General features: G+C 50.2%; 1 protein-coding gene across 1 annotated transcript; it reads left to right on the top strand.

Annotated features, from left to right (window-relative positions):
* Positions 1 to 31,380: 31,380 nt before the first annotated feature.
* Jdp2 (Jun dimerization protein 2) lies at positions 31,381 to 68,211 on the top strand. Its single transcript, XM_026401926.2, has 4 exons — positions 31,381 to 31,434; positions 40,101 to 40,324; positions 61,260 to 61,364; positions 67,187 to 68,211. The coding sequence occupies exons 2-4, from the start codon at positions 40,124 to 40,126 to the stop codon at positions 67,370 to 67,372; spliced, it is 492 nt and encodes a 163-aa protein (XP_026257711.1). The 5' UTR covers positions 31,381 to 31,434; positions 40,101 to 40,123; the 3' UTR covers positions 67,373 to 68,211.
* The last annotated feature ends 2,532 nt before the right edge of the window (positions 68,212 to 70,743 follow it).

Genomic DNA, 70,743 nt, shown 5'->3' with positions numbered 1-70,743 from the left:
AAATCTCAATTTATGTAGCTATTTCCACCTCAAGGAGATGGGGCGAACCTCCCCAATTATTAAGGGTGGGCTGTGCATAGTGAATACCTTACAAAGAACACAATATGGGAAAGGAAGCCCACGAAGACATGACAGTTCAATGTCATGTGACATCCTGGAACCAAAAAAGAACATTAGGTTAAAAAAAAAAAATAACCAAGGAAATTTGAGTAAAGTATAAATTAATTATATGCACACACGCACATGAATATATTTATGTGCATGTATGCACATAGATAATTCTCACTGCATCACTATATTATTATGCACTACATATGTATGTGTTAAGTTGTTGGGTGATTTTTACACCAGTCTGCTCTCTGGGTGCCTCCCACAGACTCTCTCTCCTTGTTGTAATTGATCTGCCTACTTAGAGATCAAGTTTGTTCAAATTATGCATAAAGCAAGAATAAACAGTCCCAAAGTGAGAGCCTGAAGTGCTCTCCCATAAATGATAGACATTAACGTATGGCATTTATGACACCCATTTGGCTTTTCATAGGACTTTGGGGGGTTTAAGTCTTCCTCTTTGGCTGTAAATGTTTAAAATGATCCTGATTTACATTTACGAAGCACTTCTGGGTCTGGAAAGTGCTTCTCCTACATGGTTTCATTTTAACCTCACAACAGTGCTGCCTAGCAGGCAGGGCAGGGATTCTTATTCTCATTTTATGAAAGAGGGAGGTGACATTCAGGGAAGATGGCTGAGCGGCTCAGCTTGCAGAGACCCTGTGAAGTGGCCGGCTGGCCGAGTGCCACCTGGGAGAGATGTGGCCATTTGCTTTTCAGAGAACCAAAGAGTTTGAAACAAAGTGAGATTCTTCTGGATATCTGCCTGCAGGTCTTGGGGGTTTGCGTTCGTTTGAAGTCTTGGAGACACCGACATGGGTGTCCTCCTTGGGATAGTGAGGAAGGAACTTGACCTCCCTTCTGTCTGTGAGGCACTGGTCACTCCAGAGCTCTCCCTGGAACAGAGAGAACTTGCTAGTTCTCTTTGGCTTAGAGAGAGCCACTTCTTCCTGGTGCATCGCCTGCAACAGCCCTTTGCCCTTCCTGGAAGCCAGGAATACTGGTGTCGACCTTGAAGCCCTTCGTGGACAGAGTGAGGGAGTTGGGGACATCTCCCTTCTGCTTGCACTGGAACCTGAGGCTGTGATCAGGGTGCCCCATGTGGGAGCTGATACCCTACACTTCCAAGGGAACCAGGATTCCCCAACCCCCTGGTGGACCCACTGTCCAGGCCCACCTCCGGGGCCTCCTGCTCTGTCCCCGTGGAGCTGTCCCTAGCTGATCTTCACAGATGGCACGAGTCCGAGACAGCCACGCACAGCAAATGGTTTAGGAATTCCTGGAAGCCTTCACTTTGCAGCATCTTCCCCAGGGATGTGGATGAAGCATTAGAGGAGGACGCTTTTGTGGCATTCAAATAGTTAGTCCTCTAATGAAAAGCCTTCCCTTGGTGACAGAAAACAAGGATGACAAATGGACCCTCAGGCCACTTTCGGCTTCCTTGTGAGTATTGTTTGCCTTGCTATGGGTTTAGATCAGCTTCTGCTATTTAAAAACCAACATGTTTCAAATGAAGACTGAGCTGGCTGCCAACCCCACCCGCCCACTTGACCATCCCCCTGTTGAAGGCTGTCAGCAAGCTGCGTAGTGGACCGGAGGTCAGGGAGCAGAGCAGCCTCCTCCGGCAGCTGACAGTGTGGCCTGCACTCTGGGCTCTGTCTGCTTGGTCTCCAGCTGCCCCAAGAGAGCACTTGGACAGTGTGGCTGAACCTCAGCTCGCAGCCTTCCGTGGTTCAGTGGTAAGCAAATCCTTCCTGCCCCAATCTTCCCCACACTGTGCTGAGAACTTGATGCTGTCTGCAGATTCGAAATCTCTCCAGGTCACTGAGCCTTTATGTGGCTGGGACACCGGATTGCTGTTTGTTTGTTTTTTCCCCTGACATCTCTTGCCTGTCTTATACTGAATTTGACTGCAGAAAGACTCAGCGGCTCATTTTTCACTCTCTCTCAACAAGACAGGTTAGCGTTAATACTTCTGATTCATAATGTTGACTTAGACACCTGAGTGAAGACGCTAATCCCCAGCTGTTCAGATGACTAACTGGATTAGGAGAAGTTGGTAATAATTAGAAGTATCTGTTTTGCTTGGGCTCAGATTCTAATTCTACTACCTGCCTGTTGTGTGACTCTGGGTAAATTTCTTGCTATCTCTGCAGCTTGGTCCCATCTATGTAAGAAGTCATGCACAAGAAGAACTGGCCATGGGACTCTGTTTGCACATAAGGATCACTATATAAGAATTAGTTTATATGGCTGGCCATTATTGCCTACCACTTATAAAATTACTTTAGGACCCTAAAAGGCAACTTTGGTTCGTTCCTAAAAAAAAAAAAAATTCATCTATAGAATTATAGACTTTTTACAGTGGAAGCGATCTCAAGAGTCATGGATTCAACTCTTCAATGTCTGCAAAGAGGAACAGGAAGCCCGGTGAGGGTGGTGAAGTTGGGTCCTCTGGCTCCTTGCTCAGTTTTCTTTCTACTGCCCTGAACTGGGCTTTTACCACTTTCCCAAATTCTAAGCCTGCACATATGGATTAGATGGTTTCTTTTCAGCGAGAATCTCATTTGCTCAGAAAAAATTTTATAGATAGAGAAGAATGAGACTCAGCAGTGGAGGCCAAATCTTGCTGCAGCTGGACCTTTTCCGTATAGGAGTCTCCATGCAGCCCACAGATTGGGTGTTTTGCTGGGCATCTTCTTTCCAAGACAGACTGGGGACAGGGCTCCTGCACAGAAGAATGAGGGTGGCCCCTCCAGGTACCCAAATCTCTGGTCACCACCATCTCAGAGGAGACCAATGGATTCACAAACCTTCTAGAAAGGCCATGAGGGTTTCTGGACCCAGGTTGCTGCTCAGTGTCCCCGAGCATCCTGAATTCTCGTTTATTGGCCACTGGTACACATTTCTGTGCCTGCTTCTTCCTTTGCTTCTGGGATTGCTCTATCTCATGTGGCTGGTTTCCTGGCCAATTCCATTTTATTAATTTATTCAACAAGTACACTGAGCCCCACTCAGATGCCAGGATAAAACAGGAAACCAGCCAGACCTGGGCTCTACTCTCCTGGGTCCTACAGGAACAGAACCCACAAAGGGTGTTTGATCACAAACGGTGAGAAAAGGTTGACAGAAAAAGGTCAAGGGGTGGTAGGATCACAAATGGGAACTGGATGAGCTCTGGGGGTTACGTAGCCCTCCCTGAGGCTGATCAAAGGCATCTGGACTTGGCTGAAGCTAAGGAGAGTCGATATGACTTATCAATGGGAGAGAGCCTGATCAGGCTTGTCCTGTGAAATATCGACCTGGTTGCAGGGTGACCAAGAGACTGGGAAGGGACAGGAGTGGCTGACATGGCTGGTGTGGATCCAGCACTGCCTGCAACTGTAGCTTTTTCTCAGGTCTGCAAAGCCCAGAAAGTAGGCTGGCCTGTGACTTTGGAGAGCATCTAGTCCAGTGATAGAATGCAGCAGGATTCATGCTGCTGTCGGGAAAACTTGCTCCCCCAGTTCACCTGACCTTGTGGGGGTGGGACTCAGTCTTCTCCAGGATGCGGTCCCCTGTGCCTCTCATGCTCCTCCCTGGTCAGTCATTCACACCTGGTTACCTATTTGGATGGCTGGAGGTAAGATCATGGAGATGTCAATAAAAACCAGGGGACTCCCAGAAGAGGGCACTTGAAGGAAAATAGAGGCCATCCTGCAGAGGAGGGAGGCCATGTCCGCCCTTCCTGGGCTCCCTTTCTGGGGAATGAATTCAGTGGTTAAGAGCCCAGACGTGGCTGGGCGCAGGGGCACACACACATCTCAGCAACTCAGGAGGCTAAGGCAGGAGGATCACAAGTTCAAGGCTACGTTTGGCAGTTTAGTGAGACCCTGTACCAAAATAAAATAAAAGGGCTGTGGATGCACGTAGCTAAGTGGCCCAGCATGCTCAAGGTTGTGGGTTCCATCCCCAATACTGCAAAACCCAACTGGTGATGAAAACTAAGCTCAGACTCTGAGGGAGGGCAGGTCTCCAGGGGCAGGTCTTCAGCATAGGACCTTGGCATGTGACGCCTCGGTTTCCTGCATCAGCAAAACAGCAGCCATCACAATTTCATCCATGGTGATGTCGATGGCCTTAGGCAACAGAGGGCATACCAGTGGCTGCTCCCAGCTTGTGATGGACGCCTCTCATGCGACCTGTCCCACTCACAGTGACTCCAACAGGTGAACCTGACAGACACGCGTGAGGAATGTGACCTCAGTTCTCGTTCCTGTGGGTCAGAGGTGGACACTTGTCCAAGGTTTGGCCAATCATATTCTCAGGAACGTGGAGATGGTGAGGCAGCTGGTGGATTTGACTTGGTCCCCTGAATGAAGGAGAGGTAAAGGAGGAAAGGGTGTGTGTGTGTGTGTGTGTGTGTGTGTGTGTGTGTGTGTGTGTTGAGGTGGGAGCAGAAAAGCACAGCGGGTCGGCTTACAGAGGAGGGAGAATGAAGCAGAGGTTCAGACGACATTGGCAGGAAGAGACACTGCCTGAGATCCAGCGACCTTCTGGTTCTTGGGCCTCTGCTCCTTCAGAGGCCCTGTTGGCTGTGGCTTCCCTGATACCCAGGATCCTCCAGGAAGTTTTTTTTTTTTTTTTTTATTACAAGTTCAAGATGACTTCTGTCGACCAAGACATGGGTCACTATCTAAAAACCTTCATGTGGACCTGGGCCCCACACAGGTGGACCTGCTCCTTTCTCTCCTTCAGACTAATAGTTTGTGGATAGATTGACATATTTCTCCTGCAGAAAATTCCTCTCTGAAATCTTTTACCAAGAAGGCTTCGGGTGGCTAAAATCTGATTCTCTGTGTGTGGTCTGGTGTCTTAGCTTGGTAGTGTATCCTGGATCCCAGATGTGTGCCTTCCCAGCTTCCCAGTCATCTCCTATTTTCTCTTCTTTTTCCTTCCGGGATTAGCCATGTCCTGAGCCAAGATTTACACCTGTTTGGGTTGCAGATAAGGTCGTTCAGCAAATGGGCTGAGGTTTCCAATGATCAGAAGTCAGATCTGATGTCTGGACCTGGGTGGGCCAGTGTGGGCATGGTTCCTGAACATCTCTCAGCTTCACATGGTTTAGTGATCACTCAGGAGTGACAAGCCTCAGAGCAGAGCTGTCCAGCTGTAGCACAGTGTAAGGGTTCAGGATGTAGCTCAGTGGTAAAGTGTTTACCCTGTGTGTGTGGGGCCCTGGGTTCAATCCCCAGCGTGCATAAATAAATAAAGTCAGAAAGCAATATGGCGTGAACCATGAATTTAACCTAAAAATTTCTTGTAAAAACATTTTTAAAAGCAAAATACAGACCAGTATGGCTTCCTTCCCTTACCAGGCTAGAATTTTTAGGTTTAGCTGCTACTGTCAAATGAAGCTTAAACAAGAGAGAAATTAATGCATTTCTCTTATGTAAATGTTCAGGCAGTCATTGGGGTTATATTGGGGTTATCTAATAACAGCACTTTTGGTCATGTTCAACCTAGGTCTCTTTGACCTTGACCTTCATTTCAAATTCCTCAACCGTCCAAGATGCCTTCTCTAGTTCCAGCCGGCACATCTACATTCTAGCCAGAAGAAAGAGAGAGGAGGGGGAGGGAGAGAAAGAAGGAGGAGGAGGAAGAGGAGGGGGAGGAGAAGAAGGAGGAGGAGGAGGAGGAGGAGGAGGAGGAAGAGGATGAAGAGGAGAACACATTGCCTCCCCTTGACAGCATTGCCAAGAAGTTTCACACGTGTAACTTTTGCTTACATCCCATTGGCCAGGATTTAGTCACATGGTCCTATCTAGCTGCAAGGGAGGCTGAGAAATGGACTCTGTATTCTAGGTGACCTTGATCAGCAAAAATTTAGGAGTTCTGTGATGAAGAAAACCTCTGGGTAGTGTGGGTCTGAGACCAATCTGTGCTAGAGAAATGCAGATCCAATGGCAAACCAGAAAACCAACTGACAAGGGACAAGGAGATTGTGGTCGTCAGCCGGCCACTACCGTCTCTTCCCAGTAGGAGACTCTAAACGGTTAGAAGATAATTGGGTCAGGCAGTGATAGTCTGATAGTCCCTTTTCACTTCAAGGAAGGGAAATGTTCCTGCCAGCCTGTGAGGGAGCCCGCCCTCCTTCTGTATGACACTGGAGACTCCTGGACAGAATCCTACTCTTCAACATTCCTTTCCATGAACTCATCGTTGGCTCGCACGTTACGACTCTGCTCCTCTCTGTCTGTTACATTTTTAGACTCTGGGGAGAGAGTTTGAAGACACTCTCATTCCTTGTTGTAGACCTTGGAAATGTTGTTGTCTCATCAGCAGAATTCATTCACTCCGCAGGTCCTTATTGAGCACCTACTATGTGCCACAGGTTGCTTGTGCTGAGAGTGAACAAGAATTTGGTTTCTGTCCTTAAGGTGATCATGGCATCTAAAGAATAGAGGAGGTGATCATGGGCAAGGCCTTTAAAAAAATGAGTAGGTGTTCCCTGGGTAAGAAGAATGAAAAAGAATCCCAGGGGCAGGGACAGTACATGCAGAGCTTTAAGAGACATGGAAGAACGTGGTGTGCTGAGAAGCAGGAAGCAGCTCTGTGGGGCTTGTGGAGAGAAGACGGTGGGAGGGACCTGGTGGCTTCTCAACACCCATTCTCTCTCGGTAGCTACCCCATTTAAGTGTCCACTCTCCCCACATTTCCCGTACATGTTGGAGTAAGTCGCCTCGACTCTAGCCCTAAGGGCAGGGCAAATAGGCCCAGTATAGACCAATCAGCAAAAAATCCATTCATGTCAGGCGTGGTAGCGCACGCCTGTAATCCCGGCGGCTCAGGAGTCTGAGACAGGAGGATCGTGAGTTCAAAGCCAGCTTCCGCAACTTAGTGAGGCCCTAAGCAACCCAGCAACACCCTGTCACTAAATAAAAAATATATTTAAAAAAGGAGCTGGGAATGTTTCTCCGTGGTTAAGTGCCCCTGGGTTCAATTTCCAGTACCCTGCTTCCCTCCCCCTCCCCCCCCAAATCCATTGTTGTCTGAGTGACTCATTCTAATCGGAGAGATTTTGGAGAAGTCTTTTCTGGTCGCTTCAGGGGAAAGCAATTCCTCTCTTTCTCTTTCTACATGTCATGAAGTATGGGTGTGAGGTCAGGAGCTGCTGCAGCCATTTTCATACCATAAGAAAAGCTCGGATAAACATGATCACAACACCATGGGGGCCGAGAGGACACCGTCCAGAAATAGGCAGGGGCTTTGATGATACTGTTGAGCCTCCACCGAAGTACACTCTACTTTGAGGCCTTAGGCAGCTTTGGGTCTCAGTGTGAGGGACATTGAGGCTTAACATCATAGAAGGTTTCCAATCAGGGGAGAGAGTTGAGGTGCAGGAGGTGTTGGGGTGCTGAGTATAAAAATCCTGGACCAACCCCTCGAGCAAGCACCCGAGCCTAGACAGGGGAAGAGAGGGACAGCTGAGGCCGATCTACTGGTCCAGGCGGACTGGCTGAGTGGCCAGGAAGATGTGGGCTTGGGAAGCGTCTAGAAGCCTCAGCCTGACTGTGGACATGGAGAAGCTGGTCACTGCTGCCTCCATCCCTGACCCTGGACGGTCTTTTCTTCTGCCAAACTCTTTCCTCCTTCAGCGATTCATGTGGTTTCTTACGAGAATGCCTGGTCCCAGGACGCAGGGACCACGCCTCGTCCTCTTCCCATCCCGGGGACTGTCCCGGCACATGCTTGGCGCTTGGTGGACACTGGCCGGAGTTGATAGCGCACTGGCTCTTGCTGAGCTGGCGTTAGCCGCCCCTCCTCCTGCCCCTGGGATGAGTCATCTGTTTCATAAGCTGCAGCCCCAGTACCCAGCTTCCTCGTGGTTGGCAGGTGTTGGCAGCCCGAGTGCCAGAAGGCCGGGGAGCCAGCCACTGGGAGCGCGGGCGGGAGGCCCAGCCAAGTCATCAGGGCTCGTATACATTTATGAGAGGCGTGTGCACGCGCCCCGGGGAGCCATTACGACCTCCTCTCCAGGAAACAGAAACCAGGCCTCCTGTTCTCACCTGTCCTGTCTTGGGGCCAGAAGTGCGATCACCAGCTTTCTCTATTCTAAAATGAACCAGTGGTGGGGACGCGCCCTTCCAAGCCAGCCCTGGTTTGGTCCCTGGGAGGGTGACCCTGGCCTCTTGCCTCCTCCCAGGACCCCTCCGGATTCCTCCGGCCTGGCCTCCTCTGGCCTGTTGGGAGGCCCCTTCCTTCTCCCCCCAAGCCTGAGGTTTTTCTCGCTGCTCCCAGATGCTGAGGTCTCCCTCTGGTCTGCCTCGTCATGGAAATTCCTGGTCCCCTGCTCGCCTGGGCTTCTCAGAAGGGCTCTGAAACTGGGCCCTCCTCTGCCCTGATGTTATGTTGTTTTTCCTGTCGCCATGGCAGGGATTGAGACGGGAGCCAGGGAGGGCGGGCAGAGGGAGGAAGGGAGCGGGGATCGCAGCAGAAGGGGGACAGATTGGAGGGCACCCGCGGGAGGAAGCCCCACAGAAGCAGGCCGCGTGTGTCAGCAGGCAGGAGCAGGAGGGATGGCTGGATTGTGTTATTTTGCTATTTTGGTTTTGGTGTTTTCCTTTGGCGTTGTCACCAGAGGGGGATGAGACATGCATTCAAGGCCGAGCCCTCCCCCCAAAGCAGAGTCACAGCTAAAGAAATCCCTCCTCCTCCCACAGTCAGGGACCCCAAGGCAAGCCCCAGATCCCAGGTCTTACAGGGGAGACTCTCAAAATCGCCTCCAGTTATACCCAATTCACTTTTTGGACCAGCCTGCCCAGTGGGGGACAGGCCCTGAGCTGAGGCTGCCTCACCCTGAGTCGCCCTATGAGAAGTCAAAAATTCTAAATGCACATTGGCTTTCCAGGTCATGAAGGTGCCTGTGTGATGTAGGAGAGCGAGACCTTTTATTTTACAGTTTGTTAGCTTGTCAACATCTAGATTCTCCCTGTCTTTAGCAAGAGAACCTCCAATTTTTAGCTGGGCACCCAGCTACTTGCATCAGATGGCAGCCAAGTGACCAAGTTTCAACTATTGACAGATAAATAATGTGGCAATTTCCAAGAAGTTGATGTAAAGGGCTGAAAGGTCGACCTCCTTCCCCCTTTCTGTGTTCCTGATGGCTGGAAGGTGAACTCAATGGCAGGTAAACCGGCAGCCGTTATTGGTTCATAAGGCAACATGCCAGGGAGGAGCTGGGGGAGCCTCAGAGCCACCTTGCGCGGTTGGCAGTGTTGGAGTCCATCCAGGGGAACAGTAATAGCTCAGCTCAAGGATGGAGGAGTCCTGAAAGGGTAGGAAAAAGGAACCGGTGGACAGTGTCCAGTGTGGGTGAACGTGTGGAGCAACGGGCACCCCCCATTACTGGTTAAGAGGATAACCACTTGGGAAGCTCATTTGGCAGCACTTGGCAGGGCTGAGAGACCATGGCCCCACAGTTCCACACCTAAGTGTGTGCAGAGAGAAACTCTTGTAGTGGGTGTGAGACATGTCCCTAAAAATCCATGGCAGCACTGTTTGTAACAGTATACCAAATCCCTTAGGTATCCATCCGGTGGTAGAATGAATGGATGAAGGCACTGTGGTATTGTGTGGAATATTACTGTGGAATATTACCCAGCAGAGAAAAATGACAGGCTAGAGCATCACATGACAAAATGGGTGCATCTAAATACACAATGTTTGGCAAAACGAACAAATGAATCACAAGAAAAAGCATAAACAGGATTCCATGTATATGAAGTTCAAGGACAGGCAAAACTAATCATATTTTGGGGGCTATGTTTCACTTCATATGCAGTGAAACAATAAAGAATATCAAGGGAAAGGTTGGTGTATGATTTGGGAGAAGAGGTGGCTGGTAAGGTACAGTTGTGATACTCTTTTTCTTTCCTGGGCAGCAGGCCTGTTGGTGTTTATGTTTTTATATTCCGCCAACAATTTTTTTTGTTTTTTGTTTTGTTTTCTTTTATAGTTTGGTATTGACTCCAGGGGCACTTAACCACTGATCCACATCCCTGGCCCTTTTTTGTTTATTTAGAGACTGAGTCTTGTTGAGTTGCTTAGGGCCTCGCTAAGTTGCTGGCTTTGAACTCATGATCCTCCTGCCTCAGCCTCCCAAATTGCTGGGATTGTTTAATTTTTTAAAAGAAAGAAAAGAGGAAGAGGAAGAGGAAGAAAAAGAAGAAGAAGAAGAAGAAGAAGAAGAAGAAGAAGAAGAAGAAGAAGAAGAAGCAGCAGCTGAGGAGGAGGAGGAGGAGGAGAAAGAGAGGGAGGAGGGAGAGGAAGAGAAAGAAGAAGGAAGAGGAGGAGAAACAGAAAGAAGACTCAGGTTCTGTCTAATGTACTCTCCTTAAGAAGCAAGATAGTATTTTAAAAATATTACAAATATTTCCACCAAAACCTAAAACCAGAAAAACAGTTTTGGCACTTGGAGGACTGAGCCTTGGGGATCTGGAAGCTCATTTCTACAGGACGGGTCGGCATTTCCCCATGGAGTGGGGTCCTGTGGCGATGCCCTGCATCCTATCTCTTTCCCAGTGAATTTCTGAATCTTGAAAGAGAGAGAGAGGAGCCCTAGTCCTGTCCCCCTTCATTCCCGCCCTCAGTCAAGGTGTGACACCGGGGACCTTAGCCAGCCAGCTCCAAGTCTGCATCTTGGCCTCCCTCCCTCTGCCTGGTTCCCCAACAGCGTCACCTGGAAGCCAGTTAGAAACGCAGAGTCTCAGGCCCCGCCCAGACCTGCTGAGGCAAGGTCCACCTGCTAACAAGATGCCCAGGGGCTCCAGCTGCACCCTGCCACGGCAGGAGCATTGCACAGCCTTGACCGTGACCAGGGACCCTGTGCCCAGTTCTTTTCCAGTTTCAGGAAAAACTGCCCTTTGGACAGGCCCCTCCTCAGGCTGCGGTGAACATCGCCCAGGGACAATAGAACCCGTCCATTCATTCGGTGAACGTTGGACAAATCATGCAAAGTGGCCATTTTATAGGGCCAAGACGGTCATCTACTGTCAGTTGGAGCCTAACTCTCGGTATTTATTGAGCTCCTATTATACACCAAGCATGAAGCTTGGTATTTTGCTTCAGCCGTGGGCGAAACCAGCCTTGGCCCCTTGCCCTCATGGGGTTAGGGTTTACCAGGGCAGCGGCATTGTTTTTTAGAATATCTACACAAATAGGCGTAAAATTACAACTGCGGTGACAGCTACCAAGTGGACGTCCCTGCTGCACGGAGCATCTCTGAGCTGCTAACGGTCACAGTCTGGGCTGGTCAGCAAAGTCCCCCCCCCCACAGGAGGTGTCACCAGAACTGAACCTGGAGGGGCGAGGCCTTAACCAGACTCAAAGGGGTGGGGGAGAGGACTCGCGGGGCCTAGCTGCTGGGACTGAAGTCTTGCTCCCTGATGACCGTGTCTTGCAGGCAGCCGGGGTTGGCCACAGAAGCCACCCCTCACCACCGCAGAGCACCATCAATGTCCCTCAGCACACAGTAGGCACTCAATACTTGCTCGCTGAATAAATGCACGAAACCCTTTGTTTAGCCTGATATTCCACTGTGGCTGAGCCGGTGAGAGGCTCCCTCCACCTCCCTTCCAGTCTCTCTCTTCCTTGCCTCTGTCACAAAATGTAAATGGTTGCTTTCTTGGCTTTCCTGGAAGCTGGAAGTGACCACGTGACATCACCATGCCAATGAGACCTCTGTTGGGAGCTCCTAGGAAAATTTCTCCTTTATTATAAAAGCGACTAAAGTTGTTTTTACTATTTTACAGGACTATTAAAAGGTGCTGTTCTTTGTGTTCTTCTTCCTGCCCGGAATTGAACTGTGATGGTTGGAGTTGCAGTGGCCATCTTTACCCATGAGGGAAAGGCCAACAGAATCAAACAGACAGGACTTGACATTGGCTGAGCCACCACACCATATCCAGCAGCTATTTGTCTCTAGACTTGTCCTTATGTGAGGAAGATGAACACCTAATGAGGCCACAGTTAGATGGATTTTCTGTTATTTGCAGCTGACCACATGCCTGATAAAATCTCTTGGTTGCCAGAAGGGGGGGCGGTGGGAGAAAGAACAGTGGGGAGAATCTATTTGACTTGTCAAAGAAGGAAGTCGTTTGCTGAGCCCCCGAACATCCCTGGTTATTGCACGAGCTGCTTCATTATGCAGGAAACACTTGACCTCTGTCCAGGTGGAGTCATCCCCACTGTACGGACAAAGCAGCTGACCTCAGGCCTCGGGGAGTGGCCCGTTCCCCACCAAGTTCCACTGGGGAGGTGGAGAGCGGCTCCCACTGGCCGCAGTCTGGACCTCGCCCAGATGGACTGGGATTCTCCCACCTCCATGTCTGCTGCCCCTAGAAGTGACTCTAGGTTTAGAAGAGCCACTGACTCTAGCTAGAGCACCCCGGACCAGGTGCACACGGAGGTCATCCTTCAGGATATTAAACCCCCGAGGCCCAGAGACGTGGGCACCCTGCTGAGAGAGCAGGTCCTTTGTCGCTGCCTTCTCCTCCCTTGGCCACGTTCCTCTCGGTGCCCCTGTCTTGGGAGTCCCCAGGACAGGCAGTGATGGGGCAGCAGGTTCCCCCGACTTCCCTCGCTTTCCCCTACTCCAAGTTCTTGGTGCTTTCAAGTTCGCTGTTTTCCCTGTTGAGAGAAAGAAAGAAAGAAAAGAATGAATGAATGAATGAATGAATGAATGAAGGCAGGCAGGCAGGAAATCATACACAGTATGGCTGTGGCCCTGGGCCAGGTCTAGGTCTGCTGATAAACACCCAGCCAGCCCCACAGGGTTCGAGCCCATCCTGGTCCATGGGTGGGGATGCACCCATCTCCTCCGCCCATCTACTCCAGGCCTGAGACCTCATGCCCGGCTGTGCCAACAGCCCTGTGGGTTGGATGTTGTGACCCCACTTTATGGACATGAGACCTGAGGCCCACCCAGGTCACATGGGGGAGGGGTTCAACCCCAGGCCCCTCGGGAATTTAAACCTGAACTGTTGTCTTCTTGGTGAGAGCTTTTCTCACCTCTTCCATGAGTCATCTCTCTCTGCTTCCTACGGTCCCCACTCTCAGAGGCCCCAAAAAGTTGCCCCATGAAGAGATTCATCCCTAAAAATAAAGAAGGCTGAACAGGTTTCAATTTCCAAGTCTCCATTAGAATGAAAGTCCCTGGGAAGTGTAATCCCCTACACCTCTGCTCACAAGATCAGGTGGGGGTGGGGGTCGACCAGTCCTGCAGGGGTGGGGCACACCCCAAGGCCGGGTGGGGGGCAGGAGAGGGAGGAGCGGGATGAAAGTGTGAAATTCACCGAGGGCCCCTTTTCCCTGGTGTTTTGAGGAGACCAGGGTTAGCTTCCTGCCAGATTCCCAGGAGCCCCAAGGCGGATAATTTCCAGCGAGCTATTTTGGGAGGGCAATTATCATCCCCCTCAAGCACAGTCTAATAAGGCTTCTGGGAAAGCCAGGAGCTCCAGTGCGGTGTGGAGAGGAGAATGGCCAGGGCCACATGCTCCTCCTGCCCTGGGGACCCCGGCTTCTACAGCTCAGGGAGTCAGGCTCCCCGCGAGACAGGTCTGAGTGCGCGGTGGTGCTTCCAATTCTACCCGGTTGTCATGGCAACCTCTCCTTGAGCCCATCTCCTGTCGATTGGGTGTTTCTGAAGGAAAGTGATCACTTCCTGGCTGACAGTCTGATGGAGGCTGGTGGAAAGACCTTCTAGATGAGGGGACCACGTTGCTGGCTTTGACACCTGGGGCTTCCAGGATTCAACTCACAAATCAATGTTTTTATTCCTGGCTCAGCACACAAGTGTCTTTGCTGACGTGTAGGAAGAAACCGCCTCTGGATGCTCCAGTGTCCTCAGAGTCAGAGCTGAAGGCTGGCAACGAGCCCCTGCGGTCTGCAGGACAACTTCTGGATCCCCTTTGCTGTCTCCCTCCAGCCCTCCATGGACGCAGGGCCTGTGTTGACTGCTCTCTTTTCCTGCATATTTTCCAGCAAATAGTGCCTAGGAATCCTGACGATCACGACAGAGCCAGGTCATCAGCACGCCAGGCATGGCAATAAGCACTTCCAGGCCCCATTTCCCTCCACGACAATCACATCACGTCCAGACGAGGACTCATGTCACACAGGAGGGCACTGATGTTCGAGGAAGTTGGTGGCTGCCCAGGAGTGCTGGGCTGGGCTGGGCTGGGCTAGAACCTGGGGTAGAGCCCCCGTGGCCTGATCCTTGTAGGCAGAGATACCCATACACTGTGCTATGTAGAAACTTCACTGTAAAACACGGTGGCCAGAGAGAGAGGCCCTGCCCTTTATGGCCACCTTTGTGCTGAATGTCCTGGGGAGGAAAATGATAGGCAACGAGGCATCCCTTCCAGGATTTAATGATCTGGAACAAATATCAACCTGCTTTCTAGTAAGTTCACATTTTATTTAAAATAGCAAAACAGTGGTATCTAGTCCTCTCTAGACTGTGATACTCTGTTGCTTTTTTTTTTTTGTCTTTTGTTTTTGCATACCTCCTTTGTAAAAGGACATTTATCTGTGATAGAAAATTCAATTTAAAAACTGTTGGCTTGGCAGAATGCGGTGGCACAGGTCTGTAATCCCACAGGCCCAGGAGGCTGAGGCAGGATGATCCTGGGTTCCAAGCCAGCCTCAGCAACTTAGTGAGGCCCTAAGCAGCTCAGCGAGGCCCTGACTCTAAATAAAAATATACAAACGGGGGGCTGGGAAAGTGGCTCAGTGGCTAAGAGCCCCTGGGTTCAATCCATGGTACTGACAAACAACCAAACAAAAAACGATTTGCTTAAGTCAGTGGACTTCTTAAGATAAGTGGAGATGCCTAAAGATGCCCCACCATCATGGTGATTAGACTGTCACCAGAAATAGAGCAAGGGCTGAGGACATAGCTCAGTGGGTAGGGTGCTCGCCTCGCATGCACAAGGCCCTGGGTTCAATCCCCAGCACCATAAATAAATAAATAGATAGATAAATAAATAAATGGAGCAGGTGAACAGGCACAGTAGACAAGGTTTGTGTCCCCTGGCAAATCCACATGCTGAAATCTTACCCTCATGGCAGTGGTGACAGGAGGTGGGGCCTTTGGTAGGGGATTAGTTCACCTCCTCATGAATATTTGTGCCCTTATAAAAAGATGCAGAGATGTGTTGAGAAGGCATCTAGGACCCACAAAGCAGGCCCTCATCAGAACACGGAATAGACTGGCACCTTGACTTTGGACTTCCCAGTTTTCCAGCACTGGGAGAGAAAATTCTGCTGGTTGTTTTTGTGTGTGTGTTTTTTTTCAGCACACTGTCTATGGTATTCTGTTATAACAGCCTGAACAGACGAAGACACCAGGGGTTTTTTTACCGTGTAAGAATTCATCCAGTTGTATACTTCAGCTTTGTGCACTTTTCATGCCCCTAGTCCCAGCTATTGGGAGGTCAAGGCAAGAGACTGCTTGAGCTCAGGAGTTTGAGACTAGTCTCAGCAATATAGTGAGCACTCCTCTCAAAAGATATATATATATATTATTTGTGTGTTTTTGTCAATAAAAATTCACTTAACTATTAAAAATAAGAGTGAGGGCACTCTCTGGATGGTGTGCAAATCAGAACAAGAGTGCCAGTGCCCTCATCTCTGTTTTTTGGTGGAGCTGATGGGCTCTGACACCCTTAAGAAAGTTCTCAGGGTCCCTAGGGGACTGGCCCTGCAGTCATGCCACCTGTGAAGGGAGTTCTCACAGCAGCCTTCTGGGGTGATGGCACTTCTGTCACTTAGATCTAGATTCTTGGGGCTTGCAATGCAGGGTTTGCACAGGGGTGAGTGTGTAGACTTTAATATGTGTGCACATGCACACACATGTGCAGGACAAAGGCCAGCCCACAACTCAGAAAGCAGGTACATGATTGGTTTTCCTTCCATCTCGTCTTCAGCATACACGAGCTGTGTGCATTGGGTGAGTTCCTTCACCTGTTTGACCCCCAGCTTCCTCCTTTGCCGAGTAAGGAAGATGTAGGGCCTGCATCATAGAATCACCTGAGAAGGATTCAGTGGGAGAATGGGTAGAAAGGACTTAGCCCAGGGCCTGGTGCATGGCACACAAACATCACCATGCCCAGGGGTGGGGCTCTGGCATCCGGTTGTTAACAAGCCCTCAGGTAATGTCGATGTACACCCAAGGTTAGAAATGAACTCTGACCTGGCCTCTGACCCTGCCATTGCACCAGGGAAGAAATGGATCATGAATTCTTTTCTCTCCCTCTCTTCCAGAGCAGAGCAGAGGTTGGAGGTGCCGCTTTTGGAAAGGTGCAGAGGTGCCAGGGGAAGGTCGTTTTTTCCTTCCCTCCCCACGGACATTTATGGGAGGTATAACAGGTCGACAGGTGTGACCCTTGCCTTTGGGAGCTAACTGCTTACAGAGAGGAAATGGCCTCAGGCCCACACTGTGGGGAAGGGCACAGAACTCGTGGGGTTTGGTTTCAGCTTTGCCCCCTCATGTCTCTGGGCCCTGTTTTTTCACATATGTAAAATGAGAGGAATGGGCTGGATGATTTTTGAGGTCCTTCCACCCTGGACACTCTGTGAATCCATAAGATGTACCCTTAAAAAGCTGTACAGCCAACCTGATTAAAGAATGGGCAAAATACCTGATGGGACAACGTTACCTAAGGAGATATGCAGGTGGCAAATCAGCACGTGAAAAGATGCTCAGCATTACATGTCATCAGAGAAACAAATTAAAATGATAATAAGATTGGGCTGGGGATGTGGCTCGCCTGGCATGCGCGGGACGCTGGGTTCGATCCTCAGCACCACATAAAAAATAAAATAAAGATGTTGTGTCCACCGGAAAAAAAAATTTAAAATTCTCTCTCTCTCTCTTTAGAAAAAAATGATAATAAGATAACATTAGATACCCAGTAGAATGGTCCAAATGCAGAACACTGACAACATCGAATGCTGGTGGGGACGTGGAGCAACAGGAATGCTCGGTCACTGCTGGGGAAATGCAAAATGCGGCAGCCACTTTGGAAGACAGTTCAGCAGTTTCTTGTAAAATTAAACCCATTCTTACCATATAACCCAGCAACTACATTCCTATGTATTTACTCAAAGGAGTTGAGAACTTATGACTCCATAAAAACCCACAGGATGTTTATAGCAACTTTATTCATAATTGCTAAAACTCACAGGCATCCAAGATATCCTTCTGCAGGGGAGGAAATAATAAGTTGTGGTACATCCAGGCAGTGAACTTCTACTCAGTGATAAAAAGAAGCAAACTATCAGGCCATGAAAAGACATGGTGGGGGCTGATATGCATATAATGAAGAGGCAGAAGCCAATCTGCAAGGGCTCCACCATGAGTGATTCCAGCTGACGTCCTGGAAGAGGCACAACTATGTAGACAGCAAAAGGATCAGCGATTGCCAGAGGTTGGAGGAAGAAAGGGATGAATTGGCAGCTGACAGAGGAAACGATTCTGTGTAATGCTACAACAAGGGAGAGCTGTCAGCACACACTTGTCCAAACCTACAGAACGTGACATCAAAAGTGAACTCCAGCTGGGCGTGGTGGTGCACACCTGTAATCCCAGCTGCTCGGGAGGTGAAGGCAGAAGGGTCACAAGTTCAAAGCCAGCCTCAGCAACTTAGCAAGGCCCTAAGCAACTTAGTAAGACCCTGTTTCTAAATAAAAAAAATATTTTTAAAAAAGGACTATGGATGTGGCTCAGTGGTTAAGCACCTCTGGGTTCAATTCCCAATTTAAAAAGAAAAAAAAGTGAAACTTGAATAGAAATTATGGATCTGGAGTGATAATGGTGAGTCAATGTAGCTTCATCCACTGTAACAAATGTGCCACTGTGGGGAGACAAGGGCATATGGGACATCTCCCAGTCTTCCATCCAATTTTGCTGTCAACCTGAAATTGCTGAAATTGCCCTAAAAATAGTCTATTGAAAATAAAAACAAACAAAAAGCACCATGATGTATGGTTAAGAGCATGAGCTTTGGAGATTAACTTTCTGAATTTGAGTTCTGGCTCTGTCCCCTCACTAGCTGAGACCACAGACAAGCTAGCTAAGCAGGCTGTGCCTTGGTTTCCTTATCATAATGCCTATTTCATGGGTTTCTCCGAGGATTTAAAGAATTAATAAATCTAAAGCATTTGGCGCAGTGTTTGGCATACAGTAAGAGCGCAGTCCATATTAGCTACTATTTTAAAAGTGAATTTTATAAACAGCTGATTCCAATTGATTGACTGTCACCATCTTTTGGCTATAGCAACCCCTCGAACGTGGGCTAGGCCACCAGATTCCTGACAGTGATTTCTCTTCACTGAGTGGAAGTCAAAGATCTTTTCACAACCAGAGCTTGCAAGCCTGCGCGTGCTCTGAGGCTGAGAGAAAATGCTCTTGATGGATCATTCCCATGGACCCAGCAATAAAACAGTGTAGTGTCGTACCTGGGTCTCCTTTGCCTGAGTGACCTGGCAGAGGACCCAGACCCCATTCTTTTTTTTAACTAGCCAAGCACTCTTTTGTTTCTGATGTCACTCTGGGGAAGAAAGCTCTGTGCTAGATTAGACCAAGACTGGTGTTCCAACTTAGAGTCATTTTCCCAACTCTTGACCATGGCAGTTGCCCTTGAGTGCCATCAGGGGATGCCCTCCAGAATGGGATGGCGAAGTCTGCAAAGGTCTTGCCTAACCATTAAATTAGCTTCTTCAAGCTGCTCAACAGTCCTATTAGACGAATTGGAGGCTCTGGGAGACTGAGTCCCACTCAAGGGTTTTCAGGTGGTAAGAGGCACAAATTGGACCCACCTGGTTGGCTCCAAGACCACGTTCATTCCATTTAATGTGCCCTCCCTTTGTGATTGTGCCTGTCACTGGGGCATGGATCACACTGGTTGCTTCACGAAAGACCACCTTCCCCATTCCTGTCCCTGTGCAGAGCCTCAATCATTCAATTCAGGGACCCAGCCTCCCCTGCCCCTGGGCCAGGGATGGGTCTGGAGGTGGGCATGTGACTCTTCTGATTAAGGAGCTTGAGGGGAGGCTGAAGGAAGAGCTTTTCTTGATCTTGAAAACCAAGTCAGGAAGAAACAGGTTTCTTCATAAGCAAGCTTTGAATTTCCAACGGTTCGTTTTACTGTGACTTTACCGCTCACGGTAGTCTGTTAAAGAGCCCTGGCTGACTTCCTCTGACTCTGTACCCACTGGCCTTGGCTCATCTCTGGATGGCACCAGGGTTGGATCTGTGGCTTGATGGAATTTGACTGTGGTTTGGAGGCAGGGTGTCTCCCCCAGGGACAGGGTGCAGCTGTCAGGCTGGACGTGCCTGAGTGGCCGGCCCAGGGGTAACATTTGTTGGCTGGGGTCTCCTGTTGCTGTCAGAGAAGGCCAAGAGCCAAGTCCAGGCCACGCATGCGCTTTACCTGGATGCTTTAGTACCACGGAGGAGGAGTGGCGTTGGGTGATAAAACTCTCCCTCGGGAGCTTTCCTGGAGACCAGCCTTGCTCAGCACACTGTCTTGGAAAAGCCCTTTCTTCTTTGAGGGACTCAATTCCCACCGAGAAACCTCCAGGACCAGAAACTAAGTTTTTACCCATGGACCTTAACCCCTTAGCTCCCAGTACCCTGGCCAGCTTCCCAAATGGGTTCGGTAGATCTTAATGGATGGTTAATACCAACAACCCAGAACAATCACACGGTATTTCTATCTTCAGAGTCTTTTTTTTTGTTGTTGTTTCTTTGCTTAATTTTCCTGGCAAACTAGTGATGAAGATACAGAGAGGGATTACCACATAGTCATAGGACACTGGGAAAGGCCCTTATTGAGTACCCACCCAGCCCTTATTGATTGCCTCCCCTGTGTGAGGTCCATCTGTATGTGGTCTCAGCCCTCATGGTGACAAATGTGGAGAAATTACTACCTTCACTTTACCAAAGAGGATAATGAGTTGTGGAGAAGAGAATGATCTGTGGGCCTAGTATTTATAGCTGGTACTCTTGCCACCACTTCAAGCTGCCCATGTCACACAACCTTTCTGCGTCTCAGTCTCCTGAGATGAAAAATTAAGTATCTGGGTGGTAGTGCCTATCTATAATCCTAGCCACTTCGGAGGCTGAGCAACAGGAGGATCACAAGCTTGAGGCCAGCCTTGTTAACTTAGAAAGATCCTCTCTCAAAATCAAGAAAGGCTGGAGATGCAGCTCATTGGGAGAGTACCCTTATGTTCGAGCCCTCGTACTGCCAAGAAAAAGGAAGAATAAAAAGAAAAAGAAAATTAATAGGATGAAACATGGAATCTCTAAGGTCAAGTTTTGTTCAAATCCCATGATTTTATGAATATTATCCTCTACTATGAAAGAATGGAGATGGTCTTTGGACCCACATAAAAAGTCAGTGTAGGCAAGCCCTGCTCACCTCTAGGCCCCTGGGCTCCTTTCTCATGATTTGAGCAATGGACAGTTGATGTGGCTCGTGGTATTAGAGGGTTAAGATCTACCTGTCGCGGGCTGGGGATGTGGCTCAAGCGGTAGCGCGCTCGCCTGGCATGCGTGCCGCCTGGGTTCGATCCTCAGCACACATACCAACAAAGATGTTGTGTCCGCCGAGAACTAAAAAATAAATATTAAAAATTCTCTCTCTCTCTCTCTCTCTCTCTCTCTCTCTCTCTCTCTCACTCTCTCTTTAAAAAAAAAAAAAAAAAAAAAAAAAAAAAAGATCTACCTGTCGCACATCCCAAGCTGTCTTTATTGTTGCCAGCAGTTGGTCCCTTTGAAGAACATTCCAACCTCTGCTCCCAGGTTAGCAGCAACCGGAGGCTCCGACCCAGGATGGGAGAGGTCCAAATACAGCATCCAAGAGCTGCCTTTCTGAGTCCTTATTATATGATAAGCACGGTTCAAGTGGGCCATAACTCATCACATCCTATAATACTCCTGTGGGTTGGATATCATCACACACACACACACACCCTGTTAGTGGAGATGAAATTGAATTCAGAGAGGTTAAGTGACTTACCCAAGGTCACAGACCTCATATGTATCAGGGATAGGACGTGAATAGAGGCAGTCGAGTCCCAGAGATCACACCTTTTGTCACTCGGCTCTACTGCTTTGCATGATGCACTAATCTTCAAAGACCAGGTACTTAGTTGAAAACTGCAAAAATGGCCATGGATGACATCCTGGGACACCAAGATGGCTGGAGGCATGCAGGAGAATCATGGCAGGGCAGTAGAGGCAGCAGAGAGGGCCTATAGCACCGAAACTGCCCTGTGGGAAGAAGGAAACAGAAAGAGGCTCCTCCACCCACAACCAAGTCCCCAGGAAGGCTCTTTAAAGGACACCTGCTTCTGTGCGAGTAGGATAGTCCTGGCAGAACCCAGCACATTGGTTTGCATCTTGGAGAATGCAAAGGAAAACCAGAGGGTAAAAGAATGGAGGAAGAAGCCGGGCCTGGTGACGCATGCCTGTAATCCCAGCGGCTCAGGAGACTGAGAAAGGAGGATCACGAGTTCAAAGCCAGTCTCAGCAAAGGTGAGGTGCTAAGCAACTCAGTGAGACCGTGTCTCTAAATAAAATTCAAAAAATAGGGCTGTGGATGTGGCTCAGTGGTTGAGTGCCCCTGAGTTCAATCCCTAGTATCCCCCTCAAAAAAAAAAAAAAATGGAGGAAGATTCATTATTCACAGCAAATCAGTTGAGCACAGGGGCTTATTGGAAAATCATGCTCTCCCTGAACAAGGAAGCATGGGGATTTTCTTGGGGAAACCTATACCTATTCAAATAGGAAAGCACACATACAGGTGGGCACATTTCTGGGCATGCTCAGTTCATGGTCATAGAGTATATGTTCAAAAAGGAAAGATGATGGACAGCAATCGGGGCATGCTCAGTTCAATATTACAATGAGCCAAGTTGACTCTAGGTTGCCTAAAAGAATGAGTCAGAGTGGCTTGGTGACCTTGGCTGGTTCTTAGAAAGTTTCTCCGAAGAATTTGAGCTGACACAAAAAGAAAGGACCGTTTTGAAAGTGAGTTAATGTAGGAGTCTGTTCCTAAAGCTGCCTGCTTTACTTGGCGGCTAACACTGGTGCATCAAACAGATATTTGGATAAGAATTTTTGACAAATAGAGAAAAGTTGGTTTTCTACCTGACTTGCAACACCTTTTAATTCTCCGTTTTACTCTTGTAATTATTAGTTAGCTCATCATTCATTCACCTGAGAACTGGGTCCATCTTGTGCATCCTTTTGTGCAGATAATAGTCCTGTACATTTATATAATCAAATACTTGTGGAAAGAATGAACAACTGAATGAAAGAAACAGTAAAAAAAATAAAAATCTGGGCTTGTGGTCTGAAATATACTTTCAGTCAGAGCTCTTGAGGAAAGATCTTGCAGGAAAGAGCAGAAAAAAAAAACAAGTTGGCATTTGAGGAAGTATTTGAAAGGAAAGGCAGGCTTTAAAAAGGAGGAAGGAGAGGATTAGGGAGGTGTATTTAAGAGAGAGAAATGCTGGTGGGAGGCTAGTGGGAGGGTAGAGGAACTGTGGGCTCAAAACCTGAAAGGGAGCCTGTGAACCCAGCCAGGGCTACCAAAGAGGCCCTTGTCCCCAGGCCTCCCTCCAGAGGGCTTGTGGCCTCCCTCTGCGCCTCATCCCTGAGGCCAGCCCAGCCTCTTACGGTATTATGTTGCAAACCTAAACAATTTATCTTCACCTTCTGATTCCCCAGGTAACTAGTGTGGGGACCATTAATCGTCTCTGGGGTGAGTTTCTGAGCCCAACCTGCGGGACTCCCCGCTGCTGCCTGAGGACTGAGCTGAGACAGTGGGGCTCTCTGGACGACACACTTGAGCTGGTCCAGAGCAATGTGCTTAGAAACGCAGGCGTCAACCCTGGCCTGATTGCCTGCAGCCGGAAGGGCCTTCCTAGAAGTGGCAAACCCACCCCTCCCCCACCCAGGGCCACACAAGGGCCAGTCACTGGCCTCCTTAGTGCCTTCCTACACCTCTCTCCACCACACCACCAGGGCTGTTGAGTGTAAGAGGAAACGCCACCTCGCGCAGAAAACCTAGGGGACTTTTTTTCCCCCTTCAAAAAACATTTGCTGAAATAACTTTTTATTGGTGGTTGTTTTGAAACACGTAGCAGAAAGAGTCCTGAGAATTACTCCCATCATAACTTTTGTTCAGCTAGATCTGTGTCATCGATTTGGGCCTCAATTTCCTTGTCTATAAAATACGGCCCTTTCCTCGCTTTAATAGTCTACTGATTTGTGCCATATGAAGAACAACCAACAATTATTTCTCGGCTCAGCATCTATTCAATGAATATTCTTGAAGTGCCAAGAGCCCAGACTGCTTTTGACATTATCAAGAATAGAAAAGAAATGATATTCTGGTCCCTGTCCATCATTTATTTAAATGTCCATTGAGTGCCAACCATGAGCATTCGTTTATAGGAGTTTTAAAAATTTACACTATTGTTCCTGCCTCAAAGGAAATTTCAAGCATATTGCCATGACAATGCACATATGAAATAAGAAGCAAAATTTAAAATAGCGTATGGTTAGATGTTAGGAGGGAAAAGCTACTCAAGTTCAAGGGAGGAAGAAATCACTGCGGGTATAACAGGTCTGAGAGGACTACATAGCAGCAGGGTTTGGGCAGATTGAAACATAATGTTGATGGTTATAATGATGCTGATGGTGGTGGCGGTGACAAATAAGCCAAATTTATTGAGTTCTTAGCATGTGGGAGGTATTGATAGAGGGCTTCGTGGATATTGTTTAATCCCTTATGTTCTCATTTAGCAGATGAGGAAACTAAGGTCCAAAGTTCTCATGGAGGATTCTGATCAATCCATTGTGACACTTCTGGAAGTGAGGATCCAGGATTAAAAGAAAGAGAAAGGTACAGAAGAGTCTTCAGTCCCTCTGGAAGTGGCCTTGTGGGGGTGCTGGATGGAGGGAAGCATCACTGCAGTATGATGTCTGTCTACATTTTCAAAATTCAACTCCCTAACTGAAAAATAACTTGAGGCCTCTTGACTGTAATTGCTAAAGTTATAACATACCCTCCGGATCTAAGAAAACACCACAAACTCATCTCAGAACTTATTTCTGTGTTGTACTTGACCATACGACAGTCTGTGTCTGTGCCTTCCCTCTTTTGATCTTCTAGGGCATCCTTTGTCTTGTAATTTATTTTTTTCCCAGTTCATTAATTATTAACATCTCTTAAGACTGAGTCCTACGCCAGCTTCTGTTCTTTCATTCATTAGCTGAACATTTATTGTTAATCACCGATGATTTGAAATCTGATAGGACCCAAACATCATTTTTGATCTAAAGGAGTTTAGTGAGTCTTTCTGCAATCCCAGGGTCAACTTCAGGGTCCACCTGCATATGGATAACTGATGCAATGCCAACTCCAGTGTGGGCCTCACACCCTCTCCCTGTGGATTTTGTTGTTTTCTTGCAGTACTGTGGATTGAACCCAGGGGTGCTCTACCACTGAGCTACATCCAAGCCCTTTTTATTTTGAGACAAAGTCTTGCTAAATTGCTGAGGCTGTCCTCGAGCTTGTGATCTTCTTGCCTCAGCCTCCTGAGCTGCTGGGATTACGGGTGTGTGCCACCATCCCCTGCCCTTCTCCCTGTGTTTTTAGGTCATATTTTGAAACATATGTATCTGCTAGATCACACAAATCTTCATTTCCCCACTTTTATGAGTCTCATCCATCTCCCTGGGCCTCCAGTCTCATTCTTTAAGTCAGGGATGACATCTTCTTTTGGCTTTGCCTCCTCAATAAGGATGGTGCAGACTCCCAGCCAACATTCAAATGAGGTTGCCTGCCTAACTGAACCCTGCGCTGTGAGAGCTCTGTATTAATTTCTCAGAGGTCGAGTGGAGTTTGATGGATGAGGCAAGAATAGAAGCAGATAATTCCCTGGTGTCAGTTCAGCATTCCTTTTAAGCTTTTATTTATGTATTCCTCAGCATTCTTTTGGTAGCAAGTGTCAGAAAACCTGACTCAAACTATCTTAGCAAGAAAGAGAAATGAGATGTGTTGAGACCAGTCCATGTGTCCAAAGACTGATTCAGTCTGACTCCATGGCATGTTAGATTCAGGGACTCAAAGGATGATCTCATGGCTCGTTCTCTCTTGACATATCTTGGCTCTCTTTTCCTCTGTGTCTTAGTTTCTTTCTCCATCAGATACTTGTAACAAGACAGGAAAAATGGTCACTGACAATCACAAACTACATCATTACACTGGTGCTTTAAAGGAAAGGAGCAGCCCTCTTCCTTAATATTCACAGATCAAATCTCAGGGAAGACCTTGATTGGTCCTCTCTGTGTGTGTGCTCATCCCTTAACCAATCACTGTGGCTTTGGAAATGGACTACTCTAATTGGTCAACTCAGTCACACACCCACCCCTCAGTTATGAACACCCCTTTAGTACCATAGGGAAGAGAGAAAGGAGGGGTTCTCCAAAGAAGGAATGTTGAGAAAAACAAGAGCATACATCCACCACACTCCTCCTCTCTCTAACCCCCTTGCCCCAGCATTTAAACCAGAGAAGTGACTATCTCTTCACCTTCCAAAGCCTGACTGTGTTAGGAGATTAAGGAGAAGTTGCTGGGCTTTTCCTGGTGATAGTTGCATTTCTGTAGGTGCTGATTTGCTCATAAATCTTTTGACGTGTCTTATAAAATTCTCATTGGTGGTTATTGAAAGAGAAATCTTCCTTTTCCAACTCACAAACTTCCTTCTCAAATCCTTCAGCCTTGAATCTGTTCGTTCGCACATCTATATACACATATGTTCACATATATCTGAATAAAAACTTTAAACCAGACAACTGCCCCACATCATTACCATGGAACTCCCCCTCATCCTCGGAAAGACAGTGGGGGTCCCTTTCTTCTGGGGACAGATGCTTGATCAATGGAAGATCTGAAGGGAGGAAGAAATGATCATAAACAGGTCTGAGTAATATACAGAATATATAATGGCTAGTGTCACCTTCTTGTGTGATTTCATGATACCATCCTGCTTTTCATCCTATGAATTCACTATGGCATGTATTATTATTATTATTATTATTTCTCCTCCTCCTCCTCCTCCTCCTCCTCCTCCTTCTTCTTCTTCCTTCTTCTAACAGATCAAACATCTTTTTTTTTTTTTTTTTTTTTTTTTTTTAATGATCACGACACCATGGGTCCTCAGAGACACTTGGAAGATTGCTCCTGAGATCACTTTGTCTATATCAAGACTTACAAAATCAAATGCCCCCAGGATCCAGGCAGGTTGTGTAAATAAAATAGGATGGGTGGAGACTGTGTCAGGGTGGAAGTCCCATTTCAAGGTAGCAGCTCCTAGTGGGTTCCAGCCCAGCATTGCCATAAGGGAGTGCATGCTGTGATAGATACTGATTATTCACTAATTCCTGGTTCCCTTCTCCTCTGTGATACATGGCAGGACCAAGCTTCCCTTCTTCTTTGAAATTAAGAATGGCCATGTAACTTGCTTTAGCCAATGAAATGAAAGCTAAAGTGATGTCACTCAAGGAGGAAAGATTAAATGCTGGTGATGGCCATGGAAAGCAGTATGGAGATTCCTTAGAAAACTTGGAATGGAACCACCATTTGACCCAGCTATCCCACTCCTCAGTCTATACCCAAAGCCACATCAGTGTTCATAGCAGCTCGATTCACAATAGCTAAACTGTGGAACCAACCTAGATGCCTTTCACAGATGAATGGATAAAGAAACTGTGGCACATATGCACAGTAGAATATTACTCAGCATTAAAAGAGAATAAAATTATGGCATTTGCAGGTAAATAGATGGAGTTGAAGAATATCATGCTAAGCGAAGTAAGCCAATCCCCCCAAAACAAAGGCCAAATGTTCTGGTAAGTGGATGCAGACCCATAATGGGGGGGGGAGGGTGAGTGGTGAAAATGGAAGAACTTTGGGCATAGGGGAGGGAATGATGGGGAGGGGGAATGGGGGTAGGAAAGATAGTGGAATGAGATGAAAAAAAATTACCCTAGGTACATGTATGACTGCACATGTGGTGGTGCTCTTCATTTTGTAAAACTAGAGAAATGAAAAGTTGTTCTCCATTCCTGTACAATGAATTTAAATGCATTTAAATGTATTAGTTATATCATGTATAACTAATTAGAAAAAAATTTTAGAAAATGCTGGTGATTGGCCCTTTCTTATTCTCTCTTTGTGCCTGCCATGGTGGCCATTATTGATATAGAGGTACCATGCTGAGCTCTCACCTGTAGGACAGTTGTCCTGAAGAATCACCTAGATCCACAGTTGTCTTGTGTAAGAAATAACTTTTCTTGGGGCTGGGATTGTGGCTCAGTGGTAGAGCGCTCGCCTAGCATATACTAAAGCCCTGGGTTCGATCCTCAGCACCACATAATAAATAAGTAAATAAATAAACAAATAAATAAATAAATAAATAAAGATTTGTGTCCAATCAAAAACATAAATAAAAAAAGAAAAAGAAATAACTTTTCTTGTGTTAAGTCACTGAGTTTTGGGGAAACATACAGCAGCAAAACCTAACCTTGACTATTACAAATGCCCCTGTCTTTGATTTTTTTCAAGGAAAGTTAGAAATCAAAATTTTTGTGTGAAACCTTTTATATGGTTTAAAAAAAAGAATTTCAGATTGATCCAGTGAAGCCAAAGATAGCCTGCCAGTAACTATAGAAGACCCCTGACTTACAATGGTTCAACTTACCAGTTTTTAGCTTCACAATGGTGAGACAATGTACCCATACAACCATTCTATTTTTTACCTCAGTGCAGTATTCAATAAATTAGCTAAATTATTCAATTAATGATAAAATAAGCTTTGTATTAGATGACTTTGCCCAATGTTAGACTAACAAGAGTGTTCTGAACATGTTTAAGGCAGGTTAGGCTAAGTTATCATGCTTGATATATTGGTTGTATTAAATACATTTTTTTTTTAGAGAGTGAGAGAGGAGAGAGAGTGAGAGAGAGAGAGAATTTTTAATATTTATTTTTTAGTTCTCGGCGGACACAACATCTTTGTTGGTATGTGGTGCTGAGGATCGAACCCGGGCCGCACGCATGCCAGGCGAGCGCGCTACCCCTGAGCCACATCTCCAGCCCTAAATACATTTTTGACTTTTGGAATTTTCAGCTTATGATGGGTTTATCGTGACATAACCCCATCAGAAGTCGAGGAGCAGCTGCAGTTTGCAATTTTGGTCAATACAGTTTGAGTAGAGAAGGAGTGGCAACCCTGTCTGGATTCCTACAGTTCTGATAGTCTGTGTCACATAATTAGCTCTTAGTCACTCTCGGTTTTGCTGTTTGCTCATTTTAAAGTCATTCTTCCTAACAGTATGGAAGGTGGGGACAGTTGAGGAACCATGTCTTAAACTTTATGTACCTCACAGGCACATAACAGATTTTCAGTAAATACTAGTATAAAGACTAGCTGATTGGTAGATGACCCAGAACTATCATTTCCTCCTTTGATATTGGAGGAACAGTTTTGGGGAATTGATTATTTTGACTTACAATTTCACTTTTTCTTCTTTGTAAAGAGCCTGGGATTCACTGATGTACATTGAACTTTAAAATGAAATAGTCCAAACAAGTCAGTGATACAAAACTCATTTATTAATGAGGACGTTCTGTCTTCCCCTTCCTGGCTTGGCTCTTCTCCTCTCTCCTCTTCTTGGCATTAGCTATATTCTTGGTAGACCCCTTTCAGGTAGTACCTTCTGGCAGATTCAGGTCCAGCTTCTGGCAACTTCTCTTCCCAGGAGATCCACCAAATTCCTAGTCTTCTCAGCTTTACCAGGGATGCAAGACAGTTTCTGAATCAGCCACTGGCCAGGGCTGGGTATCTTAATGAGGACTTTTCTAGTTGCAAGTGACAGGAAACCTAATTTTGAATTGCCTTAGGCTGGGCCACTGTCTGAGCCTAAAAGCCAGAGGCAGATCTGTTGCATCAGACAAGTCAGGGAGAAGAAGCAGGCTGATGTCTGCGCAAAGGAGCCAGTTTATGGCCTCTGTCTCCAGCCGCTCCTAGAGGCAGTGGCTAAGCAGAGGGACCTGGTAGGGGGCAATGTGGTAGGAAGGTGGCCCTGAGCTGTTTGTACAGCATCCTATATAAAGTTGAAAAACATCCATATCAAATAACAGGGAGATTAAATGGATATTATAAAGCCAGTGGGGGGTGGTGGTGGTGGTGGTAAAGATCGCCAGTCACACCTTGGTGCCACCCCTGGAGCATATTTAATTTGTGGGGGGAAGAAAAGGCCCACTAGGACTGCCAGTGGCTCTACCGTGGGCCAAAGTAGGCCCTGGAGAGGGCTGGTGGAAACCACACACGTAAATTATTAGTCTCTGCGTGTAGATCAGTTTAGTTTTTTCAAAGTCCCAGCAGAAGACGCATAAAATCATGTTGCCCCTGTTCACTGTTTTCTTCCATATAAATGTCCAGACCCTAGTCTTGCGGGAGAAACATCACAGGGCAGTTTCTTAGCACCCAGCTTTGATCTCCGTGCTGGAATAAAGGTGTAGTTGGCCTCTCTGAGGCCTCTTCTCCCACACGCCTATCACATTACTGCTCAGTTGCCATGTGTGTTCTTTTAGGGCTTTACTTTCCTCCATCAGTGTTGTGAGAGCACTTGCTGATGGTCATGGTGAAATGGGCAGGCAATGGCATCAGAACTTGGTCTTTCCATAAGACCAGTTCTCTTGTGCAGAAAGATTTCAGTGCCTTGGAAACCAGGGGAATGTAGCTTCCACGCACCACATTGAGAAGACATGCGTGCTGCGCTTGGCTCATGTGCTCCCATCTGGTCTCAAGTCCTCTTCCTTTCACTCTGAGCATCTGCACTCCAACAAGGCATGAACTGTTTCTTTCACTTCCTTTCTTCTTTGGGTGATGACCTGTCATCACTCTGAGAAAGAGGCTGAAGGTCACTGAGCATAAGTGTTGCCATCCCTATCTAGCTTAGGCAGAAAGGAAGGCTGGGTACCCTAGAGGCAGGTGCCATGTTTCTGCCTGAGGGCTCTGTGTCCCTACTTTCGCAGAGTGGAGGGCACCGTGGATGAAACATTTCCTCTGGGGTCTCCTTTACCATCTACCTGTTTAGAGGGATGGGAGGTAGGAGTGGAGCTGGCCATGGAAGTCCTGCTGGGGAAGAAGGCCACTGGGAGTCTACGGAGAGCTGGTCTGTTCACTGCTGTCTGTCCCTGGAGAGGAGAAGCCTGCTAGACTAGGGCAAAAAGCCCGGGGCCAAACTGGGCCAGCCACGGAGACAGCAGTGGTCTCGGGGGCAGCCCTCCAGGAGGACAAGCTCATGCACCGGGTCATCTCAAGACTGAGGGACGCTGAAGAGGCCCTTGCAGGATACAATCCTCTGCCTATCCTTCACAGAAAGGCAAAACCGGCTTGCGAGATCACCTCCTCACCACTCAGTCCTTTAGTGTCCAAGGACGCAACTGTGTGCTGTGGGTCTGGGGGAGAGCGCCGAGGACGGCGGAAGATGGTCCCCCACAGGCTCTACTCCAAGGGGCTCTTGGCTTGTCCCACTGCCGCCTTCTGCTTTCTGCCTCCCGGGGCCGTGCTCGTGTCCCGGGGGTGGCAGCCGGGCGGCGGAGCGCGGGGGATGCTCTTACATAACCGAGCTCCGCGTCCTGCTTTCTCGCGCGCTCCTGAGCCGCGGGGTGGGAGCGCCCGGGGCCGCTGTGGAGCCCGGGCCAGCGAGCCGGGGCCCCGGCCGCCCCTGCGGGCAGAGGAGCGCGAGCGGCGGCGGGAGGAGGGCGCCGGAGGCGGCGGGGGAGGTGAAGGTCAGTGGGTGTGAAGCGCCGGATCCACACCCCCTCCTCCCCTGTCCCCTCCTTCCCTTCCTCTCCGTCCCCCTCTGACGTCTGGAGCTGGCAGCTCCGCCGGTTCCGCATTCCCGACCCCTCCCCGCCGCCCAGGGGCCGCTATATAGCCGGGGCTGATGCAACCCGTCCCGCCGCCCGCCACAGCCTGCGGGAGGGACGCTCGGCGGCCGCGACGGGGGGCGCTGGCGGCAGCGGACGCTGCAGCGGCGGCGGGGCTGGCGCCGCGGCGGCTCCCGGGCCGGGACGGGCCTGGGCACCGGGCGGAGCTCCGCGGCCGGGCGGCAGCGGCGCGGAGTGGGCACGGCGCCTGCAGCCGGGCCCCGGCCCCGGGGGCGCCGCCTCCGCCCGCGGCTTCTGCACGGTGGGTGCGAGGGCGCGCGGGGACGGGCGGGGCGGGGCGGGGCGCGCGGCCGCGGCCACCTGGGTCGGCGGTCCCCGCGCGGGCGCAGCGCGCGAGCCCAGGAACTCGCGTCCCGCCGGGCGACTCCCGAGCCTTGGCCTCCCCGCGCTGCAGCCGGTGGCTTCCCGTGCGTTCCCGCCCCGGGACGCGAGGCTCCCACCGCTCCCGGGGCAGCGGGGCGCTCCCTCCTTCCCCCTCGCGCGCTCTCCTCCCCGGCCGCCTGCAGGGAGGCGCTGTCCTAGGGCGGCGGGGAAGGCGGGGTGAGTGGGGTGAAGACTGTCCTCCGAGACGAGACGGGTCGTGGCCGTGGAGGGTGAAAGGCCAGGAGGTGCGGGGCTGGGGGTGGGGATGACAGGGACCTGCTGGCAAGTCGTGTCCTCCTGGAGGACTCCCAGGAGGGATTTGAGAAGGATCCGATTTCCATCCAATGGAGAGGGCTTCAGTCAGGACCATTGCTCCCGGATTTTGGGTTAGGAGGGTCCTCGGGGTGACCTGGGTCCCCTTAGGGCTTCCCGTCTTCCATGCCCGTTTACATAAGGCGGGAAGCTGGCTTCTCTAGGTAACCAGCCCAGTTTAGAAGACTCTCCTCTGCTCCTCCCCTGGACCCCTGCACGTTGGGGTGGCAGAGCTAGACTTTGCTTGGGTACCTGGAGGAGCTGGGAAGCCCAGGGGGCTTGCTCTTTTGCAGGAACGGATGGGCCATCTGTGGAGTGAGAGATGGAAAGGCTGGTGGGAAGAAATCAACTGATCCCTTCTGTCAGCTCCATTTGCAAGATTGCATGACCCTTTGCCCAGAGTGCTGCCCTCCTCAGTGTCATCCAGGGCACTAGGAATCAGTGGCCTGTCCAGGGTACTCAGGGCAGATATGCTCAGGTCTGTGTCTCAGAAGGAGCTTGCACTGTGTAGGTGTGTATACTCTACTTTAAATCCTGGTCAATTGTCCCCAGGGTCTTAGTGTCAGGAGCAGGAGACACTGAAGGTCTGAACCATATTTGGGTACCTGCTGTCTTTAAAGCCTGCTAGGAACTGTGTTCCTCTGTCTCTCTCCCAGCCTCCCTTCCCTGAGGGGTTTTAAAGACACCTCCCTTTGCTTTCACCCCCTTTCCAGCAAATCTGGCTTGCAGCTTGAATGGAAAGCTTATCTCCCCTTGCAGGTTTCTAGGGGAGAGTTTAACCAGGTATCAGGTGTGAGCAGGGCTCTGATTCTACAGAAATCCAAGTTTCAGGGACGGGAAGCAAGATCGATTCTCATGCCTCTGGGTGGCTGAGGTTTTGCCTGGCTTAAAGCAGAGAGGATGGATTTCTCAAAGACTCTTCTGTTCCCCCCTCCACTTTGGCTTTGGTTCAGAGGTACAGGCAGCTCCAGAATCTTCCTGAAGAGCTGGGTGCTGTGTGATTTGAAGGGTTGGTCTTAGGAAGGCCTGGGTGTGGAGGCCTCTGTTATTTCTCCTAGTTGGATCAGCCACCTCCAAGGAGATGTGTCCATCGTGGTGAGAGTGTCCCCTAGGAAAGGCTTGGATGAGAGTCTTTCCCACTGGTCCACTGCCAGCCTCTGCAGCTCCAGGACACACTCCTCTGTCTGCCTGGATCTCTTATTGTCTCCCCCACCTGCTTGCAGGAGAGGTGGGCCTCCTTTCCAGTCTTCAGAGTCCTCCGCAGGGCCAGGCTCTCTGGGGCTCTTGTGTTGTGCAGCTAGCTACCCATGTTGCAATGGGCTCTAGTCTTTCTGTGTCTCTCGTGTGTTTCCAGCTCCACTCTGGAAGGGAAGGGGCCAGCACAGACTCCAGGCTGGTCTGCTCCATGTTCATTGAGCCCCAGCTCCACTTGAGCAATCAGAGCTGAGGGCTGAGGGCAAGCTGCATTCTTTTCCGCTGCAGGGTGCAGTTTGCTTTTTTTCCATGTGAATGAATTATGTTTGAAACTGAAATGGGAGGAAGAGAAAAATAGAGTGAGTGTGTGTGGGTCTGTGGGTGCACATACCTATACGGGCAGGGGGAGAGCAGCAGGCACATTATTTTTCCATTTTCCTTTAATTAAGGCTCTGTGGAGGTGTGTTTGAAAACAGAGGGTCTCCTATGCCTTTGAGGAGGGTGAGAACACTGTTTTGGCTGCGTCCCGGGCCATATGCAGCGTATGGTGGCCAATGAAGCTGGGCCTGGCTCCCTCCATTGCTTGTCTTGGCAGTCATTTCTGTGGCTTGTGTTACCAGCTCTGGAACTGAGGGCTGCCAAGCTCTGTGGATGGGTGTGTGTGTGTGCATGTGTGTGCACACTTGTGTGTGTGTGCATGTGTGTGTGTGTGTGGTTTGGCCTCTCAAAACTCAGCAGAGACAAATGCCTTAGTGACCCAGGCTTGGAATTTGCAGTCTGTTTCTTTGCACTTATTACTGGCTGTGGGAGGCCCGGCCAAGCCCACCGTATTGGTTTTTTTTTTTTTTTTAAGTCTGTTTTCCTTCTGCAGCGCATGGGATTTGGTCATAGAGCTCCATTTCCAAAGCTTCAGCTGGCCAGTGACATTTTTACAAAAAGGACCCATGCAGCTACCACACAGTGTGTGCATATCTGTGCCCTGCCTCCGCCTTGCCACCAAGGAAGAGAGCTGAGGTGAGGCAAGAAGAGAGGAGTGACAGCTTGCACTGTCCCAGCTTCTCAAGTGCTGGATACAGATTGCTGGTGGAGATGATTTCATGTCGTTTATTGAGCACCTACATTAGGCAGAGCTGTTTCACAGGCAGGGCCTTATTGGAAGCATTTCTCTGTTTTCCAGGGAAGAGCAGAAATCCCCGGGGGGGGGGGGGAGGTTCTAAATTCTTCTCCCACTGGGACAGCTGCGAAGGGATCCTGCCTGCAGTGTGCATGGCTTCTCCTGAGCCCAGCTGCCCTTTTTTTTCTTCTTAGGAAGGCCCAGGAGTGACCCCTTCAAGCAGCACAGAGAGGCAGTGGGTTGAGGGATGCCAAAGATGCTGGTCTCTGCTTCTGGGACAGGGCCAGAGCCCCAGCCTGTTGCTCCTACCTTAGGGCCAGGGATCTGTGCAGCTGCGTTGTGGCCTGCAGGGTGGAGACACTGAGGCAGAGTACAGGAGCTGGGCCTCATTTCTGTGCCTTCGTAGCCAGCCTTGACCAGGTGCTGTCTGTTTCTATTCTGTCGTTAACCACGGGGATGCAGGATGGCCCTGCCACCTTGGAGTTTGGGGCTGGAAAGTGGGAGAGCATAGAATATTCTGGAGAGAATCATCTTCATGGCGGTAGGAAAGGGAGACCATTGTTAATGAGAACAACCCAGAAGGTACCTTAAGGGGTCATCTAGCTCTAGTGCCCCTGCAGGAAGGAAGGCCCTGTGGCCACAATGATTTCAGCTTATCATGTGCAGGTGCTGTTCCAGTTATTGACTAATTTAATCCTCTCAGTAGCCTTACCGGGCAAACGACTTTACAGTTGTGGAAAGTAAGGAACAGAGAGGTTAGGTAACTTGCCCTAGATCACGCAGCCAGTGTGGGGTAGATGGAGAATTCACACTTGGACCATCTGACTCTCAAGCTCCCCTTCTCACCTGCCCTGACTCTCTTGCCTCAGTGCTTGGGACAGACTTCCAGAGAGGGCCTTTTGCTGCTTGGCCTTGTTCTCAATCTTGGAGCATTCTCCATCCCTTTGCTCCTCATCTCCTGGACCTCCTTGGATTTTGGAGGTTGGTTGACCTACATCATTCAGAGTCCAGGAGGCAGATCGTCACACACGATTCCCTTGGGGGAATCTTTCCAGGATCCACCTCCCAAGACCGCCTAGTCCTCCTCTTGCTGGTTCTCAGAGGCAGGATCCTTGTTTTTGATGCACAGTCCCACTCTTGCTCTTGGCCCCCCCCCACTCCATGGCCCACCCCCACTCACCTCCACTTGCTCTCAGCATCAAGCCATGAGCCTGTGGCCAGCCGCCCCTGCTGCCATCCTGCCTGCTTGCCTGGAGGGGGCCGACCTTCCTAAAGAGACCAGGGGCTCTTACAGCCTCTGTCAAACTTTCGTTTCCCCCGACAGAAGGTTGACCACACAGATCCCAGGTTTCTCTTAACCTCTCCTTCTCTCTCTCTTTAACCTATTGATGTTATTCCGGATGAAGATGCTGGTTGGGCACTTTTAATAAAGAGAGCCCTATGTAAGTGGGACCCTCAAAGCCAACCTGTTATCACAGACCCTCCCACTGAAAAAAAGATATTTTATCCCTTTACATACAGTAAACAAGAGAAGAGCCTAAGAGGGGGAAACTTGTGTAAGTTACCTCTACCCTTTATTCTTTTTGCAGAGTGATTTTTCATGTTAGTCTCCCAGCAGATATTTTTGGACTTGAACTGCTTCATGACTCTTTTTTTTCTGCTCCTGCAATGCAGCATCCAACTGTGTCCCCACAAATCCCCAAGGAAGTTGGGTAGAGAGATACAGATACCAGATCTTCAAGTTATTTTTTTTTCTCCCTTGGGGTCCATCTGGCCCCTGTTTTATTCAAGCTGGATTTTAGGGAGCTGCATCCAATCAGCCAGAGTCTTAGGCTCAGCAACAGCCTAGGGTCCACTGTGACCTCCTGAACGCTTTCTTATTCATGGCTGGTTTGTCAGGACTCATGTTGGATTTGGGCATTCCCCAGCTTTCCTTCACTGGCTAGCTGCCAACTCATTCCTGGTCAGTGTCCCAAACTGCCAAAGTCTCTTTGGATTCGAGGCCTATATGTTGAGGCACGAGCCTCGTTTCTCAATTTGGGTGTTTTGCCAAGGTACAGAGCTCGCCTTCTATTCCTGCATCCCAGTCACTCAAGGAGTCAGGGCGGGTGTTTATCTGCCTTTCGAGCCTCCTGAGCTCCTGAGGGGAAAACTCTGGGTTCCTCTCCTCAAGTGTTTAGTGCGTAGTTCTCCTTTTCCCACTAAATTGTTTCCGTATGGAACCACCAGTCTGGGAGATGATTTCACCTCTTGTCATCTTTCCTGTGTCTCCCTTGAAGTGGGTAAGTTCCCCCTCACTGCTATTGGTTTCCTGCCCCCCACACCCCGCCTGTATCTGGATCCCTAAATCACATCAAATTGTTTGACTTTTCAAATCACCAAAGCCACCTTTCAGCTTCAGATCACAGCCAGCTCTGGGCAGTGAATGAGGATCCCATCAGCCCCTCCACCTCGTCCCCCTCTGCCAGAGACAGCTGGGTGACTTCTCGCTGTGGCGCAGGTCGGGGCTGTGGTGTCTCCTAGGAATGGCATGCGGTGAGGGCCTGTGGTTAGAGCTGAGGGCTGAGGGGCTTCCCTGCAGGGTTGGGAAAGACTGAGAGGTTTTGGCTTCAAAGGAAAGTGTGGTACCTGGTCCTCGGGGCCAGCCTGGTACGGGGGATGGGTTCACAAGAGCAGGAATGGCAAGAATTTATGGGGTCACTACTCCCAGGGGGTGCTACCCCTCTGGGGGGGGGTTCCCCCCGGTAGCAGAAAATTCATTATGTCTTGGGAGCCTTTGTGAGTGTCTCATTTATACCATCTGTACGAAAATAAACAGCAGCTCCAAACAGAGCCTGTCGCTCCTGGAACAGAGAGGGGTCTGGCTTCCATCTCGCAGGGGGGCCGAGGCGGGGAAACAGGGACGACTCTGCAGTGTTTCTCTCGGGGTCTACTGTGGGAGTGAATAACCTGGAGGTGAAATCGTGGCCTGATGATGAGCTTGGAAGCTTCCAGAACCATCCCCACCCCACTCTCTGGAGTGTGCTCTGCTATGAATCTGGTATCGTTCGTTTGCCGTTTCATTCATTCATTGATCCATTTGTTCCTTCAAATACTTCTTCCTCCCCCTTGCTGGGCCAGAAAGGAGGCCAGGCTCTGGGGTCACCCAAGCAACAACCAGTCCTGATGGCTGCCTGCCCCCCCCCCCCAAGTAATCCCTCTGCCTGGCAGGTGGTGGCATGGCTGGGCCCCAGCAAGGTCTTGTCACCTAGGGGCGGGTCCTGGCCCTGGCCCTTTTCCTAGCCAAGCTTCAAGGGTGGAGGGGTGGCTCTCTCACTGCCCTAAGCCCACCCCAGGGACAAGGGGGGATCAGAAAGCATTGAACATCCCTGAGTGGGAAGCCCCAGGGGCTGTTTCCCTCTGGGCTCCCACTCGGGCTGCTGTGGGGTTATTAAGGGAACTTCCCAAACCTGGATCTGGTAGCAGGTAGAGTAGAGGGTCCTCTGGGCAAGAGAATGACACCCCCCCCCCCATTCAGGGCTTCTGTGTGAAAGTCCATCCGTTGGAACGTGCTTCCTTCAGCTGAAGGCATCCCACAGCTCGAACCCCACGAGGGGAAAAAAAGGGCAGGGTCCCAAAGTCCAGGGACCTCAAGTCCAGCCTTGGTTCTGCCCTTCTCTGGCTGTGTGACCTTGGGCAAGTCATTCAACTTGAGCTTCAGCTTCCTCATGTGCAAAATGAGGATGTGGTTTAGATGAGCACAGGGCCTCCACCAGCTCTTGAGACTGCCACTCAGTGTGAATGAGTCTCAGGTCCTTTTCTGAGGTGACCCAGGGGACACTAGGTGCTGAGGAGGGACAGAAAGAATGTGGGGTGGAAAGGAAGGGCCAAGGGGCAGGTGTGTGACATAGAGATGGTGGAGCACAAGAAAGTGTCAGGGCACCAAATACCAGTGTGAGTGCAAGGCCAGAAACCGTGTGCAGAGGGTTGAGTGGCAGGCTGTGTGTGTGCAAGGATGCGGTGGCAGTCCCACTGTCCTGTCTTGTCTTTTCTCTTTGTAGTTCTGGGGATTGAGCCCAGGGACACTCTACCATTGAGCTCTATCCTCAGCTCTTTTTATTTTATTTTGAAACAGGATTTTTCTAAGGCTGGCCTTAACTTTGTGATTCTCCTGCCTCAGTCTCTCCAGCGGCTGGGATTGCAGGCATGCGCCACCACACCCGGGGCTCACGTGGACCTTTCTTTAAACAAAGTGATGTCCCTTGAAGTCTTTGTGGTTTGAAGTTGCAAATCACTCACATGCTTTTCCCTTCAGAGCGTAGAACCTATTAAAAAAAAAAGCCCCGGTGCCTTGGCTCATGCCTGTAATCCCAGTGGCTCAGGATTGGTGGGCAGCAAGGTGCTGAGCAACTCAGTGAGACCCTGTCTCTAAATAAAATATAAAATGGTGGAGTGCCCTTGAGTTCAATTCCTGGTACAAAGAGAGAGAGAGAGAGAGAGAGAGACAGACAGACAGACAGACAGACAGGACTTGGATGGGGACCAGATTTCTCCCTTGAGAATGACATGAGATGGGCAGTGTGGTTTGCACATAGCCAGGACAGTCTCCCTGATAATGCCCCTCTCTCAGGTTCTCCATCTGAGAACCTGAATGGGGGCAGATGGTGGTGGGTCACCCTTCAGGGCCACTTGTGTGTGAGTGAGACAGAACCCAACACAGCGTGACCCGGGGGGCACCATGGCTCCCCTGTCTTGCCAAATGCATCCTTCTCCATGAAAGACCAGAGGTGAGGATGGACAGACAGGCAGGAGATTTCTCCTGGGGATTTCAGTGACAGTGGAGGTTTTGATTTTATGGCCCCGTGCAGACAGGTGGGAAAAGAGTTCCTTTTCGGGACTGGATGCCCCTTACAAGGCTGCTCTGAAGTGTGGGCATCTGACCTCCACGTTGGCAGTGCCTGGCAGCTTGCGGCAGCTTTCAGGATCCGATGGATGGGTGGAGGCAGGGGTGGGAATGTGCTCAGGGGCTGGACCCTGGCTTTATTGGCAGATGAGCTGACTTCAATGCTACCTGTGCCTCCAAATGCCTCTCCCTTACCCCTGCGCTTCCCCAGTATAAAGAAGGAAGAATCAGGACCCTGGTTTGACCTGTCTCATCTATGTCCTTCCTTCATGCCTGCCGCTGTCTTCCCTCCTAAACCTCTTGAGTCCAGTGGGGGGTCTGGACGGTGTGTTGGTTTCAGGAATGGAGAGACCTTGAAGGGGCTTTCGGGTACTGGGTTCCCCTGGGAGAGCACATGCTGACCCACTCGGTGTCCTCTGCCTCGGATCTTCCCCACAGACATCAGACAGGCTCACCTCTAACTTGGATCTGCCTCATTTCAGATTCAGGGTGTCTTAATAAGTATGCAGAGGAGGCTGTGTGATGTGAGGGGAGGCACGATGCCAGGCCAAAAATAGCTCCCTCTTGAACAGGTGTGAAGGCGCTTGAGATTCCACCGTGAACATAGTCTCTTCCAAGGTGTCCCCTGCCATGTAAATCCCAGCCCCGCCCGTTGGCACCGTGTGCAAACCTGAGCAAGTTTTCTCTTGGAGTTTCGCCTTCTCCCTCCATACAAGGGGCTTGGCCCAGCCTACCAAGGCAGATGGAGAAATTGGGACCTGGCATGGAGCGCATGCCGAATAGATGTTACCGGTAATTGCGTTAAGCGTCGCCTTAAAAACCAAACAAGAGGGCAAACACTCCTGGCAGTGCCAGGCATGGTGACCTCAGTGTGGGTTAATTGACTGAGTTTTCCTTGATAATAGAAAGGACTGGTGGGCAGGAAGGTGCCTGAAGGGAAGGGATGGCGGAGAACACGGATGGGAGAAAGGACCGGTTCTGGCCAGGTGTGGGACTGCTGCTCAACCTGACTGCCCTGTCCTGCTTCTTCTGCCCACTCCAGGCCCGCCTGCCGCTCCTCCTGCTATGATGCCTGGGCAGATCCCCGACCCTTCTGTGACCGCAGGCTCTCTGCCAGGGCTCGGCCCCCTCACGGGACTCCCCAGCTCGGCTTTGACTGCGGAGGAGCTGAAGTACGCCGACATCCGCAACATCGGGGCCATGATCGCGCCCTTGCACTTCCTGGAGGTGAAACTGGGCAAGAGGCCCCAACCGGTAAAAAGTGAGGTGAGCAAGCCTCATTAACCCCCAGGTACAGCTCAAGCGCCACAGACTTGGCTTCGCGTCCTGGGTCTGGCCCCTATCGCGCAGGGGAACCTTGGCCTTGCTGTTTGGAGTGTGAGGACCGGTAGCATCTGTGCTGCCCCGGGCTTGTTAGATGGGGAATCCTGGCCTCACTGCAGACCTGCTGAGTCAGAGTCTGCATTTTAACAAGCTCCCCCTGGGATTCATGGACACATTAAAGTTTGAGAGGCACCGGGCTAGGACGGGAGGTTTAATCTGTCTCTGCTTCTTCCAGGGGCTAGAGAAGCCGTGATGATAATGATAATGAATAATATCTAGGCAATCTCTCTGGGGGGTTGGGACGACCAGCAGAGATGATGGAAATGTGCACATGTTTTAAAAGCTATACAAGGGGACAGTGATATTGAGCTGGCTTTAAAAGTTATCATTTGCAACATCATTGCCTCCACCCTTTTGGGCCCTAGGGCGCCAGCCTTCTTGAAAGAAGGCTGATGTGGTCTCCCTCTGCAAGCAGCTGCCAGAGCCTGGCATGGCCTCAGTCCTAAGCATCGTCTGCCTGAGGTGGAGTTTGCAAAGGACTCAGCCCCTCCCCCCAAGGTCTCCTGCACCTGCAGCTTTCACTAGCTTTACTTGCAGAAGAGCAGCTTATCCCTGGGGACTGGTGAGAAGCAGAAGTCCCCAACATGACTGAGTATCAGTGCAATGCATGCCCTGGCCACTTATTTATGGCTGGGGATTTGTCCAAAGGCCCGCGGCCTGGCAAGCACCCCAACAGCCCATTTCTTCAGAGGCCTGAAAGAGTAGTTACCATCGGGTCAGCCCAGTGGGGAGAGGTGGAGAGGGGCTGGGGGCAGGCTGTGGGGTGGAGCTGAGCCTCCCAGCAGAGCTCTGCCTGGAGGGAGAGTTCACAGGTGAGGGTGAGCCTGGAAGGAGGATCCAGGCTCCAGGGAGAGACTGGGCATAGGTCAGGCTGCATTAGTTTGCTGGTTAGGGTTCAACGGTCTTTCCTCATGAATACCTAAAAAATTGCAAGGAAGGGCTTTAGGGGGATTGGCCCCCTGGTGGCAGCCTGGCCCTTGAGGGCTGGATCTGGCTCTCAGAGGTGTTTTGTTTGGCCCGTGTTACATTTTCAAAGCGCCTTGAACCAACATTTCACTTAAAATTTCAATTAAAAAAAATAGGAAGATCTGGCCCCACATCGCCCTATGGGGCATGGCAATGGCTAAATGGCATGGAGAGCGAAGGCCACCTCATTTTTCCTCTCTCTAGTTGTCCCCCCCCCCCAACCCCACCCCACGACCTTGGTCTTGCTCACACGGTTGGCTTTGCGTTTGTTGCTACCGGCTGCTTTCCTTGACCTCCACTGCCTGGTCCACACTGTGGCCCTCTATGCTCCAGACACCTGGACTAGTCCATCCTGGGTGCCTACTAAGGACTGTGGCTTGCAGAGATTGCAGACGTGATGTCTCCTTCTGGAGGGACTTGGTCAGCCCTCAGGTCACTTCCTGGCTTCTTTGTGGTCTGTTTTCCTTAAGGAGGACCCTTTTCTTTCCGCCCTCTGCTAGTCCTGCTCAAGTCCTAACTTGAAAGCAGCTCTTTCTGGGTCATTCCTCATTATAATTGCTGTCGAGAGCCATAGCTGAGCATTGTCACTGGGGCTCTGCGGCCACCAGTGGGGTTGATGAGGCCTTGGGCAGGGGCTGAGTCTCCACCTCTCTCCTTCCCAAAGGCTCTGGAGGACCTTCCTTTTTTTGGAAAAGGTCTTTATTTGGGTTGGGTATTTTTACATTTCACAGCCACCCCCAAGCTGGTGGCATAGGCCCTGTACCTGATAGTGACGCGCTGTCCTCCCAGGCACCCACAGACGTGTACCTTCCAGGCTGTGAAAATAACAAGCCGTTTTTAGGGCATATTTGCATGTCCTCTCACTGGCTCCTTCGCTGTCAGACTGCAGCGCGGGGGCGAGGCGGCAGATGGAGCCCCGAGACTCCACCTCCCAGGGAATCCACCTCCAGGGCCTCCCAGGTCAGACCCCAGGGGTGGGGCAGCTCATTCTTGGAGCTGCTAAAACCCAAAGGGGATGGGAGAGAAATTTGCAGCTGATGAAGCTTCCTTCCAAAGATCGATTTTGCATGTGGCAAACGGCCCTTAGTGGATTTTCACATTGGCGTTTTAGACTAGTCAAAGTTTCTCCAATAATAAAGAGGTACTAGCTCACGTCAACTGATCATTTAGTACGTCCCAGGTCCTGTGCTAAGACTTAACAGGCAGGATCTCATTTATTCCTCACCCAATCCGGGTGACCAGGTTATCTCTGTATTAGAGAGAAGGAATTTGAGGTCTAGGGAGGAGGTTCCGTGTCACGCTGCTGGGCAGTGGCAGTGCTGGGGCGATGTTGCTGTCACCACAGCAGTATGTCCCTGTCCCTGAGCCAAGCACCAGGCATGTACTAAGCACTCCGTGAAGGACCTCATTCATCTCACACACTGACCCCGTGCTGTTGTAGTGTTCACATCACAGATGAGGCTGACAAGGCCAAGAGAGGCCCAAGGTCACTTGCCGGGAAGTGAACCCAGCAGTCTGACTTTAGACCCAAGCTTTAACCTTTTGCTATGGCCTCCTATGTCCCCTGAGTCCTTTCCAGGCTTCTAATCAGAGATCTCTCTGGCTGAGGAGGCCAGATGAACCTGGCCCCAGAACACTTGATCATTTTGATGGCAGGGCCGAGTTGGTACTGAGCCCTGCCGTTCTGAAGCCTTGTGGTCTCTCAGACCCCAAGGGAGCTCAGGCCAGGCCACGCGCAGGCAGTGGTGACACAGCAGGCTCTTGAGTTATCTGCCTCACAGAGGCCATCTCCTGGGCCACGTCCAAGTGCATGAAGGAGTTCAGGAAAAGAAAATTGGAAGAATTAAGTTAAGCAGCAGGTTTGTGAACTATACAGTGCTTTATGCTGATTATTTTCTGTGAAATATAATATTAAACTGTTTTGGATCACCTGCTTGCCTGTGGTCCATCTGCTAAGCATCTAGTGTGTGCCAGGCCTTGGAACCTGAACCAGGAGCAAAGGAGACAGAATCCCCCTCCTGGAGCTTGGTGTGGTAGGACGGGCAGCCCCCAAGGAGCAGATTACCCAGCAGGAGAGAAGACCAGGCAGTGGTCAGTCCTGCGAAGAAAAGTTCAATCCCCGTCAACAGAGGCAAGACACCTGCTCCGATGGTGGGTTGGCCAGGGACTCTGGGGACACTGCGTCCTTGACTCTGGGACTTTTGAAGCCGTTGCTCCTTTATGACCTCTCTCTTCTTTCTTTTCCAATATTTCTTTTCAAGACACCTTTGCTCTCTGGCTGTTTCTAGACCTTTCCTTCCGTCCCTGTTTGTTCTATAGCCCCTGAAAGCTGGACCTGGAGATCCAGGTCATCTGTTGCGGTGGGCTGCTATGGCCACCCTTGCACACTTAGCCACACTCTTGCACACTTAGCCACAGACTCACCTGGTGGACAGGCTCCCTCTCCCCAGGCCACTCTGCAGTGCCCTGGGGGAGGCTTAGGGTTTCAAAGGATGCTGGTCCAGATGACCTTTCAGGAAAGAAGTTGTCAAGTGTTATTCCAAGGTCTGTCATCAGCCTGCAGGTGAGTCTTTTGTGGTCCTCACAGCATCCAGTCCTTCTGTCCTTTCTTTCCTTCCTTCCTTCTATTTCTGAATGAGTTGCCATATTTGAAAGCTAGGAAGTGTGGACTTTCTGGTTTCTTTTTTAAAAAGCCAGGATATCTGGCCACTCGAGGCTGGTACCCTCACAGGCAGTGAGAAGCAGGAGCTGAGGAGCACCTGGCTGCAGAGCTACTAGGTCTTTACTTTGCCACAGACCCTACCACTCCCTGTTACTTTGCACCTGGCCCACTTCACACTGCCTGGGTTTGAGTCTTTTCTGGGTTTAGGTCCCGAGGGCGGGGACTATATCTTACATTCCATTTCATTTCTACCAGACTGTTCAGTCCCTCACAAGGATCGTGTATTAATACCTGCTTACTGGTCTGGGCATTATTAGCTGTGTCTCTGAAATTTTTCTCTTCCTCCATTGCTGTGTGTCCCAGTTCTTACCTTGTTCTTGTTCTGTGGTTTTTCCATTTCTGGATTTAAATGACTGTAGGTAGAAGAAAAAGGGGGAAAAAAGGAGGCAGGGGAGAACACAAATAAAATCAAATCAGCCGTTCCCAAACTTGGCTGATCATCCACACAGCTTGGATGATTTCCAGGTCCTACCTCAGGCCACTGGAATCAGAATCTCTGAGGGTAGAGTTTAGGGAATCTCGTTACTAGTAGGCGCAGAGATTACTTAGATCCTTTTGGAACATGACTCTAAGCCATTTATACCTCTCCTCCAGCCCTCCAATCCTTCTCAGTTGCCTTCTGTGGGTTTAACCTGGAGGAATCCACGTGTGCACACCATCCCAGACTGCCCTTTCCATTTCTCCTCATCTTTAGAGCAGAAGAGGAAATGTAGCTATCGGTGGATTTCACATTGGTGAATTCCCACCTTCTTGAGAGCCCTGTGGATCATTTCACACCTTTGTGTGAAAGGTGAATTGGAATCTGTGGGCCATGGGGGCCCTCAGAAAGCAGTTCACTCTCAGACACAGGTGATGTCCTCAGAGTATGTTCCTAAAAGTGACTTAAGATAGTCATCCATGTTTTTAGCCTGAGCATAAAATGTTGCCCCAAACCAGCTGGCGTGCGGGGTAAACATTGGCCAAAGCTTGCTTGTGTTTTTAGTGACTGGAAACGTAAAGGCAGCCCACTGGCATTTTTTAGCAAGCCTTGCATAATTGGTTTTTAATTTGTGGCTCTTTGGAATAGCATTGGCCTTCTTCCTCTGGCTCAGATGCTTTTTTTTTTTTTTTTTTGGCAGAGAGATCTAATCTGTCCTTTCTTTGAAATCCTGAGTTTCCACTTTAGTTCCTTCACTTGGTTGGCACGTTTTAGAAAGTGGTTAGCTTTTTTGTTTTAAAACAATTAGATTGGAAGGAGAATGAGTGATAGTGACTGAAAGCCCTGAGTGTCTTTGACATTGACCCCTGTGGCACTGAGTCTTGTTTGATTCCATACCCTGAGCATTCGCAGGGTTCTGGAGATGGTGCCTGCCACTGAATAAGAGGTGCACACGTAGGTAGGATTGTGACTGACTTTGCAGATATGTGGATTATTCGAGTTACTTTACATAACTGATTCAAAAAGTCAAGCAGAGGGACTTGACTTGGACTTTCATTTCCTGGAGGATCCCTTGCCCCGGAAGTGCCAGGCAGCCCAAGTGTTTGGGGGCACCCAGGTAGGGTGGGAGTTGGGCACCGCTCTGGCTTCCTAGTCCAAGGGGCTGATAGAGCCCTGGACTGGAGTTTAAGCTTCAGAGTTCAAAATGTGGTTCTGTTGCTCATCCCCGGGAGGACCTTGAACCAGGCAGCTGGTCCTTCTGAGCATGTCCTCATCTGTAGAGTGAGGAAGCTGAGACTCACAGAGCTTCTTCATGAGGTGAACTGGGGCACTGAGTGCAAAGATGACTTTAGCTATAGCACGAGTTACTTTACCTGTAAGTCACCTTTATTGGGACCCGAGTGCATTTGGAGTGAACCCCCTAATATGGCAGCACTGGCCTTCTGTGGGAGCCTGTATCCTGGGGTTCAGGCAGGCAGACCTTCCTGTTTCTGATTGTTCATGCAGTTTAACTGCAGCTGGAGTTCCAGTCGCCTTCACACGGGGTGAGTGGGAGGACTCTGCAGCCCTCTGTTTCCCCCTCAGCTGCTTCGGGTGACCCCTTATCTTGTTTCCTGTGGTGTCAAGGTCATTGCTGGATTCCTGTCAGCCACCGGTTTTTTTTAGCTGCCTTACGTAGTGACCTCTTTAGTCAATGCTGGTCATCTTTCTTTGGTGTCCCCAGATCCACTGGCACACGGACTCCGAGATAGGAAGTGGAGTTCTCTCCCAGGTGAGGCTCACCTGGATCAACAAAGTGGAGCCATTTGTCTTTCCCCAAAAGGCACAAAGCAACATGGCCTGTAAGTCCTAGAAGGACATTTAGACCCATTCAAGCTGGCTGCAGAGGTGCTGGGAATGGGGTCCCAGGCCTCCTCTGGGTTCAGCACCCCTCAAGGCTGTGCACGTCCTACCATGTGCTCTGCTCTGCTCTGTGACTTCAGGGTCGTCTGTACTCTGTGCAGTGCATGTACACGCTCAGGATGACAACCCCCCTTCCGCTTGCTTCCTCCCTGCTCCCCCACAACCCAGCCCCCACCAATAAAGACCTGGGCTCATTGTAAAATAACGCAGCAAAGTAAGATGCTGCATTGGAGTAGTTTGACTCTGGAGAAGCCACTAGACATTTGAGATTCAATTTTCTCCTTTGTAAAAATGGGGGAGTAAATTTAAAAATTAAAAAAAAAAAAACCACAAAAAAATCCAAAGCCACATGATGTAGGTATTTGATTTGGAGCATTTTTAGTTCTGGTGGAAAAATTTCCCCAGTCAGGAATAAAGAAGTAAATTGGATAGCTGGCTCTCAAATGTGAGATCAGAGAGTGAACACCAAATTATGTTTCACATTGGATCACTGTGTTCGTCAGCTTTTTATTGCTGTGACAAAATGCCTGAGAAAATAACTTAAAGGAGGAAAGACGTATTGGGGTTCATAGTTTCAGAGGTTTCAGTCCGTGGTCACTGGGCTTCATTGTTTCTGGGCCTGTGGTGAAGCAGAACGTCATGGTGGGGAGCATGTCGTGGAGCAGAGCTGTTCACCTCATGGTGGCCAGGAAGCAGAGAGAGGGAGAGAGAGAGAACACGGAGCCCAAGATGAGATATCCCCTTAGAAGACATATCCCCAGTGACCTACTTCCTTGAACTAGGCCCCACTTCCTGAAGTTTCCACCATCTTCCCGGATAATGCAGCCCATGAGCCTTTGGAGGACATTTCAGATCCCAACTATGACAACTATCAGATCTCAAAGAATCCAAGCACAGATTGGAAGCTAGCCGAGGGCTCCTGGTTATTCTAAGATCTTCAAGGCATCATAATGAGAAATGAAGTAAATAGTCAACCAGAGCTGAAAAGGGCGTTGGTCTAACTAGTGTGGATGAAGGTCTGGGGGTGGGGGGTTGAGCAGTGGACCAGGAATGGGATAACCTGGGTATAGACTTTAGATTGTAAATGAAATGCCAACCAAGACATGCTCAAGCACCGAAATTCAGGAACCTTTCTCTCACTGACTCGATGACTGGGGTTGGGTATATAAATCTGATATTTCACCAACATTGACTCATTTTCTACTTCAAGGAAAACAAGGCTGTTTTTGTTTTTGTTTTCCTGGAAGGATTTTTTTTTTTAATGTGGGGAGACAAACCTCTACTTCAAACTGTAAACAAAAAATCAACTCAAGATAGATCAAAGACCTAAATTTAAGAGCTAAAACTATAAAATTCGTAGAAGAAAACAGCTATAAATCTTTACGACCTTGGATTAAGCAATGGTTTCTTAGATATGACACCAAAAATCACAAACAACAACAACAACAAAATAGAGTAGACATCCTAAAAATTGAAAACTTTTGTGTTTCAAAGGACACAAAATGTGAAAAGACAATCACAGAGCCGGGCGCCGTGGCACACGCCTATAATTCCAGCAGCTCTGCAGGCTAAGGCAGGAGGATCGAGAGTTCAGAGCCAACCTCAGCCACAGGGAGACCCTGTTGAGCAACTCAGTGAGACTCTCTCTCTAAATAAAATACAAAATAGGGCTGGAGATGTGGCTCAGTGGTTGTGTGCCCCTAAGTTCAATCCCTGGTACTAAAAAAAAAAGAAAGAGAGAGAGAGAGAGAAACAATCACAGAATAAAAATTTAAGATTTTGCAAATCACATATCTGTTAAGGGGCTTGTATCCAAAAAATATAAAACAAAAACTTATGATCATTGAATAATAAAAAGACAACCCAGTTGTAAATGGGCAGAGGATCTTAATGTACATTTCTTCAAAGAAAATATTTAAGTGTTTACTGAGTGCATGAAAAACTATTTAACATGAATAGCCATCAAAGGCTAATGAGAACCCAATTAGGTATCACTTTATACCCACCAGGGTGATTATAATAAAAAAAAAGAGCGACACTAGCAGGCATTGGTGAGGAGGTGAAGAAGCTGAATAATAAGATTCTGGCGGAGATATAATGGTGCAGCCACTTTGGAGAACAGTCTGGCAGTTCTTCCAATGGCTAACCAGAGTTACCATATGATCTAGCAATTCTACTCTTATGTATATACCCAGTAGAAAGGAAAACATGTCCACATAAAAACTTGCCCATGAATGTTTGTAGAAGCATAATTCATAATATCCCCAAAGTGGAAATAACTCAAATGGCCATCAGTGGACTGATAAATAAAATCCTACATATCCACCCAATGAGGTATTATTTGGCCACAAAGAGGAATGAAATGCTAATACATGCTACAACAGGGATGAAACTCAAAAACATTTCCTGAGTAAAAGAAGCAAGTCAGAGAGGACCACTTATTGCATGATTGATATATATGGAATATCTAGAATAGACAAAGCCACAGAGACAGGAAATAGAACTTGGTCCCCTGGTCCCCTAGTGCTAGGGAGATGGGAAGAATGGGGAATGGCAGCTAAATGTCGTGGAGTTTTCTTTGGGGAGTGATGAAAATGTTCTAAAATTGATGATGGTGAGAGTTGGACATCTCTGTGAATACACTAAAAGCTGATGAAGTGTATATTTCCTTGGGCACATCTATGATGTGTGTGAAGTTTATCTCAATAAAACTGTTTTTAGCCAGAGGTGGTGGCACATGCCTGTAATCCCAGTGACTGGGGAGGCTGAGACAGGAGGATCTCTAGTTCAAAGCCAGCCTCAGCAACAGCAAGGTGCTAAGCAGCTCAGTGAGACTCTGTCTCTAAATAAAATACAAAATAGGGCTGGGGATGTGGCTCAGTGGTTGAGTGCCCCTGAGTTCAATCCCCAGTACCCACCCACCCCCCCAAAAAAAAACCCAAACTTTTTAAAATAGGAAAGGATAACATCCACCTCACAGGGATGTGGGAAGGATTAAAAGGGATAATGTAACACATCACCCCGTGTGTAGCCATGCTCCATAATTAGTAGTTAGTAGCCATGGCTAAAATCTCCTTTTTAGGGCCATTTTCTCTTCTTTCCTCTTTATTGCTAGTAGCCATCCAGAAACAAAGACTTGGATGGGATTTGGTACAGAACTGCAGTGGTGTCTAACTGGCTGCACCTCCGAATCCCCTGGAGAGCATTCTCGTTGGATTGGTCTGTGGGGTAGTAAGTGGTCCTAAGTTTTATCTATTGGTTGAAACCTCTGGTGTAGTAGGAGCCAGCCTAGGTCTTTGAAGGAGTGAACACTTTGACACTGTGTTCAGGACAGATGGCTTCCCGGAGCAATGAACTTGATGGTTTGCAAACTTCCTTTGCAGACATCATCTCTTCTGATGTGTTCCAACAATCCCGGGAGGCAGGTGTCATTACTACCAAGAGTTGTTATGGAAGGAAGCTCCTTGAGATTAAGCCGGGGCCTCATTTTTAAAGCATAATTTCACCTCTTCTATTTAAAAGAAAGCAAGACCCACATACATGCTTCTATCTGTTAGTTATCAAATCAAATGTCTTGGAGAGCATGGCCAAGGGGACATGTGCTGCCAGGCTGGTCGATTCTGCATAGACTTCAGAATGAAGCTCTTTCTGTTACTTGTCTTTAACTGATGGCTGCATGCTTTATTGCTTGATGGCTATTCATGTTAAACAGCTTTTCATGATGAGCATCCTGAGAGTGGACAGCAGCTGAGAAAGCATTATCTGTCTGTCTGTCTGACCGCCGACCTACCATTTTATAACCAACTACTGACCTGCCTGTCCAAGAAAAACAAGAGAGGAGTCATCTGTGTGCCGAGGCTGTCAGAAACCTGCAGTTGTCCCACATGAGCGCTCAGTTAAAAGTTTTGTATCAATCAAAACCCATCTTATTTTCCCATGTGACTATAATATGCTACAGTTGTAAGTCCTTAGATAAAATTCTGCTTTATCTAAATTTAGTATTTTGCAGTATCATGTGAACAAGATACTTCTGCTGGAACTGCTCTAAAATCCACTGGGTGATATATTGGTACTCCACAAAGCTGGTTCCCAGACCAGCAACACCAGCATCTGAGAGCTTGTTAGAAGTGCTGGATTCGAGGATCTTGCCTTCACCCACTGAAGCTGGTGCTGTGGAGGGTGGGGCCAAGACCTGTGATGCAACAAGCCCTCCAGGGGATTCAGATGCTTTCTGCAGGTTAGATGACCTGATGGTGCCTTCCAGCTCTGTCTAAGATCCTATCTGAGCATGGTTACAAGGATCTAAAACAACATTTTTCTTCAAACCTAACATGTTTCCTGGATGGATCTGTCTGCCGTGAATGTATGTAGTACCTGAATCTGGGTGAGGCAAGACTTGCTGTCTGAATCAGGGCTCCAGACCAGTTATTTCCAAGTCTAGGGATCCTAGGCATGGCATTGCCAGTGTCTGCGTCCTAAGGGATCTCCCAACTAATTAAGCTGCAGATTTTGTCAATAGCTGCATGCTTTATTGCTTTCAAAGGGAGAATTACATAAGCTATTCTAATGCCAAAGGATGTGGCTTCTAAACTGGAGTCTCAGCTGCGCTAGTCCAAGAACTGGGGAGGTGCTCCATACTCCTGGCAGCGGGGGGGTGGGGGGTATGGAAGGTGGCTCTGTGTCCCAGTGTGGCCAAGCCTTTCTTTACCCCTCTCTGAACTTTTATTGCATCTTAATCCTTCTGCATATCACTCACTGTAAAATCACCCTTCCATCTCTCAGGCCAGGCAGCCCTGGTTGGGAACTCATTTGGCCCTGTCACATCGGTGGGATTTTTATTAGCAGGCGTTCAGTACCCTTGATGTAGAGGTGGCTGTTCTGCTGGGCAATTTGTCTGTTATCTATGTCTCGTGCCTGAAAGAAATTGGCTGAAATCTGTGTTTTAGCTGCACACCCTGCATACAGATTACATGGAGCTGCCTTGGTGGAGAATAATTAAACCAAGGACCTTGTTTTTCACCTTCGTGATGAAAGACAAATGACTTCCAAGGCTTTAATAGGATGGCACTTGAAGTGGTCTTTGACTTTGGCCAACTCGGGGCTTTCAGAAGAGCCCTGTTCATAAATATTCAATGCCAGGATCGCATTTTCGTCTAATTGTGGAAGGCATCGTGGGGCAGGAGCTCTCCTCTCTGCTTTCTGGCCCCGTATGATCCAGGCACGTTACGGCGGCGCTTCCTGCTGTGGTTCAAGAATTGGTTTCAACTGATTGTCATTCTTTGAGAAGAAAATGGGTTTTTCCCAGGCAGGTGTATTCTGCTGCTTGCTATCTTTTGGGGGAGGGTGCGAGTCCTGTGGGGGCCACTATTTCTCTCCTTTTCTCATCTGTTAAAGCTATTGTCAGTTGGGCAAGAAGCTAGATTGATTGCCTAGTGGGAAATCAGACCCCACGAAACCGTAGAAAGGAAAAAGAAAGAAGGAAAGAAAAAAGCTAGAATAGACACATTTCCACAAACTCATCTTTCTCCAAATGGCTCTTTTCCAGCAGAGGAGTCCCCCCACAGTCTTTGTCTCTTTTCCTCTTCCACGGTGGGTTTTCTGCCCGTGCAAGGTGACTTTTCCTATCTCTCCTGGACTCTTTCTCATATTTGTAGTTAGTGTTTGCTCTTTCGTTAGCAGGACCGGCTGTATATGGGTGTCAGCCTTCCTAGCAGGCTTTCTCGGCCTTTGTTCCAAACACAATGCTCTCTTCTTAGCAGCGGAGACAGACTGTTCGTAGAAACCAGCACCAAGCCTGCAGCCTCTAGTTTAATAGGTTCCCTGAACTCTGAAGACAAAGTTTTTTGCCGTGGATAAGAGGGATTGGGAGGTCCAAGGTCAGAGAAGTGCTTCATCTTGCTGAAATGTGGGGAGACAAAGAAGTTGGGTGGGATGGATCCACCTGTGGGCACTGATGCCCAAAGAGAATGCAGGCTGTCAGGCTCCCAGTTCATCAAGAAGGTGTTCCTGCTTCCCCACCTGGGGGCCCGGCAGACTCACTCCCCTTCCTTGAATGGGAGCTCCTAGCCTGATGATGCAGGGGAGGTGGGGACTCTGGGTCTCCTCAGTTCTGGGACTTCCAGAGGGAGCTGACTTTAGAGCCCTGCCTCTCCCCACCCTTTTCTGAAGATGTTGAGACCGCTGAGCTGCCCCTTCCCCAGCCGTGGGAACTGAGTGAATGACTTTGGCAGGTGGAACCATTCATTACCTCTGCCAGCTCCTGTTCAGAGCCTTCACCCGGTGGTTGGCTGGGATGCTCTTGAGTGAGCACAGCTCCTGCGCCTGGGTTTGTTCGTAGATGAATGTGTTTGGTTCTGTCCTGGTGCAAATAAAGGTTTGGTTGGCATTGCAAGCCACGAGAGGAGATGGAATGGGGCTCCAGAGGTGGAGCTAGGGACTGAGAGAGCAGAAGGCCAAGGATGGGCCTGGAAAGCTTCACCTGGACCTGTGGAAAGAGGATCCCAGGCAAGAGACTGCTGAGGCATGGTCAGAGGACAGACAATCTGAGTGTCATAAACTCGGGGCAGAGAGAATCAGGAACAGGGATGATGTACAGTTAGCACAGGCAGGAGGCCCAAGAGGATGGACGGATCCGTGTCCTGTGTGCTTGTCCTGAGGCCCTTGTCCCTGCAGTCAAGTGTGAGCCTTGGATGCTAGATGCTTGCCACTTCTTAAAAGGGGATAGGGAGCCAGGCATGGCGGTACATACCTGTAATCCCAGTGACTTGGGAGGCTGAGGTAGGAGGATTGCAAGTTCAAAACCAGCCTCAGCAACTTAGCGAGGAGCTAAACAACTCAGTGAGACCTGTCTCAAAATAAAAAATAAAAAATGGCTGGGGATGTGGCTCAGTGGTTAAGCACCCCTGGGTTCTACCCTTGGTACCAAAAAGGGGGTTGGGGATGTCCTTCCCACAGCCCAGTCCTTCTCCAGCCATCAGGCCAACATGCCCAGATAAGTCAGAGTTGGAGGAGACTTTGGGAAGGTCTTAGCCACAAGGAAGGCTGCCTGACAGGCGGAGTGGGGTCCATCTCTGTCTTTCTGCCTTGGCGACCTCTGGTTGATGCTTCCTTGCTGAGTGGCAGTTCTCCCACTTGTAAGTCGAGGCCTCGCAGACCCACCTTGCCTAGGTGTTTGGGGACTAGTGAGAAGTGGAAGCAATTGTGTTTATTAAAGATGAGCCTCAGGTCTGGAGAGGTGAGCTGATGGTCTGAGGTCCCAGAGCAAGACATGGCCGTGACGAGGACCAGGCGGGGTCTGTGTGTGCCAGCGATCATAAATTAGCCGCCCGTGTGCTGGTGCAGCCCACTGAAGTGTTTTGTTTGGCTCATGTAATATTCCTTTCAAAATGGAATTCGTTGCCAACATTAAATATTGGGAGACTTTTAGGCATAGTGCCATCTAACCCTCCTCCTTCACTAATGGCTAGTCCCTTGCTTGGCTCCTGGAGGTGGTATGGGTTGGAAGTAGCCGCGGGGGAGTCAGGGGTAACCCCAGTCTTGAGTGATCATTTGTCTTAATTTTTTTTCTGAAAGCCCTGCCCACTCTTCCCTGGAACAGCTGAGGTCCAGACTTTAGCCATCTAGGCGGGAAGGCCTGGGCAGAGGAGAGTGGAAACTCAGTGGCCTACTGTTTCCAACAGATAGGCCCCAGGGGAGGTGCTGGGGAAGAGGGCCCTCCCAACCTTTGCGGCAGCAGAGGGTCAGCAAGGGTATTGGACGATGGCCCCTGGGGTTTCCTCATTCCTCCCTACTGGCCTGGCCTGGCCATGAGCCCACCCCTGGACTGCCCTACTTTGTTGATGGGGGTGGGGGAGGGAGGGACCAAGCCCCTGGCTCAGCGAAGCCTGTTTATATGGGGGAATGTCTGGTATGTTTGGCATTTGGGTGTTTACTTCCCAGGGTGCTCCTGGGTCCCTGGTGTTGAAATGTGGCTTCTGCTTGTGGGGGTGGGGGGTGCTCTCCTGGGCCTGGCTGGCAGCTCTAGCCCAGGGCTAGTTTGGAGGTTGCAGGGTTGGTCCACCCTGCTCCTCCCTCTCCCCAGGTCTCCTTTCTGTGTCACCTGCTGTCAGGAGGGTGGCTGAGTGTGCTGCTGTGCCCAGTCTCCCAGCCTCACCTGGGATGCAGCAGGGAAGCTGCCTTCTGTAGACCCCTTCCTGTGTTTTAGGCTCTGGGCAGGAACTAGGCCTCACGACAGCCCTGGGCAGCGGGCTCAGTGCCTTCCTTTTACAACTGAAGAGTGGAGGCTCAGGGAGACCCAGTGACTTTCCAGGAGCCCACAGCCAGTCTGTAGCAGAGTTTCTGGAGAACTCAGTCCTTGAAGACCCCCAAAGCCGATTCTCTCAACCCTGATGCCCTGGGCCTCAGGCAAGCCTGGTCTCTCAGCCTGGTCTGTCCCCCTGGCCTGTGTTCCCAGTTTGAGATGAGACACTTCATCCCTCTGCCGCTCCACTTCGTGCTGGTCTGGGTCTCTCTCTCCTCCTGGCCACAGGCATTATTGCTCTTTTCCCTTATTGCCTTGTCCCTGTGAGAGTGTTTCCGGCCGTCGTGTCGTGTCGTGGGTTGAATGTGTCACTTCTCTTTTCTCATTCCGTCTCTCGGTGGTGCATCTCGCAAGATCTCATTTTGAAAATGCCTGTGACATGTCAGAATTCAAATTCACATCTGGGCTGCTGTTGCCACCCACCGCGGCAAAGCTGCGTGGCCTGCAGAAGGGAGCTGAGAAGCATGACCCCGGGTGATGGTGGGGGTGAGGCCCCTCCTTGGAGCCTCACGTGGAGCGTGCGTGTTCCACATTCATGTTAATTGTGCAATAAACTTTTTTTTTTTTAAATTTAAGAAGACCCAATAAGGAAAAAGCAAAAATGATCATTGCCATTAGAGTTGGAAGCTTCTGCTGCACCCAGACCACCTGCTTTTTGAAAGGAAGGAGCGCTCAGGCCCTGGGGCCAAAGACCTGGATTCAAACCCTGTGCTTGTTCCTGGCCATCTCAGCAGCCTTGACGTCCCCAGTTCCCTCACCTGTAAATTGGGTGGGATAATAGAACTGTCCTTGTTTGCACTGATGTGAAGGTACCATGCTCAGCATTAGTGGCTGGGAGAGGATACCGGAGTGTTGTGGGTTTTGTTTTGTTTTGGTGGCTCTGGGGATCGAACCCAGAGGTGTCCTACTACTGAACTCCAGCCCCAGTCTTTTTAAAAAATTTTTATTTTGAGACAGGGTCTCACTCCATTGCCCAGGCTGCCCTTAGACTTGTGATCCACCTCCCAAGTCGCTGGGATTACGGGTGTGTGCCACCTGGCCTGGCCTATAGGAGAGATATTTATGTAAATAGATGAAGTGATGTTCTTGGGGGAAACTGAGAAGTGGCAGGCAGATGCAGGTGTGGAAAAAGTAAATGCGATGAGTGGAAAACACCTGGGCGGAAAAAATGGGGAGATGATGGTGCGGTTACTTCAGATTGGAGGGGTCAGCGAGGTCTTCAACTAGAAGACTGAGCAGAGAGGACAGCAAGTGCAGGGCCCACGGACAGGAAAGAACTGGGCATTTTGAGGAAGAGGCCCTGCTGGTTGAGGGGTAGAGAAGAGCCACGTGAGGGAGGGTCAGAGAGGCCGGTGGGGCTGGGTCTCCTCAGCTCTATGGGCCTGGGAGTAGCCTAGGGTCTGTTCCATCTGTGATGGAAACTGCTGGAGGGTTTTAAGCAGAGGAGCCATGTACATTTTAGCAACGGAGAGCCCCTAGGCCCATGGCCCTGGTGTAGGGAACAGATGGAGGGCTTGGCCTAGGGTGGAGGCAGCAGGGCTGGAGAGGTGTGGGTGTGTGGCTTAGAGAGGCCACCTGCCCGTGAACTATGGGAGGAAAGGGATTAAGAATGCCTCCAGGTTTGCATTTGGTTGAGTGACCAGGTCGAGGGTGGCAATGTTTACTGAAATGAAGAATACGTTTGTGGAGAGAAACTCCAGCAGCACTTACCGGCCTCCTAAGCCAACCTCTAGGCACACACAAGTCACCCGGGAATTGTCGGACACACAAGACTCCAATTCAGCAGGTCTGGGTGGAGAGCGGATTGTCTAACAGGCACTTCTGTGGGCTGGGACATGGCTGTCTGCAGACCACACTTGGAGTCGTGAAGCACCAGGCCTGAGCTGGCAAGAATTCAGTCAGAGCCAGCTGCGGGGATGGCCCTGATCCCTTGTCTGCCAGTCCTGACTGGGACCAGCACTGTGGGTGAGCTCGGATGGGTCACCTAGATATTCTCCCTTGCCTGACAGCTCCGTTCCTGTTCTACCCTGCCCTGTGCCCCTGGTGGCCTATGCAATAGACCACATTACCCAGCATCCCTTGCACTCTGGTTTGGGTCGGGCTTGGCCACTGGGAGGTAGCAGCAGGAGAGTCAGAGGTTTTCATTTCTCCCGTTCCTCCCTGCTGGATACCCACCATTTGCTTTTTATGACTGCTGTTTAAAGGGGCCTTTCTTCATCCAGGTTCTGCCGCTGTCCAAACAGTTGGTTCTAGAAACATTGCTCTCGTGTAGGTTTTTTCCCCTAATTACTGGGGACCATATTCTACTCTCCATTATCATCTGGCATCCCCTGTCTTTCCGAGAGTAGAACCCTGGTGTCCCAGACGTCTTTCTGGAAGTGCCAGAAACCTTCTCAGCTCACTCCAGGACTGTCAGGCACAATGGCACACACCCATAATCCCTGCTACTCGGGAGGTTGAGGTAGGAGAATTGCAAGTTCAAGACCAACCTTGACACCTTAGTGAGACTCTATCTCAAAATGAAATAAAAAGAGCTGGTGATGTAGCATGGCGCAGTGGTAAAGCACCCCTGGGTTCAATCCCCAGTACACACACACACACCACCACCACCAACAACAACGACAACAACAACAAACCCTCCCTTTCGCTCCAGGCCACAGGAGGAAGTCACAGGATAAATTCAGGGGTGCACATTATGAACCCCAGGGACAGGGTGCATGTTCAGGCCTCACAAGGAGTGGGATAGAAAGGACCAAGATAGTTTCTTTCTGTGTGTCTTTGCCTGTCCGCTGCTTGTCCCTCTGTCCACACCACCAACTCTGTTCTGTCTGTGGTTCTGCTGCTCCGCTGCTCTCACTCATCTTTGTCTCTGCCGGGAGCTCTCACAGGGCCAGGCCAGGGTGAGCAAGTGAGGGGCCCGCGCACGACCATGAAGGAGACGCTAACTCTCAGGTGCTGACCCTGCACCTTCATGAGCCGCAGAGTGGAGGGGCCCCCCAGTGCATGCAGGGTGCCCCGTGCTCGCTCACCCTGGCCCAGGCCCTGGTCTGCTTTTTCATCTCTGACTCTGACAGCTCAGCTTCTCCCTGGTCTCTGCTTCTTGGTACCTCAGCAGCCTGATCCTTCTGCTTATGACCACATGGCTAAAGTTGGTGGCCCTACGTGTCTCCCTACCCAGCGCTTGGTACCTTAGTGAATATACTGAATACATCCCAGTGGCCAGGGACTGGGACTTCCCTGCCTTTCATCAGGGGCTTGAGGACAGACTCTTTGAGGAGGGAGAGGGGCTGATAGAAACAAGGGCCCACTTGGCCATGGGTCCCCAAGTCTCTTCCTCTGGTGTAAGATGTGACTCAGGGCACCCCTCACTGCCAGCACACAGTCTGCTTGGCCCTTGGGCCCTCCTGGGAATGTGGGAAAAACAGCCAGAACTAAGTTTGCAGACAGGGAAAGACATGCTCCTCTCCTCCAGCCCCCTCCTCACCCACCAGGGCTCTCCCAGCTGGGTCTGTAGAGAGCATCATCCCCTCCAATCGGGGTTCTGCTTTTAGATGTCCAAGCTGAGTGTGGTACAAACAGTGCTCTCGCCCACTCTGGCCAAATGCTCTAGAGAATTCGGGAAGGCTCAGGAAGGAGGAGGCAGAAGCCTTCATTCTGGAGATGCAAGAGCCTGAAAGAGGACTTGGGGGGTGGGGAGGGAAGTGGTCCCATTTGGGGGCACAGATGGTGCGGGCACCTGTGAGAGGATCCTGGGGAGCTGTGGGGCCCTGCAGATCCTACTTTATTTTGGGGGCTTCGACAACCTTTTTCTACATCTCCTCTGGGCAGTTTTTAAACAGCAGCAGGAGGATTTAGGGAAGACACTGCACCAGTTTAATGGGGAAGGTGTGGCAAGGGGACTTTGGGGCCATGTCTTGCCTTATTAAGAGAGGCCAGCCCAGGTGAGGAATGGGTGCAGGAAAGGCCTGGGGGTGAGCATGGGAGCTGGGGAAGGAGGAAGAGGGCTGCCCTGCCAAGGCCCAGGCCCTCTGTCCTCTGGAGAGAGGCTATGGAACTGGGGCCTTCAGGCCCACGTGTACACTCCAGGTTCTAGGCCTGCTTGGGGTTCGTGCAGACCTGCCACAGCCATCAGTGCCCTGTGCCCCTGAATCTGGACTCTGCTTCTGGGGAAGCTGGGACCCAATGCTCAAGCTTTACTTGCCTTCTACAGAGACGAGGCCCTCCCTGCAGGGAAGGGTTCCCTGAGCACTGAGGGAAAAGATTATGCAGATGCAACATGGTGCTAAGTTGCTTCATAGTGAAAGAATCCAAGCCGGTGGCATCGTCCTCTGGAATCCTTATTCCATTCATTCCTCCGAGTGACATCTGTGGAGCTCCTTCCAAGTGCCATGTTCAGATCCCTGTGTCTAGACCTGCAGGGAAGACAGGTGCCACGTAAATCAAGGGCGGTGGTGAGGTGCAACAGGCACAGGAAAGAGCAGCTGATTCTATGTGGGGAGTCACAGGAGCCTTTGCAGAGAAGGTGACATTTACTCTTAAAGGCTGAGCAGGGGTTTACCAGGTGGGAAAGAAAGATCCTCTTAGTGGGGGTCAGGAAGGCCTGGCTGACTTAGAGAGGGTGAGACTTGGAGTAGAGGGTGATGGTAGAGGGGGGATGGATGTGACTGCAGAGGGTGGGTGGAGCAACTCTGCCAATCTGGGGGTCGAGCTGGCCCAGTTACTCTGTTAAACTTCTCTCAGCGCGGGGCCTTTCTGCATTTGCTCCTGACTCTGCAGAATTAGGTCCTGTGCAGGGGTGGGGTTGGAGTCAGGCCTTGGGGCACAGGGGGCGTGTCCCCCAAGGGAAGGCTGGAGGCCCAGCAGTGCCCAGCCTGCACACATCACCTTGGCAGTTTGTGGGCAAACCCTCTTGGCCGAGGGAGGGGAGATTGCACTGCCAGCCACTTCCTCCAGTTCCTTCCCTGTGCCTGTCGTCACGGTTACCCTAGGGGTGAGGCTGAGGTTGGGCGGAATCAATTTCGGCCAGGTTTCTATTTTCCCAGATGCAGGTCAGCCAGAGGAGCTGTCACTTCTGGTTCTGTTTCAAAGGAAGCCAAGGGGTTGGGAGTGCTTGGGTGTGGTGGTGTTGATGAGAAGCCTCCTGGGGGTGAGAGTGGGTCAGGAGAAGCCCAGAGGTGGTGGGGAAGGAAGAAGAGGCTGCCCTGCCAGGGCTCAGGCCCTCTGTCCTGAGCTCCTAGAGCATGCTGGGAGTGCATGAAGAGAGGCTGCTTATTTTCCTGGCCTATAGCCCTTTGGGCTGAGACCTTGCTGCAGGCCTTGTGCTGCCAGAGTCACCCCCGCTCCACCCACTGCCCTGCTTGAGAAGTGAGAGAGTTGGCAAGCCCGGGGCAGTCCAACAGCTTCTCTAGTGGCCTCTGACTCTGAGCTGGCCCCAGCCCAGCAGGACCTATGAGTCCTCCAGATTTTCCTAATAGGTAATGGGCAGCAGGAGTTACCATACCAAAGTGCCCTGGACGGACCAGGGCTGTGCACTCCAGGATTCAAGAGCAGGAGAATTGAAGCTCATGAAATCTGAGTTTAAAATCCTGGCTCTGTCATTTCCCTGTTGTATGATCTAGACAAACGGAGCCATTGAACCTCAGTGTCACTGTCTATAAGATGGGACAATAATAGCAGCTTCCTTATAAGACTCTCGATTATAAGAATTAAATGATGCACTGAAAGTATTTAGCAAAGCAGGCAATCGATGGCAGCTCTCGTTATTATCACTAATGAAGCTAACAACTGCCGCTTAGGCTCAGAGGCGGAGCTGGTGGGCGGTGGGTTTCTGTCTCCCCATCTAATGGGCTCATGCGTGGTGAGTTCCAACATGTCTTGGGAGAGAAGCGAGTTGGAGACACAGGAGGCCCCTAGCTGGGCCCTGGAATCCCCTAGCTTCCTCAATGGCATCCCGAGGAAGAAGAAGCAAAGGTGAAGGGTTTCCCTGGAGCCAATGGGAGATGGATAGGGAAATGGATCTGAGAATTTGGAAAGACCAGGAGGGAGGAACATCGACATGGAAGGGCGTGAGGATTTAAAATGTCAACAAAGGGTGGGAGGAGGGGGTTAAAGAATCTGGGAGGTGAGAGGGGTGCGGGTGGGATGGGAAAGCAGTGTCCGTGCCCAAGACACTTTCAGAGGAAGTGCCTGAGAACTGCTGGCCCGGAAAATCATGCCCGCAGGCCTTGGGCCGGGCGAGGAGAACAGGCCAGCCGCCTGCCAGGTGCAGCCTTGTCAAAGTGGCTTCCCCGGGTCCTGGCCCCCTACCTCTGGCAGGCTCAGGTAGCCAACCCAGGGCTTGTGGGAGGGCAACTGCTCCCCGGGATACCCACTGGTCTGGAGAGGACCCTCTCAGCAGCCAGCGGGCTGAACACCAGTGAGCGCTCGGCTGGGAAGGGGGAATTGTCCCTCTGTCTGTCCGTGGGTCCCAGCTGGTCTCAGTGCCTAATCAGTGGTTCTGTTGCCCTCACAGCTAGATGAGGAAGAGGAGCGACGGAAAAGGCGTCGGGAGAAGAACAAAGTCGCAGCAGCCCGATGCCGAAACAAGAAGAAGGAACGCACAGAGTTCCTGCAGCGGGTGAGCCGGGGCTGGCCGGCGGGCGGGGAGGCCTGTCCTGGTGTTCTCTCTGCACAGGAGACATCATCTGATGGTGTGGAATCAATGGCCACACCCACTGCCCTTTCTGCCACCTGTATGATACCCTCTCCCCAAATCCAGAAAACCGAGGCAGCCTGCAGCAGCTTCTGCCCAGCCTGTCACCGGGAAGCCCTGGTCACCCACCAGTCCCACTGAAGAAGTGCCCCCACTCCCCACCCCAGGCTTGGCCGCTGTCTCTGGGGATCCAAGGCAGCCCTAGGCTGCTGAGCCTTTTCCTTGTGGCTCTACCTGCCCTTTCTCTTGGAATGTGCCAAATTTGTTCTGCCTCCCCCCTGAGTCCTAGCTCTTCGACCTTCCCTGCATCCTGTAATGACAGATGTTTCTTCTAATGAAGAAGCAACCAGAAAGTTGATTAGTCCAAACCAGTACCCAATCATGATAATAGTAAATATAATAAGTAATAGCAGTAACAATATATAATAACAGCATAAGAACAGGCCCTGTTCTGCCAGTATATAACAATTAACCACAGTTGCTAGCATGTATAAAGATGGCACTGTGCTAAGTGCTACATGAAATGTTTTGATCTCATTTTGTTGGTTGAACAACCATATGAGGTGGGTGACTTTCTACAGATAAGGAATCCAAAGTGTGGGGAGGTCAAGTCACTTACCCAGGTCTCTCAGCGGCTAGGTGGGATGAGAGCCCAGCCTGCGGCTGACCGCAAGCCTTTGTCCTTCACTCCGCCACACCGGCTCTAGTTCACTGGTTCACCGGTTGGTTCATTCGTTCTTTTGTTCATTCCTTGATTCCAAAAGTGTTCTTTCACATGTGCTACATGTCCAGAGCTCTGCCTGGTGCATTCGGGGACAGTACTGGACACTCTGCCTGCCCTGCAGCAGACAGAGCTGGGGGAGGCACAGAGGGCTAGAGAAGCCTCACCAGAGCCCCCTCTTCCAGGGGCCTGTCAGACCGTTAGCAGCAAGACATACCCGAGCCCACATACCAGTGACACACAGTGTGACATCCAGTCATTGCCAGACAGACAGCACTCGCTGTCCTTCATTCCAGTAACACTTGTCAAACACCTACTATGTGCCAGGTTTTTCACAAATCTCCATGAATCCTTACAATAGTCCAGTGAGATATTAACTCTTCCCATTTTAGAGACTGACCTGTAGCTCGGAGAGGTCAAGTTACTTGCCTGAAGTCACCGATGACAAGTGGAGGGCGGGGATTCACTCATCCATTTGCTCATCCACTGGTCCATCCAACTAACGATGGATGAGTGCCGGCTGCTCCTGTTGCACTGTGGATAAACAGGCTGTGTCTGCCCTGGGATGGCGGTGGGAGCTGGAGGAGAGTCCGGTGTTCTGAGTATCACTCTGGGAGGCCCAGTGTACTGTGGGAACTGCAGGGGGACTGTCCTGGGCTAAGCCAGGGAACATCTAGGCTTCAGCTGTGAGATCAGAGCAGCAGAAGGAATAAGATGCTGGACATGGCTGTAGGGGTTTCCAGGGAGGGTTCGTGCGAAGGTGGGAGGTGTCGCTTACGGATGTGGTTAAGGCATTGACAGAATGTCTGTGTGGCTGGAGGTTAGGGAGCTGAGCAGAACTGCAGAGGCAGGCGGGCCCAGAAGTGGCGTTTGCGAAGTGGTCCTAGGTGCTGGGTTGCCTGGGACAGTCTGGGATTACGCCTGTTGTCCTGGCCTAGTGACTAGGATGACGGTTTACGGAAAACCATGAGAGGGTTTCAGGAGGAGGGGGAAAACCTCTGAAGCATCCCTCTGGCTACAAGGTGGGGCATGGGCTGCAGACCTGAGTAGTGTCCTTGTTGTCCCAATGAGAGAAGATGAGGCTGGGAAGGTGAAGAGATGAGTGTCGCCTGGGGTCTGGGTGGGACAGTTTGAGGCAGCAATGTCTGGGCCCAAGTCCAGGCCCCCTACTCCCTACCCCGCCCGGGAGGCTGAGTGTGAGGTCTAGGCACAAGTGCAACTGTCTGTGTTGACTGCCTCCAAACCCCCGGACACCAGATCCTCCCCTGGGACATTCTTACTGCATCTTGGAGAGTTCCCTGCCTCTACCAGCTGAGGCCCTGAACCCTGAGCAGGAATCAGGCCCTTAGAGGGGTTGGGTCCACACCTTGTAGGCCCTAGGGCTTCCCAAATGCCTCCTCTGTGGTCAGGAGCAGCAGCCCCAGGTGTTCTGAGTATTACACTGGGAGGCCCAGTGTACTGTGGGAACTGTCCTTCATTCCAGTAACACTTGTCAAACACCTACTCTACCATACCACCGGCCCTGTCCAGCGCCTGTGCCTAAGGCAGGTTCTCTGGGTCTTGGTAGTAATGTCACCTCACGTTCCTATGGTGCTCTGCACTCTGCATAGCTCTCTCTTCTTAATGGTCACAACCACTCTGGGAGGAAACTAAGAGCCCCATTCCACTAAGGAGGATCCTGAGGACTTAAAGACTCGCTCAATGTCACACAGCGGCTGAGTCGGTAGACAGAGACCAGGGCTTCCTCTGCTGACTAGTATCCTATTCAGGTTGCCCAGACTCAGAGGAATTACAAAACATGTTCAGAGTGGCGTAGCTGGCAAGTAGCAGTATCAGAATTTTAACTTAGACACGTCTTTCAGGCTCTGAATGCCACACCTCGCTACTTCTCAACTCTTAAAAAAAGTTCATGGAACTCTATTTTATGTACCTTTGAGTAGTTTTTTTGACTTTTTAAAATATAAAGCCAGAGACTGTAGTGAAGTCTTTTAGGCCAGTCATCATGTTTTCTGAGACATCACTGAGGCCCAGAAACAGGGAGTGACTTGGCCAGGCCACCCAGCCCTTCACCTAATATTTCTTACTACTGACTTTGCTGACCACAGCGTAGGAGACAGAACCTCCCCTTGCACTGATTCGGTTCTAAAACAACAAATGGTTTCAATTCTTCTAGAGCAATAAATATCTACCAGAAGTCAAAACAACAAACACACACACACAAAAAAAATACAGACAGAATCATTTCATTTCCTAATTAACATGTGGAGGTCCTCGCTGGTTCCTATTCATTCATTAGGAAAACAAATCGGGTAATTGCTATTACAAAGCCACAAGCCACTTCTACAATCATGATTAAAAAGAGAGTCTTCTTACGGTTGCACAAGAAATAAATACGTAGCCCCAGCCCCTAACAAAAGGGAAAGGTGGTTAGTGACATTGTGACAGCCAGGCAGACTTCAAGAGAGCCCGTGGTAGGCTCTCACATTCTCAAACCAACAGACAACTGCATTCCTGTGACAGTTGCCTGTGCAGAGCCAGTTGCCTCTCGCCTCATTGGTGTCAGGTGACACTGATGGGTTGTTTGGACATGCGGCTGTTTCTGGCAGGTGCATCTGTGTGTGATATTAATGAATTCCGCATATTGGACACATCTGCTTGGTATCGGTTTTGACTTCAAACTCACTGCACTTATAAACTTCTCTGCCCTGCCCACACTCTCCAGAACAGCTCCCCTGACAGACTCCTTCCTCAGTCTCAGGGTCAGCTCTGCTCCATCTCCTCCATTCTCCAAATCCTGGTGGTCATCAGGACCTATTTTCTTTGAAACATATTTCTTCTCTCTCTTTTTCATATTATTGGGATCAGTTCTTCTGATCCCCAAGATCATTGCCTTTTTTACAGATGAAAGGACCGAAGCTCTGAGAAGTTAAGAAATGTGCCCCAGACTCTGATGCTAAATCCACAGGCTTTCCAGAGCTAGAATCTAGCTCTTAACTTGCCTTTCCTGCCTTCTACACTACTGTATCCAAAAAGTGAGCTGTGGGACACCTGGACCATTTGTATCTTCTTTATACATCTTCTGCTCTCCCATGTCTATGTCCCTGCTCACTCAGGGCTCCTACCTGAAGTTCTTCCCTTCCCTTCTCTACCCACCAGAACCAACTAATCTTTTAAGCCAAGGAGAGACCCTGCTCATTAATCCTTTTTGAAGGTCTCCTAAGCCCTGGGTGGCTGATGGTTCCTAGTAAGTTCAGAGATGAAAAGATCCACAGAGCCTTTGGATTCCCCAGACATTCTCTATTCCAGCAGGTCCTCTGCAAATCATGGGTGGTGGGGTACCCTGAGACTCCTTGAGGCAGAAGCTCAGGAAAATTTGAGGACAGAGCTAGCACCTTGGGCTGGAGAACTAGAATGTCAAAAGTCCCCGGAGTCACTCACTGTGCAGGTGGCTAACATTGGCACCAAACTTCCACAGACTATTATGGTTTCCTGTGGGGTCTCTCCTGGCTCCCAAGGTAGATTTCTCAGAATCCCGAGACCCATGGACCAGGCCAGCTTCCCAGTCACGTCTCAGCCTGTCAAACGAAAAACCACCATAAATGGTTTTTAATATCTTTTCCGAGCACTTTTTTCCCACCTTTTTTGAGGCTTTCTCTCTGGGTCTCTGGCCACGAGACCGACCTTCCCCAGCAGTCAGGAGCTCATTCTGCCACCTTGGAGATGAGCACAAGGAACAACCCAGTGGACTGGACTGAGGAAGGCAGCCTACCTGGGGTGCGTGAGCCCCACTGAGGCTCCAGAACCCTTAGAGGGAGGCTGTTCCTCCTGCCCTGTGCTGGTGGAGGGACAATATGATTGTCACATGCTCAGTTACACCGCAGCCTGCTCCTTTTTTTTTTTTTTTTGGTATTAGGGACTGAACTCACAGACACTTGGCCACTGAGCCACATCCCCAGCCCTATTTTGTATTTTATTTAGAGACAGGGTCTCACTGAGTTGCTTAAAACCTTGATTTTGCTGAGGTTGGCTTTGAGCTTTCGATCCTCCTGCCTCAGCCTCCCGAGCCGATGGGTTGCTGAGTCTCTGCCCTGTGGCATTTTGGATGGGATAGTTTTCACTGTCCATAGCAGACTGGCCTCTGCCCATCCTCCCTGACTGGTAACAATCAAAAACGTCTCCTGACATTGTCCAATGTCTCCTGAGAGGCAGAGTCACTCCCAGTTGAGAACTAAATTGGCCTAAAACTTTGCTGGCCCAGGAATAAATTTTAGCTCTCAAACTGGTTCTAAGTGTTTAAGCATAGTCCCAGAAAAAAAAAAAAATCATTCAGATGCTTTTCCGTCATTCTGTTGGACCCCAAGGCCCTGAACTGGTGTGGCCATCACCTGTCCCCACTATGGACACATGACCCCAGCCCCACCAAGTCAACATCTCTTCCTTTGCCCAGAGCCTCTCCAGCTCAGCTGGAAGTGCCTTGGAAATCTCACTTGAAGTCCACTAAACCCCACTCCGGATCCAGTAGGCTGCTGGACAGTTGCCCTTCGGTGAACAAAATGTCTATAGATTTCAGCAGGTGTGGAAGAGACTTTAAATAATTATAGACTGACATGACCACACTGGGATTCCACAGGCCAGAATATCCCCATTATATATTTATCATACATCAGAGCACTTGCCATTGTACAGTCATCCTCGGCCACCACAGGCCTTCTGTGCACCCTCCACTAGACCCTCCTGGCCTCTGTTCTTTGCCCACCTTTTACTTCCTGTGCAAAAGCCCTTGAGGCCCAACATGAGTCAGGCTGGCTCCAGAATGTCACCTGGACTCATCCCACTGTGACAGACCAGTGTCACAAAGTCACTGCCTGCAGAAAGTAGTTAGCCCAGAGCCTTAACTGCCACAGGGAACAAGTAGAAAACAACGCAGGCCATACCAATGCCACCCGCAGGTGCCCTGCGCCCACCCAGAGGCAGAACCGCTCGGAGCCCGCGGGGGGAGTCTCACAGTGTGTGTCTGTTTGCGCAGGAGTCCGAGCGGCTGGAGCTCATGAACGCGGAGCTGAAGACGCAGATCGAGGAGCTGAAGCAGGAGCGGCAGCAGCTCATCCTCATGCTGAACCGCCACCGCCCCACCTGCATCGTCAGGACCGACAGCGTCAAGACACCGGAGTCCGAAGGCCACCCGCTGCTGGAGCAGCTGGAGAAGAAGTGACCGTGGGCCTGGCAGAGGAGGAGGAGGAAGGGGAGGAGGAGGAGGAGAGACGGAGGAGGAGGGGGCTCCCAGATGGCCTTTCCTTGGTGCATGACAAACTCTACACTGAGGCTCAGCACGGTGGCCTTGGGCGGGCTCTGGCGTGGAACTCGGATCAGCCACACGCGCGGGGAAGAGCGGGCTGAGGGAACCCAGAGGGACCAAGCGCTGAGACCAAAGTTGAACTGCGGGTGGGGCTGTCCTGCCTGGGGCGCGGCTGGAGGGAGGCAGGACGAGGCACCTGCATCAGAGAGATGCCCAGCTGGCAGCCTCAGGCGCGAATCCAGCTTCTCTGCCAGCGCCACCCACCCGAGGGACCACCGAGCAGCCAGGAAAAGCCATGAGTTGTAACCAAAATGGAGCTGAGGATGGAACTCAGCGCAAACCTGCAATCGCCTGCCCCTAGCCCTCCCCCGACCCTGGTACAGAGGTGGAGGGGGCGGGCGATGTCCCTGTCCGGGAGGTGGCAGCCGGGTGCGCCCTCGCGGGCCTGGCCCGGGCCTGGGGAGTTTGCCGAGGGCACTGAGGCGCGGGCGCCCTTCCAAAGCACATACTCACTGAATGTTTACAGACTGGCTGTCCTGGCAGGGCTTTCCACTGCACACGGTTTTTATACTTTCTTTTTCTTTTTCTTTTTTTTTTTTTTAATATTTTTTACAAAAAAGATTTTATACAAGCAATATATATATGGATTTCTATAATCACTCGATGTGATACAGTATAAATATGCTATGGTTTGTTTGTTATGGACAGATATCCACCCATTATGGCCGTTGTGTGTAACTCCTAAGTACTGTAGTCTCTGGGTGTCGGGGGTGGCTGGGGCGGGCTGGGGTACCTTTCCCTCCTTGTAAACCCTTCCTAGTAAGCAGTCCTGTATTGCTCAGTAAACATTGCTCTTACTTACCCAGCTGCCTCCTGTGGTGTCTGCTGGGGAGCAGGGTGCAAGGCGCACCCCATGTCAGAAAGTGGAGCGTCTGCCGTAGGCACTTGGTTTCCACAACCGCCCTCCCAGGTAGGTATTATTCTACCCATTTTACAGATGAGGAAGCCGAAGCTGAGGGAAGTTCAGGTAACCCGCAGTTACCATCCTGAGAGTACTTACTTCACTCATTCACTTCACTAATGCTCTGGGTGGTACTCTCCAAGGTACTGAGGAGTCACTGGGGAATCTTCCGTCTTGTCCTCCGTGGAGCCTATAGGCACTGGCCCATCTCATGCTGGCTCCACGTGCTGTCTCATGTCATCCACACTGCAGCCCCGCACGGGGGCAGCAACTGTCCCTCATTCACAGGTGGGGAATTAGAAGGCCCTGGAGGTTAAACTTGCAGCCATGATTTGTTGAAGACGTTTAGTGTAACAAGCACATAGAATCTCATTTACTTCTTGAGACAGTACAAAATAGGAATTATTCTTTTTGTTTTACGAATGACTTAGCTGAGGCTCTAGATGGGCAAGGGACCTGTCAAAGCACACCCAGCTAGCAAGGGACAGAGCTGGTATTTGAACTCTGCCTCCAGAAACCTATGGCTTTTCTCCTGTCACTGGTTGACTGTGACTGTCTCCATGATTGAGTATCCCACCTGGTCAGAAAGGAAGCTCGGAGGCCATGGCTATAGATATGCTTTCTAGGAAGCCTGGATATTATTTCAGCCTGTCTCAGGATGGTGGAGTGAACCAACTTACTTGGCAAATGTGTGCGTGAGACAGGGGCACACCCACGTCTCACCTCCACAGCACGATGCCTCTTCACAGAGCAGGAACAACTCCATGCCATTCACATGGCTACTTTAATGCCATGTGCATTATCTCATGTGCTGCCACAGCCTGAATGGACAGGTGGGGAAGGTGCTTTTAGCTCCTCTGTAACTGGGGCTTATAAAGGTTAAAGTTCATCCAGATAAAAAGGCAGAACTGAGAGTGGATCCCAACATGCCTATCTTCTAACCACATGTTTTTCTGCCATGATTGGGGCTAGGAAATTAATTGATGATAAAGACTGGTGTCAAGTGCACCAGTGACCTTGGATTGCTTCCTAAATCATGGGCAGGGCCTTCTGGGATGGGTGAAAATGGAAAGTAGGTCAGGATACACAGTTGGTCCCTCGCTTCTGCATCTCAGGTTCCCTCCACCGTGTGTGGTGTGGGCTTCCCTGATCCCTGCCTCAGGCACAGCCCGGGCTGCCCACTCTCAGCTGTGACTGTGTGCAGTGAACCCTCAGCTGTAATCCTTCTGCATTGTTCAGCTGAGAGAAGAATGAAGTCGTGGACTTACAAGGGCCTTCAGGTGACCTGGCAGATGCTCCTGCAGGACCATTGGCTGTCCCTGGCTGTGGCTCCTCTAGTTCCCTGCATGGGTATCAAGAGCCAGCCTTTCCAGATTAGTGCCCTTCTTAGGCTGTATGGATGGGCTGTCCCCAGAATCAGTGAGCCACATTGGGTTGTCTTGCTGTGGTGTCTTCCTCCTGCCCGGGCCTACTGCCCCTCCCAAGGGCAGCTGAAGTCACAGTCACAGCTTCATTGGGGCAGCGAGTGCTTGAGGGTCTTCTGTGCTTGGCTATGCACATGGGCTACTTCAGCTAGCTCACAGCCTTGCTGGGAGGCCAGGGCTGTCTGTCCATGTTGCAGACAAGAAAACCAAGGCATAGAAAGCAAGTGCCTTGCTCCCCAAATCCACGGGCCTGCTAGGGGCCAGAGTCAAGATGTTACAGTTTGATTTCAGGTGTCACTAGGTAAAGAAATGTCTGAGTTTGTGGTGTGACCTTGCCAGGGGGACTTGGCTAGAGACCAGGAGAGATGTCACAGACCTGCCTGTGCTCTCAGTACACATTCCGAATCCTTGATTCTCAGATGTCCATCTCCAGCTGACATGCTGCAAAGATAAAGGGACTCAAGATCCAATCATTGGAATTGCTTTTTTGGCAGTACAAAGGATTGAGTCCAGGGCCTTGTGCATGCTAGGCAAGCACTGTACCACTGAGCTACATCCCAGCCCTCATGATCCAATCTTCTACTACGAACCTCACTTTTCAGTAAAGTTGGGACAGTAATAATCTGAGTCCTTCTCACAGGGGTATTGTCAGGATCAAAGAAGGAAAGGGTGTGTTTTATGAAAAGTCCCCCTCCCCCCCAAAATAGCAATTTCCTTGTCCTCTGTTACTGTGTATAATTGTTGGTATTTGCCACACAGCACAAATTCTTTGAATAGCTTTTATTCTCTGAGGGTGGGTGCAGAGTTTGTGTTCTCACCGTGTATCTGGTCCCCATGATGGGATGCATGCCTGGGATCCAAGGCTCCTGGGTCCTTTCAGTTCCTGATGGACCAGGACCAGC

The sequence above is a fragment of the Urocitellus parryii genome, chromosome 6, assembly GCF_045843805.1.
Source record: "Urocitellus parryii isolate mUroPar1 chromosome 6, mUroPar1.hap1, whole genome shotgun sequence".
Lineage (NCBI taxonomy): Eukaryota > Metazoa > Chordata > Mammalia > Rodentia > Sciuridae > Urocitellus > Urocitellus parryii.
Note: the sequence above shows the minus strand (reverse complement) of the source record. Positions and strands in the feature narration are given on the sequence as shown.

Coding starts and splice junctions, on each gene's coding strand:
- Jdp2 (XM_026401926.2), top strand. CDS start 40,124: ATGATGCCTGGGCAGATCCCCGACCCTTCTGTGACCGCAGGCTCTCTG. Junction 40,325..61,259: donor CCCAACCGGTAAAAAGTGAG/GTGAGCAAGCCT, acceptor TTGCCCTCACAG/CTAGATGAGGAAGAGGAGCG. Junction 61,365..67,186: donor GCACAGAGTTCCTGCAGCGG/GTGAGCCGGGGC, acceptor CTGTTTGCGCAG/GAGTCCGAGCGGCTGGAGCT.